Here is a 70389-nt window from a genome sequence, read left to right on the forward strand (position 1 = left end):
TTCCTCTGTGGGCTGCTGCCAGCTGTTCATTTCAGCTTCCTTTTTCCAGCCAGAGAGCGCAAAGGCAGGGACGCTTCAATCCATTCATTCGCCGTGGTCATCATTTCCTGCCAAAATGCGACCTCCTCTTGTGTGGAGTCCATCCAGTCAACGGCAATCCCATAGCTGGAGCCTTTGAAAGAAACAAGAAACAAGTGAGCCTCGGGGAGGAGGAGAGCTGGTCTTGGGGTAGAGAACGTGAATGGTCCCCTTTGCTAAACAGGGTCTGCCCAGGTTTGTATTTGGATGGCTGTCTACATGTCAGCGGCTATGAAAAGGGGCAACCTATGATCGTGCTCCTTTTTTGAGAGGTCATAATCTCTGCTGCAAGCAGTCACGTTCATGGTAGGACTGTGTGTATCATAGGAACATAGGAAGCTGCCTCAGGCTGGGTCAGACCATTGGTCCATCTAGTTCAGTCTTGTCTACACAGACTGGCAGCGGCTTCTCCAGGACTGCAGGCCAGAGTTTCTCTCCGCCCTGTCTTGGAGTTGCCAGGGAGAGAACTTGGAACCTTATGCATGCAAGTAAAAAGATGCTCTTCCACTGAGTTATAGAACCTGCTGCATGCAAGTGTGCAGGTGCTCTTCCCAGAGCGGCCCCATCCCCTGAGGGGAATATCTTACAGTGCTCACACATGTAGACTCCCATTCAGTGCAAACTAGGGTGGACTCTGTTTAGCAAAGGCGGCAATTCATACTCGTTACCACAAGACCAGCTCTCCTCCCTTAATGGTGTTCCTTGTCAAACACAGAAGAAAAGCACCATTGACTGTCTAAAATGGAAATACCCTATGGAAGATGACTCTGAATTTAAGACGATCCCCTTAAAAAGTAGAGGTTACATTCAAGTTATACCTACATTGACTCAAAAATAACAGGACTCTGAATAGAAGATGACCTCCTGATTTCTAAGATCAAAATACTTGGAATAAACCTAGTCTTGTATTCAGGTAAATACAGTATAGTCACAGCGGTTAGATCTAGCTGTTTTTCTTGAGCGACCTGAGGTTTGCCAGCCCTGCCCTCCAGGATCCACTACTGAAAGTAATCCTGGAGGTTCTTCTGGCCTGGTGTGGTGACAGATATTGCATTACAAAAATGGGAGCAGGGGGAACCTTGCAGGAAGAGCTCCAGTCAGGGTTGGCAACCCTGTTACTCAAGGCCACTCATTTAACCCACAGGCTCTTCCAGGCTCAACGACACTGGTCTCGGAAGCAGGGATGGCCGACTTGAGACTCTCCCGATGTTGGTGGACTACAACTCCCATTGTCCCCAGCTGCAGCACATATATATCACAGCAGTTCTCAGAGCAGTTTACATAGCAAAAGGGATGAGGAAATGGCTCTCTGCTCCAAAAGAGCTCATGGTCTAAAACAAGCTGAGAGAGAGGGGTGGGTGACGCGGAGAGATCCTAGCAAGAGCCACTGGGAAGGCTGCTATACTTTGTGTGCTGAACAGGGCCAGCTACTCTCCTCCTGCTGAATGGAAGAGAGCCGCCATTTTGGAAAAGTGTCGTTTGGCTCAGTCAGCAGGAGCCCCTTGAAGGAGGGCGGCCTTTGCCTGCGGGGGCTGCTCATTCATTATTCGCTGAGCAGCTGCTGTCCTCTCTGTTTTTCCACAGAAAAGTTCCCAAAGGAATTTCTATAGCAACAGCAAGGAGAAAAGATGGTTCCCTGCCCCAAAGAGGCTCCCAATCTAAGGGAGGGAGACACAAGGGAGACCCCCAGCAACTGGGAGGGATGCTATTCTAGGCTGAATAGGGCCAGCTGCTCTCCCCGGCCGCCATTTTGAAAAGGCGCTTCTTGGCCCAGCAGAGGCCCCTTAACGAGGCCGACCTTTGCCTGAGGGGGCCGCTCATTCATTATTCACTGAGCAGCTGTCCCCTCTGCTTTTCCACCGGAAAAGTCCCCAAAGCAGTTTCCAAGGCAACAGGAGTGAGAAGATGGTTCTCTGCCCCAAGGGGCTCACCGTCTAAAAAGAAAGACAAAGGAGAGCCCAAGCAACAGCCACCTAGGCTGGGCTGGACAGGGACAGCACCTCTAAATGGAAGAGAGCCGCCATTTTGAGAAGGTGCCCCCTAGCCTGGTCAGCAGGTACTTAACGAGGCCGACCTTTGCCTGAGGGGGGCTGCTCATTTATTATTTATGGAGCAGCTGTCCCCTCTGCCGTTCCACAGAAAAGGTTCCCAAAGGGGCTTCCACAGCAAAAGGCATGAGTAGATGGTTCTCTGCCTCCAAGGGGCTTGCAGGCGAAAAAGAAACACCAACGAGACGCCAGCAACAGCCACTGGGAAGGACACTGGGCTGGGCTGAATAGGGACAGTTGCTCCCCCTCTTGTGGGATACGAGAGAGCCGCCATTTTGAGAAGGTGCCCTTCGGCCCAGTCAGCAGGGGCCCCTTCAGCAAGGCCGGTCTTTGCCCCACTTCTTATTTATCCCCCTCACTTGTCTACCCTGCTTCTCGAGCAGAAAAATTCCCCAAACAGCTTTCATAGCAAAAGCAAGGAGAAGATGGTTCCCTGCCCCACAGAGACACAAGAGAGACGCCAGCCAACAGCCACTGTAGGGACAGTGTACTGGTCTGAAGAGGGACAGTTGCTCTCCCCCTGCTAAATGCAAGAGAACTAGACCACTTTCTAAGAGGTGCCTCTTTCCTCAGTTAGCATGACTGCTGCATTTCACCATCATCTTAAGCGACAAATTGAAACAAACTCTTGCACAAATATATCAATAGGATCATATAGTCAAGAATGACAGGGAATGCCCACTAAGATGCACTGGTTAGAAACATAGGAAGCTGCCATATACTGAATCAGACCATTGGTCTACCTAGTTCAGTATTGTCTTCACAGACTGGCAGTGGCTTCTCCGAGGTTGCAGGCGGGAATCTCTCTCAGCCCTGTCTTGGAGATGCTAGTGAGGGAACTTGGAACCTTCTGCTCTTCCCAGAGCAGCTCCATCCCCTGAGGGGAATCTCTGACAGTGCTCACACTTCTAGTCTCCCATTCATATGCAACCAGGGCAGACCCTGCTTAGCTAAGGGGACAAGTCATGCTTGCAGCCACAAGACCAGCTCTCCTCTCCTCTCCATTGGCCATTCAGAAATTCCATGCAGTCCCCTTGCCATTTGGAAAGAACCAGTGCATTTTAGTGGGCATTCGCTGTCATTCATTTTAGGATGTCCTGACCCGAGTCCAGTGTACAACTTGCATGCTGATGGCTTCAGGTTCAACCCCTGAAATCATCCGGGCTATGTTAGTCATGACTACATCCTACTAAAATTAATGGGAAATTAATGGGAAATGAACGGTACTCATTGATTTCAATGGTGCAGAGGCCTGGCTTGCTGTGAATTCTAATTTCCGCCCAGCCACGCTTCTGAAGAGAAGCCCTTTCCATTTTGATTTGCGGTCCAAAACATGCCCTTTGGATGTCTGCTCTCCCTGTTTATATTTTCTGGGCAAGGAGAACATGTTTCATGTCGAAACTGGAATGAGGCGAAAGGGCCTCGTTATTACCTGTCCCAAGTCCCAGCTGGATCCCTCCCAGAAAGTGATTGGTCAGTTTCTCATGATCCCAGACGGTCAGCTCGACACAGGCATCCTTCAGATCTTCTGTATGAAAGCCGTCGTACACGATGGTGTGGTTAAACACCGGGTTGGAGTCCCTCTGGACAATGCGGGTCTTCTGGTAGCTCTTTTTACTGGTGTCTGGAAGAACGTAGCTTGCAAGGGAGAAAGAGCATTTGACATCAGGCAGAATGGCGACAGAGAAATGTCATCTTCCACTTATTTTTTCCAGTCATTCAGCTAAGCAAACAGAATTCAAGCCCTCCGGAGCCTAGCTATTACTATTTATTATTACTTTAATATCCACGATGGAACTTGGATCCCAAGCCAAGAGAGCGGAGTTCATAGTGGCAACATTTAACACACTTAAGAGGCCTGCTGGGATAAAAAAAATATCAAGAGATGATTGGAAAACGAGCAGGGAAGGCACCACCAAGTGAACCTCAAGTGGCAGGGAGTTCTACAGAGTGGGGGATCCGAAAAAGCTCTGTCCTGCATCGCCACCAACTGAGCATCAGACAGAGGTGAGAAACAAAAAGAGGGCTTCCTTCATGGATCTTATATGGTAGGTGGAGTCATGTTCAGATATGTTGGCTCTAAACTGCTTAGGGTTTAAAGTGGTAGGGACACCTCTGAGCATTTCTTTGTCAGCGAAGGTATGTGTGATGAATGAGCACCATGGAAGCATATGGTTGTGCTTGCTTGGGTCCGTGTGGGTATGAAATCCACCCCCCGCCCCATGACACACCTACCATTTCACAAAGGAGCCCACTCCGGAGGGACGTAACTGGGGCAGATCTTTGGTGTCCTTGACCCAGATATGGACCTCCCCAGACGGAGGGGTCTTTTGACCTGCCATGAAGGATCAAGAGACATAGTTGGTTGGTTACCAAGAAGTATGTTAGCTTCCTTCATCCAAAAGTCTTAATAAAACAGATCCCAATGGACAGTAAAATGTGCTATAGTGGATAAACTGGGGCAGGTAGATTCCTGTTCACATCCCTGCTCATTAGCGGGGCTCACTGGTGACCCAGTTGCTCTCACTCAATCTCGCCTACCTTGCAAGGTTGTTGTGAGCATAAAATAGGAGGGAGACTGTGTGTACTGCCCTGTGCAAGGAAAACATGACATTGATAACAAGTGAAACCATTCTTTACTTTATAATATGGGGTGGGGCCATAGATCAGTGGCAGAGCATCTGCTCCGTATGGAGAAGGCTGCAGTTTAAATATTTGGCAGCATCTCCAAGAAGGGCTGGGAAAGACTCCTGCCTTGGAGAAGCCGCAGCCAGTCAGTGTAGACAATACTGAGCAGTAGTATAGGGGCAAAACAAACAAAAGCACGTGGCTGGAGGATGACGTCACAGTGACGTCACGGGGGGCGGGGGCTTGCAGCTGTCAAAATGCGCTTACGTCACCGGAAATACGTCATCGGAAGGGCTTGAGGAGACCCCCACGTGACCGGGAAGGGCCAGAAGTGGGGGACGCCCTTACCCCCGGAAGTCTGGCACCCACCCTACCACGCCTACCCCAGAATATGTCCAGACATGTCCGAAGGGGTGCATGTGACCCCTCTACGAGCACGCCTAGCCACCCTGGACCAATAGGAACAGGTTTCAGGCTCCGGAGAGGTCCGAGTGAGCGGGTGTGATAATGGTCGGGCGGCCATTTTGTGCAACTTTATTGGGCGAAAAGGCCCAGAGGAGACCCCACGTGGCAGGGAAGGGTCAGAAGTAGGGGTACGCCCTCACCCCGGAAGTCTGGCACCCACCCTACCACCCCTACCCCAGAATATGTCCAGACATGTCCGAAGGTGGACATGTGACCCATCTACGAACACGCCTAGCCACCCTGGACCAATAGGAACAGGTTTCAGGGTCCGGAAAGGCTGTAGTGTGTGGAATTTTTCTAACTGATATTACCTTTGCTGCAAATTGGGATGCAAATCTAGGATCCTCTAGTCTGTATGCAGAACATGACAACAAATTTCATAAAGACTAGAGGATCCTAGATTGGAAATCCCATCATTGTAGGGGTTTTATAGGAACTGCACAAGTTATCCCATTGTACTAATTTTGGATGATCTACCCCCACCCCACCCCTCCCTTTAAAAACCAGCTTTTATTTTTTAAAAAGCATCCCAATTTGCAGCAGATGATACACACTACAGCAAATGATTCACACATGGTCTCTCCCTTCGCCCCTCAGTTTAACATCTCCCCATTCACCACACTCAAAGTGCAAAACGGAGACTTTTAAAATTCAAGGAAATTTATTTGAAGGAATAAATTAAAATTCAAGGCTCTTTATCTGAAGAATGAGGGTCCCTGAAGGGAGATGAGTTCACCACCAGATAACCCCATCATGTTGTCCCATCAAGAGCCATCCCACCAAGTTCTCTCTCTCTCTTGAAACACCACACCCGATAAACCCATTGTTCCATCAAGGGCCATCCCACCAAGTTTGCATAGGCGTGGGCCAGGTGGCTGAAAGCATGTGGCCCACAGAAAGCTTTCTCTCTCCTGAAATTCCAGCATGCAGTAAGTAGCAAATCTCCTATTCTCAGTAAAAATAATAATAAGCCCCTGTATTAATTTAAAATTGTCACTTTTGCAGTCTGCATCCTTAAGGATTTATTTATTTATTTATTTATTTATTTGGCTTTATAATGCAAAATCATTCTATGCATGCCTGCTTAGAAGTAAGTACCATCAGTATCAATAGATTTTCTCCCTAGTAAGTCTGTATAGGATTGCAACCTTAACTGTAAAGCTCAGTGCATTTTTTTAGTCTTATTGCTGCTTTTAATATCTCAGACTTAGTGTAGTCTTCATCTATTTCTATAGATGTTGTTGTCTGTGTGTGTGTGTGTGTTTAATTTTGCTTTAATCCACCATGAATTCTCTTTGCCCCCAACCCCTGCCCCTTTTCCAGGCAGTTCTAATCACCTTCACCAATAAAATAGCATATTTATTTAGCAATAAATAGCATATTCAGGTTTTGGGGGATTGAGTGGGGTGGTAGTTTGCACACAGCTAATTAGACAAGGTTAAAAACGGAACCTGTATATTTGAAAGTGTTGGGATATAAAGTCTGGGTCTCAGGTAAAGAGAGCTTCCCCAACCCTGTGTTGGATTTATTCCCTCCCCCGTTTCAATTTCAGGCCTGCAGGGTTTTTTTTTTACCCAGGCTTTTACATGCTTGTTTCCATTGCTGATGCTCTGTATCTTTTACGGTTATATTGTGCTTGTTTTTCTTTTTTAATCAGATCAGTATTTTTATATTCTAGTTAATATTTTAATTGTGTAATTTTTGTAGTCTTGTTTTAACTTTTTGGGTGAACTATCTTGAGATTATTTTAATGAAAGGTGGTATAGAAATTTAATAAATAAATAATTTTTGATTTTGCCAGTTTGAATTTTAGGCATGTGGGTTTCAAATGTTTCCCCCAAACTGCTGTGAGGCCATGTTTTATCTTCTAGTTTCAGCATGAGCTGTTGTGGATCAGCAATCCCATACATCAGATGCCTGTGATGCTGCAGATTCTGGTCCACAAAAGTTTTATGATGAATGTTTTGGTTTGAAGGAGTGACTAATTCTTTAGGGCAAAAGAGAGAACTCCACAGAGTGGAGCAGAGTAGCCTGCTACATATTGTTTCTCTGTAGAAACAGCCATTTGCAGAAAAAAAGCCATGTGTTGGTCCGCCTGCCACATGGCTGTACTATAGCTTCCTATTCTGGAGGAGCAGAGTTTTAGGGTGATGTTCTGTGACTATTAGGTATGCTCAGCCATACCTGCACAGCGCTCCCTTGGGCGGGGGGGGGGGGGGGCTTACAGTAAGTGATAGTTATCCGCACCTTGAGGAAATAACGGGTTTATTTTAATGGAAAATTACTACTTTACACTGAGCATTTAGCAACCACATTGAAATTGTTACTTTGTTTTTTCAGATGTGAGCACAATCTACCCATGGTCTTGGACAACCCTAAACTATGATATGGAAATGTGCCTTCTCAAGTACATACACTACTGTGTCTGACACTCTATGTAGAATATCATATTCTTTATACTTTACAACTCTGTATTCATTTGTGTTCTTTATGTTGTATGTGTAACTTTACATGAAACTTTGCCCTTTGTGTTACTCATTCATTACTTTCTCCAGTGAGTGTGGTGTCAGAAAAGACATATAATAACTCTGACTGCCCTGTGTTCAAGAGCTAGCTTGTTCTTTTGCCTGGTTCTTAAGTATTTTTACAAGGCCTCTAGCTCTGCATCCAAGTGAACAGGTTCTAGTTTTAAAAGCCGTGTGTAGAACATAGATTTCTAAAATGTGTGTTCCACCAATGTTTGAAAACCCAAGGTTTTTAAGATGACTTTTAGAAAGTTATTAATAAATAGAATTTTTCCACACGCGCAATGGATAGCATAGGGTATTTGTACAAAAACACAACCCATGGTTGTGTGTTCGTGTCTCACCTGGGGGGCACTAGTTTTAAAACATTCAGAATTTTTTTAAAAAACTTGGTGTTTTTAGCAACCCTTTAAAAATGCATACTTTTAAAGAGGGTGTAGTTTTGATAGTTGACTTTCAATTTGAAACTTTAAAAATTGTGGTTTTAGTCTGGTCTTTTAACTTGTTTAGTTTAATTTGTTTAACTTTATGAGACTTATTTTACATTGTAGCTGTTTTATTAATGTTCTTGTTTGCCTGCGGCTTCCGCCCACTCTTCTGGCGGCTGTTTGGGGCTTCTCCGATGCAGTCCCTGGACTTGCTCCCTGTTGAAATGCTCCCTGTTGAAATAAGAGCCTCTGATACACCCCGAGCAGTAGAGTACTGTCGGGGTGGGGGTATACTGTACATATCTTAATAAAATAAATTACAACCACCTTGTCGGGGGGAGTAGTGCAGGGGTGGGGGTATACTGTACATATCTTAATAAAATAAATTACAACCACCTTGTCGGGGGGAGTAGTGCAGGGGTGGGGGTATACTGTACATAACTTAATAAAATAAATTACAACCACCTTGTCGGGGGGAGTAGTGCAGGGGTGGGGGTATACACATCTTAATAAATAAATTACAACCACCTTGTGGGGCGGGCTGTCGTATAGTTTTCTAACTTTATCATGTTCTTGTTTTTTAGAACTGGCTGATGAGGAGCCAGGCAATGCTGACGCTTCACCAAAGCTCATGGTGTGTGGGAAAGACCTTGATGAATGGCTGTGGGTGATGGCTAGTTTTCTTTATGTCCTTAACAATGTTGCTGTGCAGATTTTTTAACAAGCCAGAAGACAGAAGATTACCAGAAGACAGTCCTGAAACTCTATAATGATCTGTCTGAGGCCTTCAAGTTTCAGAAATTAACAAAAAATGAGTACATGTATTCCTGTGCCACCACACATTGGGAGGGGAGGGGTGGGGTGGGGACATGCACACGCATAGGGGCCCAAAAGCAGAGGGAACACATTTAGCAACCAGCCAGGAGGGCATAGGAATGCTTCTGATTCTTCAGATGAATTTGAACCATCCGAGGAGTCACCTAGTGGCCCCGGTCCTCAGAATGCTTTTACTGAACAGTGTGAAACCCAGAATGGGTCCTCTCTAAGTGAGGCTTCTGATGTTGGCCCGAATGCCACCCCCAAAGAGCGGGCTACCCACAGCGGAGCTTCTCGAGGAGGCTTGGCGTTCGATGTTGGACCTGCAGCGGGTTCCCAACAGTTCTCTTCTGAAGAAGCAGCAGGCATTTCTGAAGAACACCCACCCCTGTTCGGGGGCGGGGGGTTATCTGTTTTAACAGTACACACATACACACCCGCTATGTGGGACAGCGTATCCCAACCGGCCCCAGTCCCCAGGAAGATCCCGGGGGCCTTGCTAATTGGGTAGTAAAGACCCCAACCTGTGTTCTTGCTAGCTTTACAGGTGAGGGTAATGTAAAGTTACCTGTCACCCTTTTATAACGGTTCCAGGGATGCGGGGGGGGGGGTGGTCACCGTCCACCTGCAGATGGCCTGTTACCCACCTAATTATAAGTTGCAGGCATCATTTTGAATTCAGTAACATATGCACTCCTCTGTCTCTCAACTTTACTACTCCAGGATCTGCAGTTTGTGTGGCTATGGTGGGGGTCCAGCTTTTGCTGGGAGCTTTTCTCTTTTCGTTTCCTTTTCCTCATCTTCTAAAATTTCACTAGCAAATCTTAGTAACACTCAGAAATCTAGAAAAGCCTGTTGCGAGCTTCCTCAGCTCTCCTCTCGAGAGGGTGGTTTAAAAAATAATAATGATATTTTAACTGAAATTACACCTTGGATCATTTCAAACCTACCCTGTCTGAAATGGGTCTTTAAAACAGAAATATTTGTTTTTAATTTTTAAGAAATCTGACATTCTTGCCTTCTATTTATGAGCCAACCTAACAGGTATAGCTTAGAAACCAGGCAAGTCCAAAATATTTAAGTAGCTGCACCTCTCTCTATAGTCCTTAATTATTCTAAGGGTTTGTGTGTGTGTGTGTGTGTGTGTGTTTTGCTGTTGGCAGGTTATTTTGTTGTTTTTTTAAACTTTGGTGACTGTAGTAGTATTGAAAGGAGAGATCTTCAGCATAAATTCTCTCTCAGGGCTGTGATCTATATGCCTTAATTTTTCAAAACTGATAAAGTAAATGTTGCATAGAATTGCAGCTGGGGTTGATAGAAAACAATGATTTATTTTTTTTAATCAGATTTTAAAATTTAAATTGGATTTTTTCCCCTTAAACCTATTTATTTATTTAAAGAACATAGGTCAAAGATATCATGAACAAGAGTATTAATAATAACTCCTAATTATATTCTGTGAACTTGTTGGTCCATTCACACATTATGTTCAACAATTGTACAATGAGTCTATGCACAGGTACAAATCTGTGCACACGTACAGTCATTCATATGTTACACAGGTACAGCATTATACTTCCTATCTGTACCATGCACTTGAAGGGCCTGTATCCCTGTTTGAATTTTAAAATGAACCCAGGTACAGTAATTCACACCAACTTGTGTACACCTCCACAGAACAGTGTCTGAATCGGGATAAAGAAGGCCTAGGAGATCTGGGGAGGTTGGAATAGATCTGGGCAAGCAACAGGAACACGGAGGAAACCTTTTCCAAGTGTATCCTCCATTTTAGAAGGGAAACACCTATCAGGGTTGCACGCTTAAAAGAGACCTCACTTGGGAGTATTTTAATCAAGTTTCTGTACATGTGGGTAAGTCAGGCATGTGTGCAAAAATGCAAAGAGTGCAACAAAGAAATGCAAGGTCTGGTTGCCCGAATGAAACAGCATTATGATCCCTGAATACGTATTACATCTCTCAATACGTACTAAGATTATATTAGACAACAAGAATTTTACTTTTACTAGGAAATGGTGTTTTAAATTGAGATTTAAATCATTAAAACTAAGTTCTGTGAAGTGATTTAAATCATAGCAGTCCAGATTGCAACCATTCTATACAGTTTCTAACTCAAAGCCTTAATGAACCCATGAGGGCTTACTCCCAGGTAACCCTTGTGTGCTTAGCTTTGCAACCAAAGAAGGCCTAGGAGATCAGGGGAGGTTGGAATAGATCTGGGCAAGCAACAGGAACATGGAGGAAACCTTTTCCAGCTGTATCCTCCATTTTAGAAGGGAAACACCTATCAGGGTTGCACGCTTAAAAGAGACCTCACTTGGGAGTATTTTAATCAAGTTTCTGTACATGTGGGTAAGTCAGGCATGTGTGCAAAAATGCAAAGAGTGCAACAAAGAAATGCAAGGTCTGGTTGCCCGAATGAAACAGCATTATGATCTCTGAATACGTATTACATCTCTCAATACGTACTAAGATTATATTAGACAACAAGAATTTTACTTTTACTAGGAAATGGTGTTTTAAATTGAGATTTAAATCATTAAAACTAAGTTCTGTGAAGTGATTTAAATCATAGCAGTCCAGATTGCAACCATTCTATACAGTTTCTAACTCAAAGCCTTAATGAACCCATGAGGGCTTACTCCCAGGTAACCCTTGTGTGCTTAGCTTTGCAACCAAAGGATATATATCCCAGAAATGTTGTGTGTGTGTCTGTGTGTGTGTGAGAGAGAGAGATGTCTTGCTTTTAAAAAATGTGTGCATGTTTGTATTTGTCAGAAGAAAGGAAATTAGGGGACTTTGGTGGAAACTTCTCATCATCAGAACTTGTACTAATAGAATGCTTTCTCAGGCTAGGGATTTACAATTGTTTCTTGTACAATATCCTCCAAGGATCTCTCTGGGGAACCCATGATCGCTCAAACCGTGGGTCTGCAAAAACAAAGTGGCTCAGAGAGAAACGGTGTATTCGTACTGAATCAGGATGGCCAGGCGTGTTCGTAGAGGGCTCACTTGACTCCGTTTCACCCAATAAAGTTACACAAAATGGCCGTCCGACCATTATCATGCCTGCGCACCCGGGCCTTTCCGGACCCTGAAACCTGTTCCTATTGGTCCAGGGTGGCTAGGCGTGTTCGTAGATGGGTCACATGTCCACCTTCGGACATGTCTGGACATATTCTGGGGTAGGGGTGGTAGGGTGGGTGCCAGACTTCCGGGGTGAGGGCGTACCCCTACTTCTGACCCTTCCCTGCCACGTGGGGTCTCCTCTGGGCCTTTTCGCCTAATAAAGTTGCACAAAATGGCCGCCCGACCATTATCACACCCGCTCACTCGGACCTCTCCGGAGCCTGAAACCTGTTCCTATTGGTCCAGGGTGGCTAGGCGTGCTCGTAGAGGGGTCACATGCACCCCTTCGGACATGTCTGGACATATTCTGGGGTAGGCGTGGTAGGGTGGGTGCCAGACTTCCGGGGGTAAGGGCGTCCCCCACTTCTGGCCCTTCCCGGTCACGTGGGGGTCTCCTAAAGCCCTTCCGATGATGTATTTCCGGTGACGTAAGCGCATTTTGACAGCTGCAAGCCCCCGCCCCCCGTGACGTCACTGTGACGTCATCCTCCAGCCACGTGCTTTTGTTTGTAAACAAAAGCACATGGTTTTTGACAGCAGGTATGCCCCTATACTACTGCTCAGTATTGTCTACACTGACTGGCTGCGGCTTCTCCAAGGCAGGAGTCTTTCCCAGCCCTTCTTGGAGATGCTGCCAAATATTTAACCTGCAGCCTTCTCCATACGGAGCAGATGCTCTGCCACTGATCTATGGCCCCACCCCATATTATAAAGTAAAGAATGGTTTCACTTGTTATCAATGTCATGTTTTCCTTGCACAGGGCAGTACACACAGTCTCCCTCCTATTTTATGCTCACAACAACCTTGCAAGGTAGGCGAGATTGAGTGAGAGCAACTGGGTCACCAGTGAGCCCCGCTAATGAGCAGGGATGTGAACAGGAATCTACCTGCCCCAGTTTATCCACTATAGCACATTTTACTGTCCATTGGGATCTGTTTTATTAAGACTTTTGGATGAAGGAAGCTACCATACTTCTTGGCAACCAACCAACTATGTCTCTTGATCCTTCATGGCAGGTCGAAAGACCCCTCCGTCTGGGGAGGTCCATATCTGGGTCAAGGACACCAAAGATCTGCCCCAGTTACGTCCCTCCGGAGTGGGCTCCTTTGTGAAATGGTAGGTGTGTCATGGGGCGGGGGGTGGATTTCATACCCACACGGACCCAAGCAAGCACAACCATATGCTTCCATGGTGCTCATTCATCACACATACCTTCGCTGACAAAGAAATGCTCAGAGGTGTCCCTACCACTTTAAACCCTAAGCAGTTTAGAGCCAACATATCTGAACATGACTCCACCTACCATATAAGATCCATGAAGGAAGCCCTCTTTTTGTTTCTCACCTCTGTCTGATGCTCAGTTGGTGGCGATGCAGGACAGAGCTTTTTCGGATCCCCCACTCTGTAGAACTCCCTGCCACTTGAGGTTCACTTGGTGGTGCCTTCCCTGCTCGTTTTCCAATCATCTCTTGATATTTTTTTTATCCCAGCAGGCCTCTTAAGTGTGTTAAATGTTGCCACTATGAACTCCGCTCTCTTGGCTTGGGATCCAAGTTCCATCGTGGATATTAAAGTAATAATAAATAGTAATAGCTAGGCTCCGGAGGGCTTGAATTCTGTTTGCTTAGCTGAATGACTGGAAAAAATAAGTGGAAGATGACATTTCTCTGTCGCCATTCTGCCTGATGTCAAATGCTCTTTCTCCCTTGCAAGCTACGTTCTTCCAGACACCAGTAAAAAGAGCTACCAGAAGACCCGCATTGTCCAGAGGGACTCCAACCCGGTGTTTAACCACACCATCGTGTACGACGGCTTTCATACAGAAGATCTGAAGGATGCCTGTGTCGAGCTGACCGTCTGGGATCATGAGAAACTGACCAATCACTTTCTGGGAGGGATCCAGCTGGGACTTGGGACAGGTAATAACGAGGCCCTTTCGCCTCATTCCAGTTTCGACATGAAACATGTTCTCCTTGCCCAGAAAATATAAACAGGGAGAGCAGACATCCAAAGGGCATGTTTTGGACCGCAAATCAAAATGGAAAGGGCTTCTCTTCAGAAGCGTGGCTGGGCGGAAATTAGAATTCACAGCAAGCCAGGCCTCTGCACCATTGAAATCAATGAGTACCGTTCATTTCCCATTAATTTCCCATTAATTTTAGTAGGATGTAGTCATGACTAACATAGCCCGGATGATTTCAGGGGTTGAACCTGAAGCCATCAGCATGCAAGTTGTACACTGGACTCGGGTCAGGACATCCTAAAATGAATGACAGCGAATGCCCACTAAAATGCACTGGTTCTTTCCAAATGGCAAGGGGACTGCATGGAATTTCTGAATGGCCAATGGAGAGGAGAGGAGAGCTGGTCTTGTGGCTGCAAGCATGACTTGTCCCCTTAGCTAAGCAGGGTCTGCCCTGGTTGCATATGAATGGGAGACTAGAAGTGTGAGCACTGTCAGAGATTCCCCTCAGGGGATGGAGCTGCTCTGGGAAGAGCAGAAGGTTCCAAGTTCCCTCACTAGCATCTCCAAGACAGGGCTGAGAGAGATTCCCGCCTGCAACCTCGGAGAAGCCACTGCCAGTCTGTGAAGACAATACTGAACTAGGTAGACCAATGGTCTGATTCAGTATATGGCAGCTTCCTATGTTTCTAACCAGTGCATCTTAGTGGGCATTCCCTGTCATTCTTGACTATATGATCCTATTGATATATTTGTGCAAGAGTTTGTTTCAATTTGTCGCTTAAGATGATGGTGAAATGCAGCAGTCATGCTAACTGAGGAAAGAGGCACCTCTTAGAAAGTGGTCTAGTTCTCTTGCATTTAGCAGGGGGAGAGCAACTGTCCCTCTTCAGACCAGTACACTGTCCCTACAGTGGCTGTTGGCTGGCGTCTCTCTTGTGTCTCTGTGGGGCAGGGAACCATCTTCTCCTTGCTTTTGCTATGAAAGCTGTTTGGGGAATTTTTCTGCTCGAGAAGCAGGGTAGACAAGTGAGGGGGATAAATAAGAAGTGGGGCAAAGACCGGCCTTGCTGAAGGGGCCCCTGCTGACTGGGCCGAAGGGCACCTTCTCAAAATGGCGGCTCTCTCGTATCCCACAAGAGGGGGAGCAACTGTCCCTATTCAGCCCAGCCCAGTGTCCTTCCCAGTGGCTGTTGCTGGCGTCTCGTTGGTGTTTCTTTTTCGCCTGCAAGCCCCTTGGAGGCAGAGAACCATCTACTCATGCCTTTTGCTGTGGAAGCCCCTTTGGGAACCTTTTCTGTGGAACGGCAGAGGGGACAGCTGCTCCATAAATAATAAATGAGCAGCCCCCCTCAGGCAAAGGTCGGCCTCGTTAAGTACCTGCTGACCAGGCTAGGGGGCACCTTCTCAAAATGGCGGCTCTCTTCCATTTAGAGGTGCTGTCCCTGTCCAGCCCAGCCTAGGTGGCTGTTGCTTGGGCTCTCCTTTGTCTTTCTTTTTAGACGGTGAGCCCCTTGGGGCAGAGAACCATCTTCTCACTCCTGTTGCCTTGGAAACTGCTTTGGGGACTTTTCCGGTGGAAAAGCAGAGGGGACAGCTGCTCAGTGAATAATGAATGAGCGGCCCCCTCAGGCAAAGGTCGGCCTCGTTAAGGGGCCTCTGCTGGGCCAAGAAGCGCCTTTTCAAAATGGCGGCCGGGGAGAGCAGCTGGCCCTATTCAGCCTAGAATAGCATCCCTCCCAGTTGCTGGGGGTCTCCCTTGTGTCTCCCTCCCTTAGATTGGGAGCCTCTTTGGGGCAGGGAACCATCTTTTCTCCTTGCTGTTGCTATAGAAATTCCTTTGGGAACTTTTCTGTGGAAAAACAGAGAGGACAGCAGCTGCTCAGCGAATAATGAATGAGCAGCCCCCGCAGGCAAAGGCCGCCCTCCTTCAAGGGGCTCCTGCTGACTGAGCCAAACGACACTTTTCCAAAATGGCGGCTCTCTTCCATTCAGCAGGAGGAGAGTAGCTGGCCCTGTTCAGCACACAAAGTATAGCAGCCTTCCCAGTGGCTCTTGCTAGGATCTCTCCGCGTCACCCACCCCTCTCTCTCAGCTTGTTTTAGACCATGAGCTCTTTTGGAGCAGAGAGCCATTTCCTCATCCCTTTTGCTATGTAAACTGCTCTGAGAACTGCTGTGATATATATGTGTTGCAGCTGGGGACAATGGGAGTTGTAGTCCACCAACATCTGGAGAGTCTCAAGTCGGCCATCCCTGCTTCCGAGACCAGTGTCGTTGAGCCTGGAAGAGCCTGTGGGTTAAATGAGTGGCCTTGAGTAACAGGGTTGCCAACCCTGACTGGAGCTCTTCCTGCAAGGTTCCCCCTGCTCCCATTTTTGTAATGCAATATCTGTCACCACACCAGGCCAGAAGAACCTCCAGGATTACTTTCAGTAGTGGATCCTGGAGGGCAGGGCTGGCAAACCTCAGGTCGCTCAAGAAAAACAGCTAGATCTAACCGCTGTGACTATACTGTATTTACCTGAATACAAGACTAGGTTTATTCCAAGTATTTTGATCTTAGAAATCAGGAGGTCATCTTCTATTCAGAGTCCTGTTATTTTTGAGTCAATGTAGGTATAACTTGAATGTAACCTCTACTTTTTAAGGGGATCGTCTTAAATTCAGAGTCATCTTCCATAGGGTATTTCCATTTTAGACAGTCAATGGTGCTTTTCTTCTGTGTTTGACAAGGAACACCATTAAGGGAGGAGAGCTGGTCTTGTGGTAACGAGTATGAATTGCCGCCTTTGCTAAACAGAGTCCACCCTAGTTTGCACTGAATGGGAGTCTACATGTGTGAGCACTGTAAGATATTCCCCTCAGGGGATGGGGCCGCTCTGGGAAGAGCACCTGCACACTTGCATGCAGCAGGTTCCATAACTCAGTGGAAGAGCATCTTTTTACTTGCATGCATAAGGTTCCAAGTTCTCTCCCTGGCAACTCCAAGACAGGGCGGAGAGAAACTCTGGCCTGCAGTCCTGGAGAAGCCGCTGCCAGTCTGTGTAGACAAGACTGAACTAGATGGACCAATGGTCTGACCCAGCCTGAGGCAGCTTCCTATGTTCCTATGATACACACAGTCCTACCATGAACGTGACTGCTTGCAGCAGAGATTATGACCTCTCAAAAAAGGAGCACGATCATAGGTTGCCCCTTTTCATAGCCGCTGATACAGCAGTTCATAGGAATATAGGAAGCTGCCTCATACTGAGTCAAACCCTGGGTCCATCTAGCTTAGTACTGTCTACACTAGGGATTCTCAATGTTGGGTCCCCATATATTATTGGACTTCAACTCCCATAATCCCCAGCCCCAGCGGCCTTTGGCTGGGGATTATGGGAGCTGAAGTCCAATATCATCTGAAGACCCAATGCTGAGAATCCCTGCTCTACACTGACTAGCAGCGTCTCTCCAAAGTTTCAGGCTGGAATCTTTCTAGCCCTATCTGGAGATGCTGCCAGGGATTGAACCGAGGACCTTCTGTATGCAAGTCCTACGGTGGGCATTCTAAAATGAATGGCATTGAATGCCCACTGAAATGCACTGGTTTCTTCCTAATGGCCATGAAATGCACCGAATGGCCATTTGGAAATGCCATGCATTCCTATGGCCATTTGGAAGGAACCAGGGTATTACAGTGGGCATTCCCTGTCATTCATTTTAGCACACTCCCTCGAGTCCTCCTGATCAAATGCATGGTGTCAGCCTAGCGGACATAGGACCCTTGGTCTGTCTGTCTGAGTATTGTCTACACCAGGGATTCTCAACGTTAGGTCCCCAGATGTTATGGGACTTCAACTCCCATAATCCCAACCAAAGGCCGCTGGGGCTGAGGATTATGGAAGTTTAAGTCCAATAACTTCTGGGGACCCAACGTTGAGAATCCCTGGTCTACACTGACTGGCAGCAGCTCTCCAAGGTTTCAAGCAGATGTCTCTCCAGCCCTACTTCCACTGAACTACCGCCCCATCCCCCAAAGGGAATATCTGACAGTACTCACATGTAGACAGCCATCCAAATACAAACCTGGGCAGACCCTGCTTAGCAAAGGGGACCATTCACGTTCTCTACCCCAAGACCAGCTCTCCTCCTCCCCGAGGCTCACTTGTTTCTTGTTTCTTTCAAAGGCTCCAGCTATGGGATTGCCGTTGACTGGATGGACTCCACACAAGAGGAGGTCGCATTTTGGCAGGAAATGATGACCACGGCGAATGAATGGATTGAAGCGTCCCTGCCTTTGCGCTCTCTGGCTGGAAAAAGGAAGCTGAAATGAACAGCTGGCAGCAGCCCACAGAGGAACGGAGAACCGTTTACACAGAGAAGAGGGCCAATGCAAAGCTGGCTGACCTCAGGATTGCCTGTGCAATGCACTTCGAAAGGACAAGGTATTATTACTCATCCCAAGAGAGGACTGAGCAGATTTTACATCCCAGCTAGCTGAAAGACCTGCTGCTCGTCACCTCTCCATCATCTAGACCTTAGATTTTATTCGACTTTGGGTTTGTACCCAGAGAGCAGGGAAGAAATGGTGTAAATATGTTTATAGTTTATTTTATTACAGTGTCCATGATGCTGTTTCGTTTGTGCCTCCCCATAGAGGAAGTTATGACAAAACTTTGGCTAGTACAGCCACCAGTACACACAGTATCACAACAAAGTTGAAGCAAACCATGATGCAAATGAAACATGAAAAATCTGTACTAGGATATGCCTGGGTTACCAGCTCTCCAGGATCGACTGAGAGTTCTCCAGGAGCTGGCATTCATCTCCCATCCACATGTTATGTTCAACACTTGTACAGGTGCACAATGTATACAGGTACAGATCTGTACACAGGTACACTCATTCACATGTTATGCTGAACACAGGTACAGAAGTACCTCTCTATACCAGGCATTTGAAGGGCCTGTATCCAGGTTCACTTTTGAAAGGAACACAGGTACAGTACAGTCATTCACACAAACACATGTACAGCATAATGTTTGAATCGGGCTCAGAATGCTGAAGATTTTAATGGTTTGATATAATGAAAAATATTTCATTAGCGAGTCTCCAGGAAGCACTTCAGTCTGCTATCGGACCACAATCCCATTTCTGACCGTTTGTGTGCTGACCCCTGGAAACAAGTGTTGAATACAGTCTAATCCAACAAGGTACTTCCTACATTCTTAAAGGGGAAGGGGCATACCCCAAGAGGGATCCCTGTGGGATTTTAAAGACAAACAGATCTATTGGGGTCCCTGGTGAAAGAGCCTCTTGTCCACAAAAACATTTGTTGCAATAAATCCACCAGTCTGTCTGACTGGTACAAGATTGGAGAAGGTCCAAGGTTGAAATCATTTAATGTTGGGGTACTGTAACAGACTTCACATGGCTACCCCTCAAGAATTTAATACGGGCAACTTACACCTTAACTGCTGCAAAATCCTGAATGCCTGTGTTCTTGCTTCGTAAGTTTAGACCACAGAGAATCTAGTAAGGGGGCCGGGTGACAGGCCACAGAAGAATTAAGCCTTCCTCTGCTGTAAGAGTTCTCAGCCGATGCCATTGTAATCCCCATATGTGGTTGGACTGCAATTGTCACCACCATGGTGGCTGGGGATGATGGGAGTTGTAGTCCCAACAGCTGGGGACCCAAGGCTGATAAACCCTACCTGACTATATCCTAACTGGCTGCAGTGGTCTTCAGGTGGGGGCCTTTCCCACCCCCACCCACCTACTTGAAACTGTATATTCAGTCATAGGAACATAGGAAGCTGCCATATACTAAGTCCAACCATTGGTCTCTCTAGCTCAGTATTGTCTACCCAGACTGGCAGCGGCTTCTCCAAGGTTGCAGGCAGGAGTCTCTCTCAGCCCTACCTTGGAGAAGCCAGGGAGGGAACTTGGAACCTAGATGCTCTTAGCAGCTGCATCCTTTGAAGGGAATATCTCACAGTGCTCACATGTGGTCTCCCATTCAGACCCTGCTTAGCTAAGGGGGCATCATGTTTGCTACCACAAGACCAGCTCTCCTCTCTATATGATGTCTGCAAAGAATGGATCTTTGACAAGCCAGGCATGTTCTCTCTCACTGAGTTGTGGTCTCTCCTCTGGCATCCAAAGGCTTTATTTATTTGACAGAGCTGTGCTCTTTAGTGGACGCATTAAACGTCATTACTCAGATTTCCCTTCCTTCCTTGCCGTTCCTGTTAAGGCAAACCTATGCAAATAACTCTCTTTGTAACGGGTATGTTCATATAACCAAGATGTCCCTTACCTTCATCAGGGGCAAATATTTGGCACTTTATTCTGTTCATTTCATAATCTGCGTTTCAATGAACTCTAATTTAAGAGAGAGTGCTTTATAGGATATTAATTAATATTTAATACTGTGGTTAATAGTAATCACAGTAGCAGATGACGCTGTCCTTCAATCTCTTTGCAGGATGATCAGGCAAATACGTGGCAATACCATCTCTCTTTTACTTTAACAGTTGAAAACACTTTATAAACCCGCAAAATAGGTACTGGTCAATGTCATGAACAGGCCTGGAAGGCTTTTGACAAGTGTGAAGATACTGTCCTTGTTCTCTACGCTTCACAACCTGGCTATATGACTTTTATGCATTTCACTGGGAAGCAGGAAAAATGTTTCTTAATGCTGTAGGGCCTTGTGCCTTACACCTATGAAAACATGTCTTGATGTTTAACTTATACATAATAAACCAAAAGATTTTGTTTGTCCTTCTCAGTTCTTCATTCTGAAACACTTTGCTATTTTTTTTTCTCCACTGCAAACCTGTATTAATGGTCTGCAACATGCAGACTGGATCAGCCAGACACATCTTCAGACGGTAGAGCTCCATCATCTATACCTTAGATTTTATGTGACATTGGGTAGATGCCCAGAGAGCAGGGAAGAAATTGTGTAAATATGTTTATAGTTTATTTTATTACAATTGTCATGAGGAAGAGCGGGATATAAAATGTAATAAATACATACATACATACATACATAAAGTGGTGTTTTGGGGTCCCCAACCCCATCCAAAAGAATTGTCCCTTTTCTAAGCAGGAGTCACCTTGGTTTGCATTTGGATGGGCAATTGCAAGTGAATGCTGGAAGATATTCTTCTTAAGGGATGGCCCCATAGCTCCGTGGAAGAGCATCTGCATGCTTGCGTGAAGAAGGTTCCAGGTTCAAGCCCTGGTAGCATCTCCAGAAAAAGACTGCTGCCTGAAATTCTTGGAGAGTTGCGGCCAGTCAGTGTAGAATGTAGACAAATCTTAGCTAGATGGACCAATGGCCTGACTCGGTGAATGGCAGTTTCCAAGAAGGTTTGCCCCAGTCAATCATCTTCTGAATTCTGGAAAATAAAAGGTGAAGGAAATGATGATGAAGGGAAGGATCCTGGCTGATATTCAGAGCAAGGAAGTATTGGTGCAGTGAAAGAGCAGTCCAGTGCAACTTGCCTAAAAAATGCCCACTGCCGTGGGGAAGCAGTACTTTTTGACACTCCCTTTCCCCAGGATGCCCTCAGTTAAGGTTACCAACAGGGTGACGTAACCTCAGGGCAAGTTTAATTGTAAACCGCCCGGAGACTCAAGTTTTGGGCAGTATAAAAAATGTTAAACAAACAAACAAACAAACATAAACCTTGTACACTGATCTGGGCTTCTCAGAGGAAGGGCAGAATATACATGTAAAAATAAATAAAATAAACCGCCCCTTATTAGCAGGGACTGCATTTATTTTAGCCCCAAATAGTCTGTCCCTCATGGGGTGCCATTTATCCCTTATTTTTCAGCTTACAGCCATCAATGACAGACTCACTTCGCATTCTCCAGGTATCAGGATCATGGAAACCGTGCAAGTGATGGCTGCTCGATTGTGCTCATGGCTGAAGCTCTTTTCACTGGCTAACAATGCTTCTCTTTCTAGAAAGCAAAATGACATCACACCCAATTTGGCTGATCATGGTTATATCCATAAGTGGAGGAGAAGCAATCCAAGTTGGAACTCAAACCATGGTTTAAATTGAAAGCGGTTTTTTAAAAACCCAGCCACAGGCAACTGCACAGTGCCACCTGAACATATGTCCCCGAGGGCTGTGCAGCCCTCTGCTTCCCCACTGCACCGGTGCAGGTAGTTTGGAAATCCTATTAGGCTGTTCTCTTGCCCCGCTGGGACATCCTTGCGCTACATCAGCCAGTGTGCTTAAGATGCAACAGAAATGCTTTTCCACAGCTGAAGGTGCAGAGTGGCCTTCCTGGATGAAAAACGCACAAGCAGCCCTGAGGGTTATTTGAGTTGTGCCTGTGCACCCTTCCTATTTGGGGCTGTGTTTTCCAACAGAAATGAGCAGAGGCTCACATGAGAGCATGCAGTCAACAACACTGTCTCTGTCGGCGCTTCGCTGGCCCCCATGCCTAACTTATCCCAGCTGGTTGGTTGTTTCAGTGTACAGTGTGTATGCAGGTACAAATCTGTACACAGGTACAGTCATTCACAAGCTATGCTGAACACAGGTACAGAAGTGCATTTCCTATCTGTAACCTGCATTTGAAGGGCCCGTATCCAGGTTCACGTTTAACATGAACACAGGTACAGTCATTCACACAAACACCAGTATGCGTGTACAGACATCCGCACATTTGCACAGCATAAATTTCTGAATCGGGCTCTAGGCTTCTTCCCAGGATGTCCCTTAGCAGAGTCAATCATCAATCCAGGTTCTTCCTTAGCAGCTAACTGTATCCCCTGAGCAGACACATGCAAGCTAGCTTTGCCCATTGATAAATCTGAAAACTTCCTTGGAGAGAGGCAGTGATTGCTGGAGGGTATTGTTGTGCCCCTGATCACCTTTTCCCATCCATTCTTTACTGCTGCTTATCTGATCTCTCCTTTGCTAGCCAATGGCTCCTCCCCTTCCAATCCCCTGATAGAAAAAGCAATTGAAAGAGAACTAGGACAAGCAGCAACAAAGAAAGGCCTGATTCACACCGGCATCCAAAGCTAGGTTTAATGTGGGTTACCAACATTAGGTTGATTGCGGGAACCCATGCCAAGATGAATTATGGCCCGAGCTGAAGCTGAGATGCTTGCCTTGGAGTGGAGTCACACAATCACACTCATGACAATAACCCGAATTAAACCTAGATTCAGACAACTGTGTGGACTCGACCAAAGCATGGAGAAAGGCGACCATGGACTCTCTAATCTTCCACCAGCTTGCTCTGGCCACCTCGAAGAGAGCTCCAAAATCCCCAGAAGGCAGAGCCCTGACTTATGTGTGGCTAGATTCCCCAGAGGTTGAGTACAACATCTGGATCCTGAACAGGATCCTGTTCACAGTTCTTGCCCCATCTTGGCCGAGCACCCAGACAGGCCAGAGGGGGAGGTCCCGTGGGGTGCCAGGAGGCAAAGAGCAGAGGATCAGCCAAGGGTGGGTATCAGATGCGGACAATGAGGCCAGAGGCATGGCTGAGGAACAGCAAGCTGATGAAGGGCCAGAGGCAGAAGATGCAGCGAGAGAGCTGGGCTGGTGGCTGGATACCAAAGGCGAATACTCAATCATACTACCTAGGAAGCTGCCTTACATGGACTCAGACCATTGGTCCTTCCCTCTCAGCACCGACTACCTGACAGAAGCTCCCCAGGGTCCCACAATGGCTCCTCCCTCCCTCCCTCCCTCCCTCCCTGGGGATTCCAGGGGCTGAAGCTCAGTCCTGCTGCATGCTAAGCAGAAGCTCTACCGTTGAACTACAGCCCTCTCCCCGCAACTCGGCCTGCTAAAAACCTTTTGTGTTTTTAGTAGCACCAACACCCTAAACAACTGAGCTAACCAGCCAGCTTCTGCTCAGAGGTTTTAAACAGGATGGGTGTGTGTTCTTCTCCCTGGGTGGTGGTGGGGTCACCCTGAATGAGCCGACATTTGCTGATGATGGTGCTCAGCCCAGCACTGCAGCCGAGAGAATGCCCGGGACCCCCGCCCACCCACCCCTCCCTGGCCGGAGACCAATCTGCCAGCTGGCGGAAGGATTAAGAGGTGGGTAGCACCTAGGACTGGCTGCTAGAAGTCCCAGCAGGAGACCCCCTTCCTTCCACACCCTACTACTGCCATGCAGATGAATACTCACTTCGGCCAACTTTCATATTCTGAGCACACGTGATCCGTTTGCATGCCTGGCCCTTCAGTTCCAGTCTCCTGCAGAGGGCTGGAGACCTCCCAGCCCCCTTCCTTCCCACGCCAACATCCCATGTGCCAGTGGCTTTTCTTTCACGCAAAGCTGTACATTAGGGATCTGCTAAACCTCCACACCTCCTTGAGGAATTTCAGCTCGACTTTCCAAACCTCTGCTAGCTTCCCACAGTGGGCTGGCAAGCTGGATGCAATTTCGGTAGAGCCCATGTCAGTTGCTAGATCTGCTGGGAAACGGCTTTCAGTGTGGACTGGGGGAGTGATTCAGCACCTGGTTTATGCAGAGCCCTCCATGTATAACTATTATGTGGCTTTGCCTTTTGGGACAGACTCCCAGGGGTGCTCAGCCTTGGGTCCCCAGGTGTTGTTGGACTACAGTGCCCATCATCCCCAGCCATGTTAGCCTTTGGCCATCATAGGAACATAGGCAGCTGCCTTCTACTGAGTCAAACCATTGGTCCATCTAGTGCACTATTGTCTACACAGACTGGCAGCGGCTTCTTCAAGGTTGCAGGCAGGAGTCTCCCTCACTCCTGCCTGGAGATGCCAAGGAGGGAACTTGGAACCTTCTGCATGCAAGGACGCAGATGCTCTTCTCAGAGCGGCCCCATCCCCTAAGGGGAATATCTTACAGTATTCACATGTAGTCTCCCACTCAAATGCAAACCAGGGTGGGCACTGCTTGGCAAAGGGAACAATGCATGCTTTCTGCCACAAAACCAACTCTCCTCCCATAAACTCCCATCGTGGCTGGGGATGATGGGAATTGTAGTCCAACAACATCTGGGGACTCAAGGCTGAGAATCCCTGCAACAGCTTATTCTGCAGAATTATTTGCAATTAAAATAAAAAATAAAAAGAAAAAGAAACAATAATAAAAATAAACAATAATAAAAATAAATAAAAATAAAGAATCAAGTGACTCTCTCATCATCTTGTCTTCACTTTCTCTGAGTGGAACCCTGTTTTTACAACTTCAGTCTCAGGAATGAGGGGACATCTGCAAGTTCCATTCCAGTGTGGGGATCCCTTTGCTCCAGCCAGAAACCGCAGGCGCCACCCCCTTCCCTCTCCCCCTACTACCCCACCCCACATTCTGCCACCACCTAGAACTCTGAGGAAATTTCACACATCACCATGACTCTGATTTTTACTATTGTTTTGCATGGCTCAGCTGTTCCCAGGAGACTTTTGGCCCCAGTCTCCAACAAACACAATGACGGAAAATGTGAGGTTTAAGGCATTCTCTTTGCAAAAACAGAAGGCTGCTGTTCAGTGCTGGAAGCTTTCTCTCTCTCTTTTTGCCAACTCAAGGGAGCTTACTAGTTTGCCCTCTCCCCACCTTGATGAAGACATCAAGATAAACTATATTTATGGGAAAAAATATATCAAAAAATGCACAAATTATGGGCTTGATCCAGCCAAAGTTAAACATAAACAACGACAAATATTTATATCCTACTTATCAACAAAAGCTTCCAAAGCGATTTACTTAGAGAAATAATAAATAAATCAAAGGGCTCCCACTCCCCAAAGGGCTCACAATCTAAAAAAACTACATGAGATAGACACCAGCAACAGTCACTGGAGGTCCTGTGCTGGGGGTGGATAGGGCCAATTACTCTCCCCCTGCTCAATCAAAGAGAATCGCCACGTTAAAAAGGTGCCTCTTTGCCAAGTTAGCAGGGACAAACGTTAAACTCTTGTAAGCTCCAATATTTCAATGCACAGACTCAGCTCTCCCATTGAAAGCAACGGGCTTTCATTGTGCTTAACTCTAGCTGGATCCTTCCCCATGTATATCATCCAAAATGCATATAATCCAGAATGGATACTAGCATAAAATATTTTTCGTGCCTCCATTGCGTCCCCTCTCCAAATCTGCATATGCTGCAGCAACTGGTGGTCTTGAGGTAGCAAAATGGGTAGTAACAAAATTGATAATACTGTGACCCGCTCAAGAACCACCAGGCTCGCAGCCCGATTTTCTGCAATCGTGGGAATAGCCTCCGTTTCTATTGCTGTTGCTTTGCATCTTTGATGGTTATATTATGCTTGTTTTTAAATCTTTTAATCAGATCTGTATTTTTATCTTTCTGCTGATATTCTTGCCTCCCCATCTCTGGCAACTTTTAAAAAGGCACTGAAGACATATTTGTTCACCCAGGCTTTTAATTAGCTGTATAGTTTTAATACTTTTAATGTTGGGTTTTAAATTATTTGAATGTTAATGATTTTAATGTTTATATTATTTTAATTGTAAACCACCCAGAGATGCAAGTTTTGGGTGGTATAGGGATATGTTAAATAATTAAAATAATAAACAAACAAATGATATTTTAATTGTGTGATTTTTGTAGTCTTGTGTTAACTTTTATGTGACCCACCTTCCGATGGTTTTAATGAAAAGAGGTATAGAAATTTAACAATAAAGAAAGAAACAGAACGGATTGCTCTGCGAGGCACCATTGCTGTGGGGACGGATGGGTCTATTGTGTGCTGTATCGGTGAGTTCCAGAGGCTCCTTGTTGTGTGACAAGCCATAGAAGAATGGGTTGGCAGAATGACAACAGAGTAGCACCATCCGTGTGTGTGCCCGTGTCTGAGTGTGATTGCCCTGAAATGTGCCTGACACAATTGTTGCTTCTTTCCTCCCAGGGGCCTGAAGGCGTCATGGCGCCAAGCCAGTAGACCTGTGAAACATCTAGCAGGACGTGAGACTTGACTGGCCATCTGCTGCGCCTGGCTTACTGGCCACAATGGCCTTCGGAGGGCAGCCCTGCTATGATCCAGAAAGGAGGAGATTCCTGGCCCGGACCCCCTTTTACAAACACACCCCCCCCCGCTCTGCCAGGGTTTCTGCTCCTCAGAAACTCTATGATCCAAATGTATTAGCAGCCTCTCCTTCAGGCACCGTAACACCTGTGTGGTGGAGACGTCTCCCTTTGCTTCTCTGGAGATCTGGGGGTCCAAATGTTGGGAAGATTCCTCCTGCCCCTTGGAGGAAAGGCACGGCCCTGTTGTCACCCAGCCATGTGTGCTCAGGAACAGACTTCAGTCTGGATCCCAATCTGAAGGGTTGCCAACCTTTTTTACTGGCCTGGCTCCTTTAAAAATGCCTTGACATTCAAGAATTAAGCAACTGAAGCTTTTGCTGTCATGGAAATGCAGACATGGGAAAAGCTTTGGCAATTTAATTTCTGTAACCAGGTATCTTCTAAAGGAACAGGAGCAGGATTGGTTAGAGAGTTGGCAACCCTGGGTGCTTGTGCCCCATGCCCACCACTAGGCCCTGAGAATTCTGCACTGGGGGTGGGGTGGGAGATGGAGGGAGGATAGGAAGGGCCAGTTATGCCAAGTGGCACTTATGTGGAGGATGGGAATTGCCCCCTCTTGATGTAGTCTGGCTCCTCTGCTCGGAGCAAAAGCTTGACCAGTTTGAGCAGGTGAAGCCATTCCTAGCCAAAAGAGATGGGAAACTGCTTCACTAGCTTAAGCTCTGCATGTCAGGCGTCTGCTGAAGTCACAGGAGCAGGACCAGGTAGAGAGTTGGCAACCCTGCCTGTGGGTGCCTCATGCCCACCACTGGGCCTGGGAGTTCCGCCATCCTTGTTTAGATCCAAATATGGCAGTTGCTGGGGGGGGGCGTCCCCGGCCAGGAGTGTTTACCGGTCGCCATGGGGCTGGAGGTTCCGCTGCTGCCTTCAAACTGTCTGGACTCGACCGTTGGCAGGAGGACTTTCTGGCCTCTCCTGCTGCTCACGGCAAATTTCCATCCCATTTTGACCGCAAGGGAGCGCAGAAGATGGCCTCGGGCAAGGAGTCCAGAGTGAGTGTCCACCGCCCGGCCCCAAATAGGTTCATGTGGTGGCAGGTGACCCCCAGGTGTCGGATTTGGGTCAAGGTGGAGACATTTAGGAAGCGACACTGTCCTGGCCCCTTTGGGCTGACCATGGTGGGCAGGAAGGGATTGGCCCAGCCCATCTTCACAGGGTCTTCATGGAGCACCGGCCCCTCATCGATGGGTCAGCCCCCCCTCCTCCTCCAGGACCTCTTCCAGCAAGGAAGCACAGAGTGGAGCCACCTGCAGAGAGCTGGAGAAGGAGCTCCTGACCTCTCTGAGCTGCTGCCCAATATAGGGGTTTCTCATTGTCTGGAAACACACCAGCAGGGATTCAAACCAACAGCCTCCTGCTCTCTAGGCAGGTTGCTTCCTTGCTGGGCCATTAGGTGGCTTTAAAAAAACATTGGTCATTCTTGGGAGCTGCCGGGTATGCCTGCATTGGATGCTCCAAAGGGGTCAGGCTCGGGAACACTTTAAGTCTCCAGCAACACCCCTGCAGAGAGGCCTTCTCCCTCCCTCCCTCTTTGGATCGATGGTGATGATGACCTCCTTGTTTTGGAAGGCCTCTTCCTCGGTAGCTTAGAATGAGAAAATACGAGTTTCATTGTTTGTAAGCCTCTTTGATATTGTTAAACTAAAACTAGGATATAAAAGAAATGAAACGTTGTGGAGGGGGATGGAGGGGAGGTAGAAACGGCAAGATGTGCCAAGTGGCACTTATGTGGAGGATGGGAATTGCCCCCTCTTGATGTAGCCTGGCTCCTCTGCTCGGAGCAAAAGCTTGACCAGTTTGAGCAGGTGAAGCCATTCCTAGCCGAAAGGGATGGGAAACGGATTCACTAGCTTAAGCACTGAATGTCAGGCGTCTGCTGATGTCACAGGAGCAGGAGCAGGTAGAGAGTTGGCAACCCTGCAGATGTTGGTGCCTCGTGCCCACCACTGGGCCTGGGAGTTCCGCCATCCTTGTTTAGATCCAAATATGGCAGTTGCTGGGGGGGGGGGTCCTCGGCCGGGAGTGTTTACCGGTCGCCATGGGGCTGGAGGTTCCGCTGCTGCCTTCAAACTGTCTGGACTCGACCGTTGGCAGGAGGACTTTCTGGCCTCTCCTGCTGCTCACGGCAAATTTCCGTCCCATTTTGACCGCAAGGGAGCGCAGAAGATGGCCTCGGGCAAGGAGTCCAGAGTGAGTGTCCACCGCCCGGCCCCAAATAGGTTCATGTGGTGGCAGGTGACCCCCAGGGGTCAGATCTGGGTCAAGGTGGAGACATTTAGGAAGTCCCTCTTGGCCCCTTTGGGCTGACCCATGTGGGCATGAATGAACTGGCCCAGGGCACCTTCACTGGGTCTTCATGGAGCACAAGCCCCCCATGGATGGCTCAGAGCTCCCTCAGCCCCCTCCCTCCTCCAGGACCTCTATCTTCCCACGAGGAAGCACAGAATGGAGCCACCTGTACAGAGCAGGGGAAGGACTCCTGGCCTCTCCGAGCTCCCGACAGGCAGCTTCCCCCTTCAGAAGTCACAGGAGCAGGATGAGTTAGAGAGGGGGCACCTTCCCAAGTGGTGAGACTCTCCTATTGAGCAGGGGGGGAGCAACTGGCCCTCTCCAGCCCCAGCACAGCATCCCTCCCGTGGTGTTGCTGCCATCGGCTTGAGGTTTCTTTTTGGACTGAGAGCCCTTTGGGGACAGGACATCATCTCATTCAGGTGTTCTCGGTTCCTTTCTCTGTGCCTGTCATCCGCTTGGAGTCTTTTGGTTGGAGAGTGGTCTGGAAATATGCGTAGCCGCAGAAGTCCTTGCTTAGATTCAAAAAGTGGCCGTTGCTGAGCTGTATCCCAGGGCTGGGTATCTTGACCTGGTTGCCATGGCGCTGGGGTTCCGACGTTCCTGATGGGGATGGAGGTTCCGCTGCTGCCCTGGGAGCCTCTGGACCGGACTGGTGACAGGAGGGCGTTGCGGTCTCTCCTGCTGCTCACGCCAAAGGTTGTCCATTTGGGGCCACCAGGGAGTGCTGAACGTGGCCTCCTCTGGCAAGGGGATCAGCGGGAGGGCTCACCACCCTGCCTCAAACAGGGTCAATGGGTGGGGGGGGGGCGACCACCAAAGTTCTCAAAGCGGTTTGGGTCATGGTGAGAAATCTCGGAAGTGAGTCCCTCCTGGTCCCTTTGGGCTGACCCCGGTGTGTCTGAACAGACTGGCCCAGCCCATCCTCACTCCTGCTCTCCTCTCTCCTGGACAGGACAAGGGAGAAGGAGGCCCCTTACTCCGTGGCGTGGGCAGCCTTGATGGGGCTACTCCTGTGGCTCCACTCAGGTACGTTCTCCTGCTCCTCCTGGGTTATCCGGGCCCAGTCTCGATGGATGGCACCATGGATTTGAAGACCACTTGGGACCCTTTCAAGAAACATGGCCCCGGCCAGGGTTTCATAAGCTGCCCCCCCCCAAAGAGGTCCCTGTTCACAAGAAGCACCAGACAGAAAGGAATGACAGCAAGGGCAGGCCAAGGGGTCTCCAAAGCCCATCAGTCTGAACTACCTGGGCTTTGGGGGAGGCTCCAGGGGTTCAGGCACAGGAGGCGAGGCAGGGCTCTCATGCACATGGAGCTCTCTAGGGTTTCCAATGGGGAAGGGTCCCCTAGCCTGCTCTGCCAGGACTGGGGGGCTGAGAGGCCCCATGGGCTGGTGTGCCTGGCCCACCATTTCTCAGTGCCTGGATTCCAGGTGAGCCCTGCAGCCACCCAGAGCGGGAGACTGGAGCCAGGGTGTGGCTGGCTGCTTCTTCAGGGCTGGATCCCCTGGTGCCTCCTTGAGTGGCAGCAGGGGAAAGGGAGCAGTTGGGGTGGGGAGCAGTGGAAGCCCCTCTGGGGGGCAGAGGAGGAGGTCGTGGCAGCCCCTCGGAACAGGTGGTGCTGAGTCAGACCATTGCTCTACTCGCTTCATGGTGGTCTACTCTGACCAGCAGCCACTCTCCAAGCCCCAACCAGGGGAGCTGAGACGTTTTAGAGGTTTTCACACTAGGCGACATACAGGAGCGCAGCAAGGTTGGAGAGGCCCAGAGACCAGATTTTAAAATGGGGCCCCCCTCAAAGTCCAGGGCCTCCGCACACCCCAGGCCCCCAAGGATTTAAGTCTGATATTTCAAAATAAGTATGCTGCCTGGAAATACATTTCACTGAATACACACACACAAACACTTCACAATATATAGTGATATACATTGAGAACTATATATTTGTGCTACATTTAATGCCCAGAACACACTAGAAACACTAATGATTAAAATGGGCCCCTCGCTGCAGATTAGCAAAGGAGACTTTCAACCATGCAGGGTGAGCCTATGTCTGTTTTCTCAGAATTTTGAACAAATTTGGTAATGTTTCATTGCAGGAGGTTTTTCACAGGAGGCTTTTAAAGCCCTTTAACACACATCTCCTCTGGAATGGAGGTGCTGCATTCCCAGGTTGGCCAGATTGACCCAGAAGTCCCTGCGAGTTCTTGGGGAGCAGTTCACACACAAGAAAAATAAAATAAAATAAAATAAAATAAAATAAAATAAAATAAAATAAAATAAAATAAAAGCACCACACATGCTTCACAGTTCTCACTCAGACTTTCTGGGTTGTAAAACAACTTGAGCATCAGTGCATTTATGAATGAACTAGTATTTTTTAGCCCGTTAAAATAATGGGCACTAGAACCTTTTTTCTTATTTTTGGTTTCCTTTTTTCCTTCTCCCTCTCTCTCGCCCTCCTTTCCTTCCTTCCTCTCTCTCTCTCTCTCTCTCTCATTCCTTCCTTTTCTCTCCCTCTTTCTCTCTTTCTTTTCCTTCCTTTCTTCTATCTCCCTCTCCTTCCTTGCTGTTTTCTTTCTCTTTTCGAGAGTGCCGCCGGGGCCGCAGGCGGCTGGGTGGCCGGGCCTACAGTGCCGCCGTCGCTGTGGGCGGCTAGGTGGAGAGTTCCGCCGCCGCAAAGAGTTCTCCCCGGTTCCCACTTGTTCTCTGTTGTCCCGGTTCCCGCTTGCTCTCCCTCGCCACTGCCGCCTCTGCCCTCCCCGGTTCCCGCTTGTTCTCTGTCATCCCGGTTCCCACTTGCTCTCCCTCGCCGCTGCCGCCTCTGCCCACCCCGGCTCCCACTTGTTCTCCTTCCCCGCTTCTTCTTCTTTTGACCTGGGAGACAACATGGCCACCCGTGTCCCTGCGGCCGTATCTTTCTCGGGCGCTCTGAGCATGCACTCTGCGCATGCCCAGAATGCCCAAGAAAGACATGGGCGCAGAGACATGGGCGCACACTTTAGCTCTTTGAATGAATGAATGAATAAATAAATATAATATTGTTTGTTCCAGAAGTTTTTGTAATTTTCTGCCCTGAAACAAGCCACTTATAGGGCTTTTTTTTAAAGCCAGCAAATTTCCCAAGCTGTTTTAAATTAAATATTCAGAGACTTCTCAGTCTCCCCCCCCCATATCAAAGCCCTATGGCAAGCAGATCCCTATATATGGGCGGGGGGGGGGCGGTGACCACAAAAAGGAGTTCAGGTTCTACCTGGCAAATGCTGGGCTGGGCGGAGGGTCTGCTGCAGAGAGCTCTGGGGGCCACCCTGCCTGCCTGCCTGCCTGCCTGCCTCCTTGCTTGCTTGGGGCCTCCCTCCATGTCTACTCCAGTTCAGGCTTCACTGGGGCCTACACGGAGGCCTCCCTGCAAGCCTCGCCCACCCGCCGGTCAGCTGAGAGGCGCCCGGGAGAAAAGCAGCTCTTGGCAGGCAGCTGGTCTGGTGCCTCGATTGCCGGCCAGGAGGACAAGCAGGAGAGAGGCGGGCAAGCAGGGCAAGTGGCCGAGGGGACCTGGGGCTGGGCAGGGGGCAATGGGGAGTCATGCGAGGAGTCTCTGGGGCCCCCAGGCAACCGCCTCCCCTTGCCTAATAGTAGTTACGCCCCTGGCGATATATCAATTAGATTAAACTAAACAAAGTCCATGAATGTTGCAGGGAGGGGGAGGGTTCTTGCCTCCACGCCCTGCCACGAGGCATCCGGCTGTCCGTTGTTGGAAACTGGGTACTCGGGGTTCCTTCGACACACTCACTCCCTTGTGTCTTTTGTCTTTTTTCTCCTCTCAGTGACTTCCAGCCACAGGAGATTAACGAACAGCGCTCCGTGACCGAAACCAGCAAATGGTCACTGGTAAGGGATGGAAATCCAGTCCGTACATGGCAGGGCTGGGAGGGGGTGGGAGAGACCCCATTTGAAGCGAGTCTAGAGGGAGTGCGGGAGACCCAGTCTGAGCAGGTGGGAGGAACATTTTGAGAACTTGTCTTGCAAAGCCATAGGCTTCGAAATTTGCAGTGGTAGTAGCCGTGAATTGGGTGGGTGGGATGAGTGACCATCGGGGCTCAACTACAAGTCACTCGTGCCAAGGTGGAAGCCCCTCCCTATGGAGGAAGTAGCATGGGAAATTGGGGGATGGGAAGTGCTGAGAGGGAAGAGGGGTGTCTCTACCTGCCTTCCACCCCTCGCTTCTTCATTCCGCTCTCCTGCCCCAAATCACTCCCTCCCCGCAGGGTTCCAGACTTTGATTTTCTTCTGGACTACCAAGCACAAAACATGTCCAGAAAGGGAGCAGTCTGGAGGGGAACTAGAGTGGGGAAGTCTTCCTTGGGGCAGATTGGGCACTCCTTCCCCTCTGCCCCTGCTCGGCTCCACATCACCCCCTTTCCGGCTTGGCTTAGCATGTAGTTGAGCATCAGAAGGGCCCTCAAAAGACGAGGCTGCATCAGACGGCCAGTAGCTCTTCCCAGCAAAGAGGCAAACCTAGCTAGGCTTCTCTGATCTAAAAGCACCTCCCCTGAATGTGAAACCATAGTGTCCCTTACAGCAAGAGGCCTGACTCTCATCCGGGATCCTGTGACTCCAAATGGTCTAATACCTAGGATCTCACCCAACTCCCCAGGAATGGGGGGTGGGGGGGAGAGGCTGATCTCTGGGCTTCAGTAGCTTTTGGGGTTTGGTTCCTCTCTGAGCATTTATTTTTTGAATGAATGGAAACGGATACCATTCCTATGTGTTTCCATTCGCTCTGACACAATGGCACCCATGAAATAAATGGCCATGAAAGTGTGTCCAGTTTGTAGGTCCCATTCGCTGACATTGGTTTTAGGACTGGCTTCTTGTGGTGTACCTGGGCTCCCACTCAAGGCCGGTCGATCTCTATCGGAGACCGAAGGGGCAGCCATCTCTTCCCCAAAGGCATTGCCCTCCATTCTGCCACCCATGACATTCTGGCAGGGCAGGGCCTTGTTTTTTAAGGAAGGTCCCACGCGCTGGAGCTTCCATTCAGACCCGGTACTTCAGGAAGGATGCACTCTCTTTGTGGTGGGGAAAGAGAAACCAAAACCAATGAGTGTAAAAATAGACTAAAATAAACACACACACACACACATATAAATCAGCTGAATGAAAAGAAAATATGAAGACAAAAATTTTAAAAAATCAAGTTTCAATGAGATAGCTATAGATATATATTGCAAGACTCTAAATAGTAGCTTAGATGCATCATCAAGAAAAGCAATATGAGAACAGGAAGTGTCTCTTTTAGTCAGCAACGCAACTGCAGGGGCCCAGTTCTGTGGGGGAGCGTCCCCAGCACCGTTTTGAGGTGCAAAGGAGCCACTTCCTGCTTTAAGCGCATCTGTTAAGGTCCCTTTGAAGGAGGTGTGACGTTTGGCTCCCAGACGCCCTGGAAAGATCAAGTGGGCGTCAGAGCACCCATTCCTCTCTCCTCTCTCCTTCACAGAAGTCATTCTCGGACGGCTCCAGGATCCAGCATGTCAAGAGTGGGAACGGGATCCTGGATGAAGCGGTTGCCAGCAGTTCCCAGAGGAGGTAGAGTTTCTTCTTGAAATGTTGTGTAGGGAAGATTTTCTGTCCCACAGCCGGCCTGGATCTGGGATGGATCCAGTGCAGCTGACTGGCAAGAGGTGCAGGACCTACAGAAATGATGTCTTCATACATTTTGTAGAAGAATTCAGTCCTAGAAGATGTGGTGGTGATGTCCACTAGCTTGAAGGTCACAGGGGACAGCTTCCTGGAGGCATTCGGCTGTCCCCTATTGGAGGCAGAGTGCTGGGCTAGATGCATCTTTGGTCTGACCCAGCAAGGCTTTTCCGAGGTACTCATGCCATTTTATTTCTTCCTGCAGTGTCTTCACGGTTGAGGACGATGGGTGGTTCCTGCAGACCATTGCCACCGCATGGTCTTGTGAGGTAAGGACACCATTCCTGTCACTTTTGTGGATGGGATGGTTGAGGAGTGAGGGGAGATTGCATCTCCCAAACTATAAATACCAGGGGGTCCCATTCGCATTTGTTTCCATTCCCCATGAAAGGAATGCAGAAAAAAATGGCAAGAAATGACAACAAGAAATTAGCATTTAATTCTAGAGCTCCTATGCACTGACCTTTCTGTTAAGGACTGCTTTCTTTGGGTAAAGAAAGAGATCTCAGAGACCTACCTGACATGCTGTCTTCGGACCAGAGCTCCAGAGTGCAGCCAACTGATTCCAATGTCCATTTTGAAGGCTGGCGGCTATTTTGAAGGGTGGTGGCCAATTTGTTGACCACAGCAAAACTCATATCACAGTGGAGGTTCATTGTTGGGCAAACCATGAAAGAAAATGGCCACAAGCATGTGGTGGCTGTGCCCTGGCACTCCCAATAACAGTTAATGTTAGAGCACATTGTTTATTTTTTTTAATAAGACTTTTTAATTTAAAAATCAAAATAATCTAAAGAAATAAACATGAATTCAAAGAAAATGAAGGGAGAAAACCTAAACCCCAAGGCCCTAGGGAGATCAGAGTGAGCACAACTTCACGCATTGCTCTCCTTTTTCTCTCATTTGCAGGGTGCCGACATCGAAGAGGCCGAGATCCCAGAGGTCAACACAAGGGATCAGGAGCTGGACGTGGAGAGTTTCATCAGTTCCCAGAGGTACTAGCTGGAGGGGCAGATCCAGAGCTCATGGAAGCAGAAGACTTTCCTTAAGAGCCCATCCTGGGGCTGGGGGAGGTGGTTAGTTTAGCAAGAAGCCGGGGGTGGGCAGAAGCTCTGAGCATCTTGGAGAGTTGTTTGTCTCCTCCTCTTTCCACAAGGGGACAGGGGTCTCCATGCCCAGCCTGTGGGCTTCCTGCAGGCATCTGGCTGTCCACTCCTGGAAACAGGGTGCTGGGCTGCATGTCTCATTCTTCTCATCAAGCAGAGCTCTTTCTAAGCACTGCTCTTCTGATCTCACGTGTCTTCTTTCTTTCTTTTCTTAGCGTCCAGAGGCCAAGCACCGTACAGAGGAGGCTGCACAACGCTGCTGCTGACGAAGAGCCATCCCTTGGAGAGGTCAGAAAGCATCAACATCCAGTCCCTCCCTTGGAAGGACTGAGGGTTGGGCTTGTGGGTCCCCCGTGTTGCCCAGGAGTAGAGAGAATGTGGAATGGCTCCAGTTTGAGAAGCTGCAGGGTGGGTGGCCACCTTCTGACAAGAGTTTGCTTAAACCTCCGAAATGGCCATGCTGTGGTGCAGAATTGGCCTCCCCTGTAGCTCTTCTGGGACATCAAAGGTCCACTTCCGGCCCACTTCCTGTATCCAGCTCACCTGGCGATGTCCGCTGGGAGGTGCCCGGCTGGCCTTTTCCCTGCTGAAGCCTGGAAAGCTCAACGCGAGGGCCAGAGCAGCCATTTCTCCCTCCTCTCTCCTTCACAGAGTTCTTCCTTCCCGGGGGCCGAGACTCCGCAAGCCAGCGTGGAGGACGAGGGGTCGGAAGGGGACGGTGACACCAGTTCCCCCAGGTACCTTTCTCAGCTGAAGGGCAGCTCCTGGGATCATAGAGGCAGATCACCTTCCCTGGGAGCCTGGGGTGGGGCGTCGCTATAATTGAGCGAAAGGGTCCAAAGAACACGGGCCCCCAGCTCCCAAGGGCCCTCCAGCTCCATCCCTCCCTATTTCCTTCATTATCTCCCTCACTCCGGGGGGCCGCCAGAGAGAGGGATGAACACGGGCCCCCTCTCCCCCAGCTACGCCCCTGAGCGTCTCAGTTTAGCCAAAAGAAGCCTGCAGGGTGAGATGAGCGTTTCTGAAAGGCCTGAGCACCTTGGAGGGGTATTTCCCTAACCCCACTCACTGCACGAGGACAGGAGCTCAACACAAGGAGTAGACTGGCATTGGGTGCAGCACAGAGCCCAGAAAATGCATTTTCTCCCTCTCGCCCCACACACCACACATTGAAAGCTATGGAATTCACAACCCCAGGATGGGCTAATGGCCACTAGGTCCAGCAAATGATTAGACACGTTCATGGAGGAGAAGCCAATTGAAGACTATTACCCATGATAGCCAAGGAACTTCAGAATCTGCAGGGGTGTGTGTGTTTGTGTGTGAATAAACACATTTTGATGCCACATATAACCAGGTCTCAAGTGGTTCACAACCAACTAAATAGGCATCTGGCTGTCCACTGTTGGGCTACACGTGTCTTTCACCTGACCCACAGGGCTCTTGGCATGCATGGATGTTCTTATGCCCCGTCTCTCCTTTCTTCTCTCAGAGTCCCAAAGCCAAAGAAGTGGCTAATCAAGAGGCTGCTGAACACTGAAGTAGTAGAAGACTCGTCCTCGGCAGAGGTCAGGAATGCTCATCCATTTTTTCAGGTGGATGGGCTCTGGGTTGTGTGTGTGTGTGTCCCCTGTTCCCCGATAGGAGACAGAACCTGGAACAGTTCCAGTTCTAGATGCCGCAGGGTGGGAGGGATTTGGATGAGTGGGGTGGGAAGAAAATGCAGGGCTCCCGTTGAGGCACTGGGAAGGGGTTGGAAATGCGGTGGAAGGCTCTTCTGGGCAGAGATGCCAAATGCCTTTGTTCTAAGAGGCACGTCTGGTTTTAGAGCATGGCTGCACAACCTTGGGCCTCCTGCAGATGTTGGCCTACAACTCCCATAATCCCCGACTATGGGCCACTGTGGCTGGGGATGATGGGAGTTGTAGTCCAACCATGTCTGGAGGGCCGAAGTTGTGCAGCCCTGTTTTAGAGGGTCATCCGTTCATTGGAACCCTCAGTGCCCCTTACAGCATGATGGATGACCCCAAACTACCTGCTCCTCTGGAAAGTGTGGTCAAGCCCTACTCAGCAGGAACAGGGTGCTGCCTGGACTCAACGCTAAGTCCCTTGGGCTTAGTTCCTCCTCTCAGAAGCCTCGCAAGGTCAATGCAAGCCCTGGAACAATCCCATTTCTCTTCTCTCTCCTCCCCAGTGCTCCTCTACGGACGAGGACGACACCATGTATGAGGTGAGCAGCATCGAGGACGAGGTGTGGGACTCTCCACCGGCCCCCGGTTCGGCCAGGTAGGTACCCTCCTCTCAGCTGAAGGGCCTTAGGAGCCAGTAGGGAGCGGGGGGGGGGCTTTTAGCGTAGCCAGCAGAAGGCTGCAGGGGACAGGGGCAGCTCCCCCATGTCTGAGCCCCACAGAGGGATGTTTTCTCCTCCTTGCCCTCTGAGGACTCTGGAGGGGGAGTTCACCTGAGGAAGCCGATTGGCAGCAGGTGCGAGACAGACACCAGCAAGTCTATTGCTGGCTGTTAGCAGAGGGAGCTCCGAGACCCCCATGCTGTTGGCATGACGGGGTGTTTTCGGGAGAAGGAGCAGGGGAGGGCTCCTGTCTCGATGCCCTCTCTGAACACTTCCCAGGGCTTCTCAGTGGGGCACGAAAGGCTGGACTTGGGAGATCTCTGGCCTGGTGAAGTTCCCCTGCCAGCCACCTCCCAAGGGAGGCGAGATCCTTGCTCAGCATCTCTTTGGGTGCTCGTGTTCTTCTCCAGCTGGCTGCCATCTCCAACAGGACAGACCTTTGAGCAGCTTTTCTCTCTCCTCTCCTCTCTCAGGAACATCGGCGGCGGCGAAGAAGGAAGAGGACAGCTGGCCCCAGACTGGTTCTCCTCGGTCCATCTGGGAGAGGTAAGGGGCAGAAACCAAGGGTGACTTCCCTCCACCCCTCCGCCCTTCATTTCCTGCACTACGCAGCATGGCGGCTTGGATGGCAGCCACTGTTTACACGGGAGGCAGGGACTTGCCCTTCCCCCTTGGGGATGTCTTTCCCTTGCAGTGGACCTCATGCTCCCTGAGCCAGAGGCAGCACCCTCCAGGCCCAGATGTGCGTGCAGACACCCATGGCACTGGCCTGGCCCCGGGGATTCTCCTGACCCATAACTGTCCCTCGGACTGTGTGCTGAGGCCCGGCCCTCCCCTTCTCCTCAGGGGAGAGCAACAAAGAAGATCGGGGACGTCATCCGGTGCGTGGAGTATGCCAGTGAGGTGGAGGAGAGGTTCCCTGAACTCCTGGTGGGCCTGGTGAACAAGATCCTCACCGGCCTGCAGAACACCACCGAGGGAGTGGGGAACCGGGAGAGCCAAGACCTGCCTCCTGAGTAAGTCATGGCGCTGGGGAAAGCGAGGCCAGCAAGTCCTCCTTCCAGCACTCTGGGAGGACAGGCTAGGGCCATTTGTCCCATGTCCCACTCTGATGGGTGAGGAGCATTTCTGGCCTGTTGGGGTGACTCTGGCACGGTGGTCCCCTCCCTCAGCTACACAGAGGAGACCCCAGAATTTGCAGCCCTCTTGGATCTGCAGAGAGCCTTAAAATGCGTCTGCAGTGTTAAAAAACCAGCTGTGGGGAAAGTCACTTCACCCCTGTGGTCTCCCTCCCATGGTCCAAGACAGTCCCTCCACCCCTGACACTACGCCACCCCGCAAGGAGACACACACTTTGGGGACAGCCACCTCCTCTTCTCTTCTCTGCAGGGAGACCTCACAGATTGTCCGGACCCTGCTGGAGAGGGTGGCACAGGTGACCCCAGAGAAGACCTGCTGGGAATCCCTGTGCTCTCCGCAGAGCTGCCTCCAGGGTGTGGCCCTCTTGGTGAGGTAAGTAGGAGTGAAGAGGAGATTTCTCAGGAGGCCTGGGGGCTGGGGTGGTTTGGGTCAGGTCTGCTCTTTCCGGGCCTTCCGCCCAGGACTCAGCAGGGTCCTTTGGTGTGTTGCAGGGCTCTCCTACAGACACCATCCTCCACAGTGGCCAGGCTGAAGGCATACCTGGCTTCCCTCTTCAGCCTGGACAAAGATCCAGAACAGCATTCCCTCGCAGAGGTGGCCTTCTTTGTGGAGGTGAGCAGCGAGTTCCTCGGCGTGGGCTTCCCTGAGAGGAGGGTCTGGCCCCAGGGGCTGATGGATGTTTTCCTCCTTTCCCTCTTTTAGCTGCTCCTGAAAGACAAAGACTTCGCCGCCTTGGAGAAGACTTGGACGCTCCTGGTAGCGTGGCTAGTCCACCCCAGACAGAACATCCGCTACCTGAGCGAAAGGGGACTTCTCCAAATCTATGGAAAGCTGAAGGCGGTGAGTGACCCAGACCCACGACCCCGGGAGCATCTCTGGGCATGGAAACTCCTCTCTTTGGGGAGCCCTGCCTGAGGCTGGTGCTCCTAGGCATCCCCAGGTGTGATGGGGAGATTTCTCCAGTTGGGTGGATTGAGCCTGTGGAACCCTTGCCACAGGACGAAGGAGAAATCCTGAAGGGAAGACACAGAAATGCATCTCTCCGTGGGAGCCCTGATTCCCCACGTGCTCCAATGCCGCCTTCTCCCCCCTCTTTGTGCCTCCGGCATGGCTTGAGTGATCTCCTCCCCAAGGCAGTGGATGGAGGCCAAGCGGCATCAGCCCCCCGAGAGGCCTGTGGTCTGTTTAGCAGGGGGTGGACTAGCATGGGTTTGAAAGAACTCCAAGGATCCACCTTTTTTCACCCTAGGCAAAGAAACCCCAGGATTTTAGTGCCGGGATCCTGGGAGGGCTCAGGACCTCCAGTCTGGAAGCCACTTTGGGGGTCCTGGCCTTCATGGAGCGGCTGAGGCACTGCCCATCGGAACATCAGGCCACCGTGAATGCTGCCCTGGCTGCCCTGTGCCGCCCTCTCTTCCACCACGTGAGTACTTGTACGCCAGCCCTCCGCCCCGGCTCTATGAGGGCCGGCCAACCTGTAGATTCCGACCGGGTTGGAGAAGGGAAACCGGACACCCCCTTGAGACCTCTTGCAAGAGACCCATGCAAGCTCTTCTTCATGGTGATGGAGGTGAGGAATTCCTCCCTGCCAACGACAACCCCTGTTTTTTTGTAGGAGGAGGCTAAGATCCGAAGGGCAGCCATGAAGACCCATCTGGATCTCCTGCAGCACCGCCACCACCATCATGAGGGTACAGAAGAGAACATCACGACCCTCATCGCGGTGCTGATGCATGTGGAGGATGAGGACCTGGAGGTAGCACAGGTGAGAGACCACTTTTTCCTGCCTCCTCTACAAAGGTGTTTAGGCTTCCCCAAGTCCAGCCGCCCAGTGGCAGACCTCAGAGCTAGCCTCACGGGGTGGTGAATCATCCAGCTGTCCCGCTGTGGCTTGGCCCATCCAGGCCTCTCTGAAACCTTTCAGGGAATGGACCTCTCCACCCCCTTCTACTTTCTCTTCCCAGAGTTCATCCAGGGCCCTTCTTTCCTGGGATGGGGAAAAGCTTCCCCTCTTGAATCTGGCTGTCCTCGGCTATGCTTCAGCCAACGAGAGGCCACCAAAGTCCAAAATCTCCCCTACTCCTTGAAGCCCCCTAAGAGGTTTCTTGGAATCCCTTGGGAGGCTTTCCACTCCCATTCCGGTCTTTCATTGGCAGGCTGCAAAGGACAATCTGAGCCTCCTGGCGGAAGCCCTCCTCTGGCACCTGGAGGGCAGGCTGCTGGCGCGGGACTCTTACAGCCTGCAGGAGCTGCTGCACAAGATCGCCAAGCGTCTGGTAGGGGAACAGCCCCTCCCTGTCCGTCCCTTGGCTCAAATGGCTCAAGGACCTTTGGGCGATGCTTTGCTCACTCGGGATTTGTCTTTGCTCTTGATCCCAGATTCGGCAGCTCGGCACAGAGGACGCCGTGGAGATGGAGGCCACCAAGATCCTGGGCTTCTTCCGCAGCGAGCAGCCTTCAGTGAGGAGAACAGCTGCCCTGCTGATCGGTAAGGGAAACAAGACCTTTGGGTCTCCCTTCGTGGGTCGTCTTGGTGGGCAAAGGTTCACTCTCCTTGAGCGCACTTCCAGAAAGGTGGGGGGGGGGCAGGAGCTGTTCCCTCCCCAGGAGGACTGGCCCAGTGAGCGTTAGCTAGGAGTCTTGACTTCATTTCCTCCCAAGGTGACATAAGAGTCCCTGGAGGAATGGCTCAATCTGTCAGTCCCAGAGGGAGCAGAGAGGGGAGGACTTCCTCTCCTGAATGATGGGAAGTGAGCTGTCCATGCGCAGGGTCCTGAACTGTGGTCCCATTTCCTTCCACCCTTGTTTTTAGGTCACCTGGTCCACAAAAAGGGCAGCATCCTCACTGAAGGGAACATAGAGACCTTCCATGCTGGTAAGTGCGGGTTTCTGGGTGGGAAGGGGCAGTTTCTGTGAGGGGAGAGGCCTAGGTTTAGGGACCACAGACCCTCAAATGGAAGGTCCCGGTTGCATCCTCAGGGATGCCCAGCAGTAGGGTTTCCCAGAGTGAAGGGGAGAAAGAGTCAGGACTTGCTCCCTCTTGGTGTGGAAATGGTGGGGCTTGGCGAAGGGTGGGGTGATCTCTTCATGCCATTGCTGAAGTTTCTCCTTCATCCTTCCAGCGCTGGAGAGCTTGCTTGGTGACCATGACCCCGAGGTCGGGAGAGTTGCCTGCAAGACGGAGAAGATCGTGAAGAAGGCCTTTTCCCTCCACTCCCGGCACGGGTTGCGGGCTGCTGTTCGGCGCTTGTGGGCAGGCTGTAAGAAGAAGAGACACCCGCCAGAGTACGGTGATCTCTCCACCTGACCGACTGGTGAGCAGACCAAGGCAGGGCTTCACTTGAAGGGGCCCCGATGGTTAGGGAGGGGGCTGGGGCTGCAGGAAGGGCGGGCAGGAATCTGGGCAGCCCTCCCTCGTGTTGGAATGCCATCTTCGGCCCTTGTGGCCAGTTGTACAAGTAGCCCAAGGGAAAGAGGAAAGATCTCTCTTCCCTCTGGGAAATGAGGACACGGATATTCTGCCAGGAGTCCCTGGTGCTGGGTGGTGTCATGGGGGAGAGTGTGAGAAGACCCCCAATCTCTGAACCAATGTCCTTCTCTCTTTCCAGGAACAACAGCCCCGTGCTCTCCCCTGGAAGATCAGCAGCTGAAGGGAGACTGACGAAACACCATGCAGCGCAGTGGATCCGGACGAGCCAGAAGACCTCCTCCAACCCCGTGGATAGAAAGAGCTGTCCACAAGACGGCAGCAGGGAAGTGCAGTTCTGTCTGAGGAGTGAGGGGGAAGCAGGCTCCACTCCCCTGGCCCAAGGAAGCCCCGCCTCCGGGGTGCAGAAGCCCCTCCCCTTGCCTCTGCTGCAGGCGGTGGGAGGAGGCTACAGGACCACCCTGCCCCCAAGTGGCCCTTGGGAACCATTCTTGGGCTCTCCTTGGGTCCGGGGAGGCTGTGTGGCCCCAGCAGGAGGGCAAGGTCACCGCCTCCCTCCATTTCCACCAGCTGGCCGGGGAGCGCCCCCTCCTCCTTCCACCTTTCTCCCCTTCCCCAGCGGCCTGGCTTCCCCTGGCAGGGGAAGCACCATCCAGGCATCCGCCCCCTCCCCTGCCGAGGGTGTGCTCCTCCCCCCTCCCCTCCCGCAGCCACGCCTCCCTCCCCCCTCCGCTCCCTCCTCCCCCCTCCCAAACCGGGGCAGCAGCAGAGGAGCCCGGGAGACTCGGGGGGGCCCCTGCAGCCCCAGTCGCGCCCCGGTGCTGCCCGGTGGCAGGCCAGAGAACCCTCCTCTCCCTCCCGCTCCCTGCTGTGTAGCACGTGATGAGGCGTCCAGCGGCAGGCCTCTCCTCCCAGGCCTCCCCAAGTCTGGGGCGCATCCCCTCCCCTCCCCTCCCCTCCCTGTTACACCAAAGGGGCTCCTCCTTCTCCACCCCAGAGGCGAGGGGGCAAGGGAGGCATCAGCCACCAGGTCTGCCGAGGAGGCCGAGGGAGGGTGCTTGGGCCAGGCTGGACGATGGCTCGACCTCCCGCTTCCTCACTCACCCCTGCTCCCTTCCATCTGCTCTGGGCAAGCGAGGAGCCCCTCTTGCTCCAGCGGGCAGGGGGGAGTGAGCAGAAGATCCTCTTCGGAGCGGGGCGGGAGGTGTGGCCTTGACACCGTCCCTTGCTGCACAGTGGGGAGCTGAGGTCAAGCAGAATTCTCTGGCTTGCCCCCCCCGTCAACCCCCCCCCCTGTCCGATCCCCGCTTGCTGGGCTGCCGGAGCGGAAAGGGAGGAGGAGCAGGGCAACCCCACTGACGCTGCTCTGTGCTTCTTGCAGGCATGTGCTGCTGCTGGGCGGCTGGAGGAGTCAGTCGATCCGCCCCAGAAGAGGAGACCAAGTGAACGTGCCTGCAAGGAGTGGGGGGGTGGGGTGGGGGGCTGGCTGGGACTCCCCCCAATTTTGTTTGCCCTCCCATTCCCTTTGTGACCCTGGGCTTCCTTCCTTCCCTCCCTCCCTCCCCCTCCCTCCCAGGGGCAGAATGGGCTTTGCTGGTCGCCCTGTTGGGGTCCGAGTAGGAATTTTTGGCTTTCCAACAGATTGGCCGAGATGGAAAGCTTTTTTGCCTACTCCATTCTGCCCTGTTTTGTTTCCTTTAGCTAGAAAGTTAAGTGACGACTTGTGACCTAATTGAGTATCTTAATAAAGTTGCCGCTTTTGTTAGCATCCCGCCGTTTCTTCCTCTTTCCTTCTCGTCTCCCTTGGAGTCTTTGTGCCAGATCTGGTCAGGGCCCGACGGGGGGCACTGAGAGGGCGCCAGAATGTGTGTGGGGAGGGCGCCAGATCTGGAGAAGAATCGGTGGTGAAGGGTAAGAGTTGGGGCGCACGGGTAGGGCACCCCGGGAATCTGCCCTGTTGGTCTGTGGGCCAGCCCGAGCCTGTGTCTGGTCCGTGATGGTGCTCGGTCGACATCCTTGTTGCTTCTTCTATGATGCTGCCGATCTCAGCCTTTTGTTTCACTGGAGAGGGCGCTAGAGAGAGAGATCCTCAGCCCCCCCCAGTGCCCCCCCCATCTGAGCTGCCCCGGCCCCATAGGCCAAAGGCCATCAATATCAGAGCGAGCGAGAGTGCCCCAGTCCCCCCCTCAGCAGAATCCCACCCAAATTCGAGCTGCAGCCTCCACCATGAGGTCTAGAAACTTCTTTTTTTGAAGAGGAAAACAGAAAGCTGGAACTCTCACTATTCTGCTCAAGCAGTCAGATGTCATTTCTTGTACTTGCACATAAACCCTCTTCAGACAATACGTTGTATGGGTGTACAGATGGCAGTACGCGTATATGTGTTTGTGTGAATGACTGTACCTGTGTTCATTCTGAAAGTAACGCTGGGTCCAGGCCTCTCAAATGCATGATTCGGATCGGAAGCATACTGCTGAACCTGTGAGCAAGGCTTCCCCTGGGGCGACCCGGGGCTGGGGGCGAATCAGCGTGTGCGAGGCCTCCTTCACACTTCAGTATAATTCACATTACATGTTCACACACACATATAACTTCTTTATTTGACACATTTGCGTCCCTCTCTTACCCTCTTGTCAGCCGTGTCCTAATGGCCGGACAGGGCTATCGTCTCACCCACACGATTCCCAGAATTCTGGGGAACCGTTTTACGATCACGAAAACCTTTCCTCTGAAACAGTCATTTTTCATGGTTCGTGGCTCCCGACTGGCAGCCCAGTTACTTCCCATTTTCTGAGATTGTGGACCTCTGGCCGGCCACGTTTGCTTGGAAGATGGGGCGCTCCTTCCCGTCTGGGCTCAGCAGTGCGGGAGAGGCAGTGCTTGCTTACCTCCTCTCCGGTGCTCTCGGGGGAGCCTGCAGTGCTGGGTGGGGCCGGAGTTGGTGCTGGAGGCAGGGGCTGCGGTGGTGTTCCTGGCCGGGGTCTGGTGGGCAGCGGCAGACCTGGCCTCGGCTGAGACTCCTGGATGCAAGAAGAGGAAGTGAGGCGTGCGGAGGGTGCCTGCTGCATCCTGGCCCTCCAAAAGGCGAGGCGCGACTTACGAATAAGAATCCGGTGAATATTTATTGACCACTTGTCAACAAGAATTTCTGCAGGCGATTCACATAGATATCAACGATATCTATGCCCACTGCCCGTGAGCCCGAATTAGTTGCGAGGCAAGGCGACCCCTTTACAGCCGGAAGAGGTGCCTCTGCCCTCATCTTTGAGTGGGGAGCTCCCTGCTCCTCTTCTGTCTCCCACCCTGGCCTGCAACTCTGCCTTGCCCTCCAAACGGCACATTCGCCTTCATGGGTCCCTGGGAGAGACTGGACAGGATTCTGCCCTTTGCCAGGGATGGAAGCTGGGAGCTGCTGCAGAGAAGGCACCCAGTCTACCACTGAGCCGTGGGCTTTTCTGGCCTGGGGGGGGGGACCTCTGGCCGGCCACGTTGGCTTGGAAGATGGGGCGCTCCTTCCCGTCTGGGCTCAGCAGTGCGGGAGGGGCAGTGCTTGCTTACCTCCTCTCCGGTGCTCTCGGGGGAGCCTGCAGTGCTGGGCGGGGCCGGAGTTGGCGCTGGAGGCAGGGGCTGCCGTGGTCTTCCTGGCCCGGGTCTGGTGGGCAGATGAGTCTCCAGGATTCCAGGACAGGGAGAAAGGTGTGAGGAGGGTGCCTGCTACATCCTGGCCCTCCAAAAGGCGAGGCACGACTTACGAATAAGAATTCAGTGCATATTTATTGACTGCTTTTCAATAAAAGGTTCCTCAGGCAGTTTACATAGATAGAAATAAAACGGCCCCTGTCCCCAAAGGGCTCACAGTCTAAAAAAGAAATATAAGATAGACCCCAGCAACTGCCACTGGAGGGATGCTGTGCTGGGGATGGACAGGGCCAGTTGCTCTTCCCCTGCATCTGGCATATGATGTGACCAAGAGAGCGGGCAGGAGATAACGCTCCGCAGCACCCTCCCGTTTCCGCCTGAAGTCCAGCTGATCCCAGGGGATGGCCACGTTGGCTTGGGGAAGGAGAAGCTGCTTGCAGGCTGCCCAGTCTCGGCTCACCAGTGTTGGAGGGGCAGAGCTTCCCACTGTACTGGGGGGGGGCTCCAATCTCCACCTGCCCCCTTGCAACTGCAGCAGCACTGAGGCTAAGACCCTCCTCCTCTGCCCAAGACAACCCACAAAGGGCTGAGCGCAGAGGGAAGCGTGTCCCAGAGAACTGGGTTCTCCGTGTGGGGCCCACATGCTTCTGATTTCCTCACCTCATCCAGCTTCCGGAGGGACCTTAATCTCTGGAAGCGGCCCTCCTTCCTGTATTTGTCCAGAATGCTTTGTTGCTGCAAAGCATTTTCCTTTGGACCCTGGTGGGGAAAAAGAGCCATTCACCAGCCAAGGCCGAATGAGGTATCTGCATGAAATTCATCACAATCTAAGCTAAACAGCACCCTTCGTTTTCAGTGTGATATCCATCTGACCCCTCCACCTGCCAGACGTGTGTTCTCCGGACCCTGGTGGAACAAACTGCAATTCCCCAGCTAAGGCATGAATGATTGGCTACTTGCTGTGAAGGATTCTTCCTGCTGCTAGATATGATGTGTTGATTTAGGACAGAAAGAATGACCCACCTTGAATCCACTCTCATTCCGATCCAAGAATCTACTCTGAGAAGAACAGCTCTGATACAACAAACCCCTGTGCCCCATGGGTTTTGGGTTTAGGGATGGTTGGAACCCTATGTGCACTACACCACCACTCGCTCGAAGCAACCCTGGTGCACCCCAAGTGGAGTTATGGGGCTGCTGAAATTCCCCATCATTCCCGATGGAGAGGAAGCTTAAAGATGAGCAAACTTCAGAAATTCTTTTAAAAATCACCCCTTTCACCAAATTCTTTGAAATCTGGGTGGTAGGAGGCACCCATTGGGACACTACCACCTGACCCACTCTTCTGCCCCCTCTGACACTGTCAAGAGTCAGCGCCCACCTCCCACGGGTTCCTCCCCATCTCCTCTGATCTAGTTTCTGATTTAGTACTGTCAAAAGGGCCCCCGCTTGGGAAAGTGTCAAGATCACTGCTCTGAGGTCTCGATCCCTTCTCGGACTCTGGAGGCATTTCCTCCGACTTGGGTCATATGGTGTGCTGGGTGGCCGGACCCTGTCAGTGTCTGTCCCCACCTCCCACAGGTTCCTTTCCCTCTTCTCTGATCTAGTTTCTGATCCATACATGATTGGGGCTTGGGAGGGCGCACAGATGCAGAGAGGGACTGGGAGCTTGTCCCACCCAGCTGATGGCCAAGAGAGCAGCTAGCGTGCCCTCGGTTGAAGCTCTGCTGGTCCTTCCCCCTCTTCTGTAAGCAGTAGGATGGGTTTCCCAAACAATACCTGAATGTCTTCTGTGACTGGCAGCGACCCAGGATCACAGTTGCGATCAGATGTCCCCAGTCCCTTCATGCTCCAAGGCTCTTGGTTTGGCTGCAGAAAGATGCAGCACAGGCTTGGTATCCAGAGGGCTGGGAATGCATTTTCTCTGGTGGTGGCTGACATACAGAGCAGCAGCAGAGCGCTGCTGGAAGGATGCAGCACACGTGTGAAAATATGGCACTAGCCAGAAACCCTAACTAGCCAGCCAGAGACCTAAGGCTGCAGAGGTCTTGTCAACATTGCTTAAGAAACAACTAACCTGCTCTGGTGTCCCCTCCCAGTTCAACTGTCCCTGTCCGGGGCTATCCAAGATCCTGATCTTCTTGTCAAAATTTTCTTCCCCCTTAGAGCTGCCTGCGACAGTGTTCTTCAGGACTGGGGCTTGGGAGGGCGCACCGCTCTGGAGACTGGCTGGCAGCTTGTCCTACCCAGTCAATGGCCATGAGAACAGCTCTTTAGTGTGCTGTCTGGTGAAGCTCTGCTGGTTCTGCCTATCTTCTGTTCATAATTACTAGCATTTTCCAGACATCACCTGCATGGCTTCCATCACCTTCATGGTTTCCATAATTCTCTTATGGAAGTTTCCTGGCCCATAGAATCTCGCCGTAGGGTTTTTTGCAAGGAATTCCTATGGCAAGAAGGTTAACAACGTGCCCATTAGTGGCCCACTCAAACCTTCATTTCCTACCTTCATGTCCACTTCTAAAAGCAAGCCAGAAAAGAACACAGACCCACTTCTCCTACTTGGGTTATTTGCTCGGTAGACCATATGCTGGGTAGGATGAGCTAAGACTGAGGAGTAGCTCAGCCTGAAATGTCTAATGGTCTCTGTCTGTCAGGGTCTGCACCTGCCTCCCACACAGGGGCGTGACTACCATTAGGCAAGGGGAGACAGTCGTCTCGGGGACCCACTGCTATTGAGGGGACCCTCAGAGGCACGTCACATGACCCCCTGCCCGCCCGTGTTGCACCCCCTATGAATTAGGTTGACTCTCTTGGATATCGGCAGTAGCAGAGAGTAAAAAAACCTAGATTCAAAGTCAACTAGATCTTCACCGTATTCATAATGGGGATGTGAGTGTGAGTGCACTATATCTTGTGAAGTGTGTTTGTGTGTGTATATCAGCAAAGGACCCATTTTGAAATCTTGTCTCTGGGCCCACTCCAACCTTGCTATGCCCCTGCTCCCACGGATTCCTTTCCCTCTGCATTGATGGAGTTTTTGATCCAACATTACCTGTGTGGCTTCCAGCGCTTCCAGGATCCTACAGGCCGAACTGCGGAGCTCCCTTAGTCCCTCCGTGGCCACACTCTGTCTCCACTTCTAAAAAGAATCCAGAAAACAACACAGACCCAACCCTGAAATCTCAGCTACTTCAAGAGTGAGGAGTACCTCAGCCTGAACAGACTTCTGTGGAGGGGGAATAATTGGACCACCTGAAGCTAGAGGGACCCTGCCAGATGCAGCAGTGACTCTCTCTGTAGCATCCTTCTGCTGCTCTTCTTTCCGTGCCCTGGAAGAGTCGTGATGCCCAGCAGTGGGAGGAGGAAGAGGGGCAAGGGGAGCAGAGATCACTACCCAGGAACTGTCGAATCCCAGCTAGGAAGTCCTCTCAGCTCAGATGGCCCCACTTCACCCAAACCCCATGCACAAGTGGATCCAGCACTCCCTCCATGGACCAAGGACGCAGCACACCCCGTGGGCTCCTACCCCCCATTTCTCCTCCATAGGGAGCGTAAGACGTACCTGGACAGATTCTGGCCGACACGTCCATTCTCGGCGAGGTTCTGGGGTGCGCCGAGGCTCTTGAACCTGCAACAGAAAAGTTCAGGTCAGGTTTTGTACCCAGAGGGCTGAAGATGCATTTCCTCAGAGGGCAGCTGACATCCAGAGCAGCAGCAGAACACTGTTGGAAGGATTCTGCATCCGCGCAAAACTGTTGCACTAGCCAGCCACTCTAATTGGTCAGCAAATGATCCAAGCCTGCAGTGGGCTTATCAACATTGCTGAGGCAACATCTACCTTGTGCGGGCTCTCCCTCCACTTCAATTGTCTGGGGCTGCCCATGGTCCTGATCTTCCCGCCAGAATCTTGCTCACCCTCCAAGCTGCATGAAGCAATGTCCTCACATCTTAGACCCAGATAGCCCCACTTGACTGAAACCCCGGCACAAGTGGAATGGGTGGCAGATCTCTCACTCCCTCCTTAGCCCGAGGATGCAGGCCCTCCCTGGGGTCCCGACCCCCCCTTCCTCTTACGTAGGGAACGTACGGGAATAACTTGCCTCATACATACGGGTTTTGGTCTCAGCCTGTAATGGGGAGGTTTTCGAATAAAACCTCCCATTCCTGGAGGAAGCTGAGGATCTGGGACCTGCAACAGAAAGGTTGAGCAAAGGCTCAGTACCCGGAGGTCCAAAAATGCATTTCTTTAGATGGTGGCTGAAATCCAGAGTGGCAGGAGAGCGCTGCTGGGAGGAGGCTGCCCAAGTGCAAAACCGTTGCACTAGACAGCCACCTCAGACGGAGACGGCTCCACTTCACTGGAACCCTTTACACAAGTGGGATGGGAGAAAATCTAGCACTCCCTCCATGTCCCAAGGCTGGAGCCCCCACCTCGGGTTCCTGCCCCCATTCTTAGTCCATAGGGAACATAAGGCTTGCATTAAACTTACGTGGACAGGTCCTGGCTGCTCGCTCTGAATCTCACATTCAATGTGAAACGTCACAGGTGCTCGTACGAAGCAAGGTTTTCTGAACTGCAACAAAAAGGATCAGCAGAGGCTCAGTCCCAGAAGGGCCAGAAACACGTTTGCTCAGAGGGTGGTGGCTTCCTTCCAGAGCAGCAGCAGAGCGCTGGTGGAAGGAGGTTGCAGAAGTCCAAAACGGAGGCACTAGTCAGCCACCCTAACTAGCCAGCCAAAGATCCAATCCTGCACTGGGCTTGTCAACATTGCTGAAGCAACGTCTACCCTGCTCTGGTCTCCCCCACCAGCTCAAGGGTCCCTGTCTGGATCTATCCAAGGTCCTGAATTTCCTGCCAAAATCTCTCTCCCCCTCCGAGTAGTGTTCTTCGGCGGCAGGTCCATTTAGCCTAAGTGACTGTCCAGTCCTGACTGTGACAACTTGTTCATTGGGCCTGTGTGCAGCTTCGGACAAAGTGGAATACTCTACACAGTCCTCTTGGCTGCATCTGGGGATGAACTTCCCCACGGTACAGTGCTGGCATCTGGACCGGGCTGGAGGTGGGTGGGGATGCTCCCTGAAGGGAAAAAGGACCCCATTGTTCCCTGCACCATCTTGTTAGGCCTGCAGAGAGTACTGGGAAGTGCAGCCCTCCACAGAGAGCTCTTCAGAGAGGGCTCCATCTCTCGGAAAGGGCCCTCCCAACACTGAGGAAAGAGTAAAACTGTGCAGAGGTCAGAACCGTGGGAAATGGCGCTCAGGCTGAAGGGTTTCTGCCCAAATGCCCCCAACTTGGAAATGTGTCGAGGTCACTGCTCTGAGTTCTGGATTCCTCCTTGCACCCTTTCCTGCACCCGGACCCCTGAGACTGCTGCAACTCCACCCTGGCCAACGACCCAGCAGGGAAGAGGATCCTCTTGGAACCTTTCCCCCACCCCCTTGCTTTAACTATGCCAGTGGCCTCCCCATTGGCGACAACTGCCTTTTGCAAAATTGAACCAGCAATACAACTCAACTGCAGTTGCTTTCTGCTCATGCATGGATGAGACCAAGCCGACGAGTATTCCGTGTTGTGTCTTGACCAAACCCCACGGAAAAGGGTGCTCAAAGAAGGGCAACCTTGTTTTCCAAACCCCTTGCTTAAGGGGTTGGGTGGTCTTCCACTCTAGGCTGGACGATGCCATACAAGATGCTCCTCACCTCCTTCCGAGCAAGCTCCCCCAGATGCTCCAGCTGCCACAGGGGGTCTGGCTTCATACGCTCCTATGGACCAAGGAAAGAAAGACAGCTCTTATTTCCTGGCACCTCAGCCTCGACCATCCCAGTTCCCCTTGGGCCCCTACTCCGTGGCAGAAGCGCTGTTGAGCGTGCAGAAGGCCCCAGGTTCCTAGGAGCTCTCTTGCACCAATCCCCACCACTAGCATCCCCACGGGCTTGACTGACAGCAGCACTTCTCTCCGGTCGAGAGCTGTAGACCTGCTGCCAGCCCACCACTCTGCTCAAGCCTCACTTCCAGCCATTGGAATCAGATGGAAAGGAGAGCGAGAGCTGGGGACACTGCGACATAGCCAGCTGCCTTCTACCAAGTCTGACCAGTGGTCCATCTAGCTCCGTATTGCCGACACAGTCTGGCAGTGGCCGCTTTCCAAGCTTCTTTCCCAGCCATAGCCGGAGATGACAGGGATGGAACCTGGGAGCTTCTGCATGCAAAGTTGATGCTCCAGCACTGAACTATGGCCCCATCCCCTTGGGGTCCTCGGCATGGTGATGGCATCACACCCAGATCCCTGGATGGCAGCCAGAGGCCACACCTCAGCATCCTGTGCACAGCTTGAACACCCTGGGAAATATCCTATGGATGCCACCTGCTGAGTGGTCAGAGAGAAATCTCTCTCCCTCTCTCCCAGGACTAGAACCAGAGGTTCTCCCATGAAACGGACTGCCAGGAAATTTAGGACCGACCCAAGGAAGGACCTTTTCACACAGTGCCTCTCAACACCAGTTGCAGGGGAGCAACAGCAGGAGGGGGGCAGCTTCCCAAGACATCTGGTGGGCCTCTGTGGGAAACAGGGTGCTGAACCGGATGGGCCTTGGGCCTGATCCAGCAAGGTTCTTGGATCCCCTAAGCCCATCTCAGATTCCCTCTCACACTGTCTCTTGCAGCAAAGCCAGTAGACCGGCTTCTTTTCCCTTGGACCTGGCCCATTTAGCATTAGCCCCTTCCACTCTTTGCCCATACTCCTTTTCCAGGACCCTGAGGACTTCTCTTTGAGATCAATCCTCTTGGCATCCAAAGGAGGAAATGCTGTCCTCATGGCTGACTCTCTTTCCCCTCGCTAGGTAGATGCATGTCTGGGTCAGGACAACCATCCCTCTGAAACCCCCCATTCTTAAAGATCTCTCACTGTTTGGGAAACAGGATGCTGGGCTTGCTAGACCTTGCTAGAAAGAGAGGCAGAAGTCACACAGCTCCTCCCTGGGGGCATCCAGAAAGATGAGGAGAGAGCCTGCAAGCAAGATGGAGAGGAGGGGTGAGGCTGCTAAAGCACACCTTTGCTCGGTGGCCACTCCCTGACTGTCCTTTAGCTCCCGCCCTCCCTTCATCCGCAGGGCCCACTTGGCACCAGGTGACCCTTCCTACCTTCCTCAGCAGGGAACCCCAAATAGGTTTGCAGACATAGGCCACAACCAAGAAGATGGGCCTTTGAATGGCCACAGCCAGTGCCTTGAGGCAGAAGGCCATCTCAGCGTCTGGTCAGTAAGGCTGAAGTTGGCCAACTGTCCTCTGGAGCATCTTTTGCCATGGACGCCGGAACTCCCAGCTCTGTTCTAGGGGGGGATGGGCACCGGCCAGGCAGAGACAGCTGGGAGGGGGGAGATGCTGACTGGGGGAGCAGAGACTGTGGACTGGGGTGCTGGAACTGGGGTAGGAAAGCTACTCTGGGAGCCTTGGGGTGCCTGAAGAAGAGGCATCGTGAGGAAGAAAGAGAGACCACTCCATCTCTCATGGGTGTGTGTATGTGTGTGTGTTTGCATTTGAAACAGTTGTGGAGCCTGAGGGCTGAGCCCCATCCTTTTTCACCTTTCGGCAACCTGTCACAGTTTTCAGGCACTTCATATGCTTTCACTGAAATCAGACTAAGGAAATGCATGGCATGGACTGGCTTTGTGTGATCGATATGGGTGCCGAATCCAGCTTGTCTTGGCACAGCGTTGGGTGAAATTAACAAAGAGTGCCCCACCTTTGGGGAAGCCCAGAGGACCCACAGGCCTACCAGTTGCCCTCCGGGCAAACCACTGCCAGTCAGGGTGGCCAACTGCTTTTCTTAGCCATGCTCCTGTGTCTTTAAGAGCAGCCCTGACACACCATCAATTCAGAATGGTGATGCTTTCCCAGGTTAGGGGACAGGCCGCCACCAAGGAGGTTTCTGCTAAAACGTCTTGAGAGCTAATGATGACCACACACCCTAACCCAGTTGGTGCAATTTAATGAGGAGCTGGAAATGGAAAACTGACCCTCTCTGATAAGAAGAGAGATCCGCACACTGAGCAACCGCTGCAGCTATGCAGAAGCCACAGATTGCTTCGGTCTGATTCCATTCCTCTCCTTGGCCTGCTTTTCCCAAAAGAGAAGCTGGCTCTTTTCCCGGGTCCGGTATTCTCTGGCCATCAGAGCACATGCAAGTCAGACCGGCGAGAATCTACCTCTGCACCTGGGAAGAAGCTGCAAGGTAGCGTTGGTGAGCAGGGCACCTTCGGGCTGTGTTCATTTCCGCCTCACCACGGCCAGCTCTCCTGAGGCCACTTGGCAGAACTGCCCATACCAAGAAAGCACGGAGGACGTTTCCCTTCGACTCTGAATTAATAGGGAGGGGAAGCAAAGGCGAAGGCAGTCCTGGGCAGGCTTCCTCGGAAGCAAGCCCCCCCACCCCCACTGCTCCCCCTCCCACTTGGCTCATACCCCCCACCTGGTGGTCCCCACCTCTCCTGCCCAGGTCTCCCCCTCCTCCCTCAGGCTTCACCTTCCATGACTACCAGCGCAGGATTTGGACTGACATGAGATTCCGGGAGGCCAAGGTTTTGCAGCCTGCAGAACTCCCAAAGTTGCCAAACTGCTGCATTAGGCACCTGGTGGGTCAGCCTTGGAGCTCCATTGCAGGACGATGGAGAGCTGGTCTTGTGGTAGCAAGCATGACTTGTCCCCATAGCTAAGCAGGGTCTGCCCTGGTTGCATAGGAAAGGGAGACTTGATGTGTGAGCACTGCAAGATATTCCCCTCAGGGTATGGAGCCACTCTGGGAAGAGCAGAAGGTTCCAAGTTCCCTCCCTGGCTTCTCCAAAATAGGGCTTCCTGCCTGCAACCTTGGAGAAGCCGCTGCCAGTCTGTGAAGACAATACTAAGCTAGATAGACCAATGGTCTGACTCAGCATATGGCAGTTTTCTATGTTCCTATGTCCCCACCTCTCTCTTTCTCAACGGACTTGATAAACTGGGAGAGAAAGATCCCCACCATCACTCAGGCCAACGCTCAGCATTCCAGATCCCCATCGCAAGGGGGGCCATGTCAAGCAAGGGCTCCGTCAGGCTTCCTGGGCCGTGGAGACCCGGACCACAAGCACCTCTCTTCCTCTTCTGCCCTGACATTGTGCCGGGGAGGGGAAATCTGGCCCTCCAGCTCTTGCTGAGCGACCATACTGATGTGGATGGGTCTCGTTCCTGGGTCAACGTAACCAGTCAGTCAGACACAAGGATTGGGAATGATTCATTGAGGCTTTATTGCTTCTGCAGATGGCATTAGGTAAACAGTAGGCTCATGCTCTCAAACCGATTACAGTTTGGTTACAGATGCACCTACATTTATACAGACAATCTAAATGGTGCTGACGCCCTAGACACACACAGTATGGTGGTCCAAGTATCTAGTACGCACGCGGATGATGCCTGATTCATTGTTCATCGGGTGATTACTCCTTAGTTGGCTAGATCCTGTTTTCTAGCCTGGGAACCTTAGCTGTGTTAACAAGTTTCCTCGATACAATTTAGCTGGAGAGAGATAATGACGTTAATCATGAGAGGCAGTGATGTCCCTGAGCTGGGCTAGGATACTTGAAGTTAGAATGAGGTCTTCTAGGCAAAAATGGAGTTTCGTTGGTTTTCTAAACACATCCAAAGCTTGTGGCTGGGCCGGATGGGAGTTGTAGCTCAACAAGAGCCGGAGGGCCGGACAATTTGCTCCCCCCTGCACTGTGCACTCTCTGCCTGGGGCTGCAAAGGCCCCTCCCCTTCTGCTGTACTGCACCACCTTGGGAGGCTGGCTGAGCACTCCGGGAGGAAACAAGAGGGTGCTTCCCACTTTTCCATCCTCCAAGGGCAAAGCCCCAGGGTTGGCAACGCCTTCCTGTCTACCAAGATGTGTGTTCAGCCCTGTTCCTTGGGAGGGGTCCAGCTCCTCTCTGCATCTCCTGTCTTTCTCTAGTCATCTCCCTGTTTGCTTTCTGGCCCCAGTTCTGGGTGCTTCTTTTAATCTTATATCCTCCACATCTTCCCACTTCATCTTGCCGTATTGTACCTGGACAGAATTCCAGGATGCGATTCTTCCTGTCCGGTGTTGTGCAGTAACGGCCATTTGATCCAGGAACCAAATAGGTCTTATGATTCCCCATAGTTTCTTGCTGTCATACGGGCACTGTAGGCTCATGGCATTTTTAATTTAATTTTATTTTATTTTAGAATTCTATCCCACTCTTCCTCCCAGGAGCTTAGAGCGGTGTACAAGCTTACTTTTATCCTCACAACAAGCCTGTGCAGTAGGTTAGGCAGAGAGATGCATGACTGGCCTAGAGTCACCCAAACAATTTCATGGTTGAATGGGGATTCGAACTTGGGGATTCCTCCCGGTCCAAGTTCCACACTATAAGCACTACACAATGCTGGCTAGCCTACATACACACACAGGCCTAGGCACATGCACACGCCCAAGGCACAGAGATCCAATTATGAGATCCCGTCTTCTTGGAATATGCAAAAAAAAATCATGTGTCCAAACAGAGCAAGGATGGGCTTCATCACGGAAGGTGTGTGAACGCCTCCAGAGAGAAAGCCACCGGGAGGTGCCTGCCTTGGAGGAGCACTGGGGAGAAGATGCTCTCTGAGTCCCGCTGACTTTGGAAGCATCTTTGGCCGTTCTCCATCTCAACGGATGCTGCGCTGTGGTATTGGAGGGGGGGGCACTCCCAAGAGGGCAGGCAGAGAGAGCTGGGAGGGGAGAGACTTGGACTGCTGGCGTCCGAGGCCGTGACTCACTCATCTGGTGCTTCGACCTGGCCTGATTATTGTTCATCCAGATTCTGGCTGTCTTTTATCTATACTTAATGAAGCCCATTTCTCTATATTACTCTGTGTATTACTACTACTAAGGATATTTATATACCTCTTTTCAACAAAAGGTGTCTAAGTGGATTGCACAGAGAATTATAAATTATAAAAAATAAAGAAGGATCCCAGTCCCCAAAGGGCTCACAAGCCAAAAAGAAACAGGAGGTAGACACCAGCAGCCGCCACTGGAGGGATGCTGTGCGGGGGATGGATAGGGCCAGTTGCTCTCTGCTGGGATATGCGACCGCTGCGGCCCAACTCACTGTGCATCGCTTGCATCATGCAATTGCTCTGCAGCCAGAGGGGACAGTGTAGTTTCCTCTGGGCTGGTGGGGCTAGCTAGGAGTTTCTCTTCTCCTTCCTGTTCCTGGGCTCTGTTTCCTGTGTGTGAGTCGGTCGGTTCTATTCTGATCTCCCCAAGTGCCTCTTTGGTTGGTCTCCCAAGGAAAGTGAGCTTAAGCCTTTCTCTGGGGCTTGTTCTGGAAACCAGGCAGACAGCTCACTTTCTTGCTGCTGCAACACTCTACCCCTGCTCAGGAAGGAGAACCACCCATTGGGAAAGGCCCCTCCCTCTTTCCCATCCTGGTAAAAAGCCGAGGGGGGTGGGGGGAGATGGCCCGTCTCCTGCAGTCAGGTTTCCCCCACTCGCCTTCCTGCGGTCTCCCTGGGGATGACCGTGGCACCGATCCTGCACGCCATTCAGCTGCCTGCTCTTCTGCAGCATGTGGGTGGCACTCCCAGGCCTGGAGTGGCATCCTACATTTCTTGGCTGTCAGTTTCAGGGGAGGCCCCCCGGGTTCGAGTATGGTGAGAGAGGGAGGGAAATGTCTCTCCGTCCGCTCCTTCCACACCATGCATGGAGGATTGAAATGAATGGGCTGAAGAGAGGGATGAGTAACTTGTCTCTCTGCTTCCAGTGATGCTCAGTGGTGAACCTCATGATGTCATAATGTAGCCTGTAGCCTGTCTGGTGTCACAGTGGAGGGTGGGATTTGTAGGCAAAGCTCATCCCTGGCAACTCCCTTGTGGCAGGAGCTGGAATTCCACCATCAGGGTGATGATAGAAAACCGAGCAATCTGGAGATTAGGTTTCCCCATTTCTCACCTTCCCTGAAAGACTGATGTGTTATTGGTCAATGCAGTTTTGATCCTTCAGTTACAGATCAGACGTTGAACCTTTCAGGCGCGGAAATGAGAGAAGTGGCCAAGCCTGGACCCAAGGGCTCATCGGCTTCAACGTAGGAAAGAGGGCCCATTCAAAATCTTGGCCAGCTTCAGGAAGCTGGTGAGTAAATCAGAAGCACACCCCACTGAGAACTAAGTGCGCTGGGGCAACCTTTCCCTGCACTCATCCTCTTTGCTGAAGCCTGTGGGCTGTCTCATGCATGCCCAGGGGGTCTTGGCTTGCGTGCTGTTGGAATTGGGGGTGGGCAGGTGGACATTGGACCGTCCCCTTTACTGCTACGTGGCCACCCCCATCTCCCAACCTCCATCCATTGAGCAGCCCCTGCCTGCCTCCACTGTCTCTGCCCCTCGCCATCACTGCAGCCTCCCCTCGCGCTCCCCGGGATCATGCAGGAAGCTCTGCCCCTCCAGCACTGGTCTGCCCATACTGGTAGCAGCAGCTTCTCCTTTTCCAGGGCAAGGTGGCCACCCCCATCTCCCACCGGGGCCAGGAAAACCCATGGCTCCATCACGGATGGTGTGTCTTCTCTGCAGAAGGGGCCAGGGTCCATCCCGGGCATTGTCCGTGAAAGGGTTTCAGGAAGCAGGCCCCAGAAGGACTTGGCTTGGCCTGAGAGCCACTGCCAGACAGAGCAGTCAGTGCTGTGCTTGCGGGACCAATGGCCAGCAGAAAGATCACCCATGCCTTGGGAGAGGCACTTCTGGGAGTGAACTCAGACAGGTGTTCATATCCCAGAGGAGGAAGTTGTCTTCTTATGGGGCTTGTCCAAGCAGTGGTAAACTTCAGGATCTAGAGAGGAACCTAGGAAGCTGCCTCATCCCGATTCATCCGTCAAGCTTCTCGGGCAGGCAGTGGCTCTCCAAGGTTGCAGGCAGGAGTCTCTCCGAGCCCTGGGTGGAGGAGATGCTACTGCCAGGGAGTGGACCTGCGACCTGCTGCCTGCAATGCAGATGCTCGACCCCTGGGTTATGGCTCCATCCCTGTAGCTCTTTGAAACTAAGGTTTCCAAGGTGTAGCAAGCATGAATGGTGTGATGGATGGAGCAGCTCTGTGAGTGGGAAGAGCAGAAGGTTCCAGGTTCCCTCCCTGGCGGCATCTCCAAGATTGGGCTGAGAGAAACTCCTGACTGCGACCTTGGAGAAGCCCCTGCCAGTCTCTGAACTGAGCTAGAGAGACGAATGATCTGACTCAGGATGTGGCAGCTCCATGTGTTCCTAAGCAGGCAAAACCTAGTTCTAAATGACTCCTTAAGGGGAGGTCAATATCCACTTCACTGCAGTTGCCAGAGCACCCGCAAGAAGCTCCCAGAGCTTGGCCCTGAGAGCGAGCCCAGGCATGCCGAGGGCAGGAGATTTGCCCTCAGCACCTGGACATGGCCGCATGCTTCCCACTCGCCCATCTCTCCCCACAGTGGCGCTCTGAGCTCTCCTCCCATCCCTCAGCAAAACCAGGTCTCCATGCCGCTGCTGGGAGCGCGGCTGATCTCTCTCCAGTCCAGCTCTTCCGACCTGGTGGCAGCTCCACAATTCAGCCCCAGGCGGCGTAACCTGGGTTTTCAACTGTTAATGAAACACACACACACACACACACACACAGAGCTATTTAGAAATCTTTGTCCTACACAGCAGTGAGCATCAACGAGAGCAAAACAAACTCACTTTTTGACTGAGAATGTACGTACCCTGTTTCCCCGAAAGTAAGACCTACCCCGAAAGTAAGACCTAGCAGTAATTTCTGATGTACCGCTAATTGCCCTAGTGCATTTTTTTGGGCTAAAATTAATATAAGACACTGTCTTATTTTCGGGGAAACATGGTAGCATATTGGTCTGTCATCTTATCGTGATCTTCCCCTTAGGTTGCAAGTAAGTGTGATACCGCAACAGGGTTTGGGTGGGTATACCTGCTCCTGATGACTAGCTGGTGAAGCAGGTCAAGTCACAAAGGGGGAAAGAAAATGATGTCATCCAATATTAGAAGAGAATGAAGAGAAACCTGCTCCGTTCCACACACACTCGCACTGACAGACAGCATCGGAGTGGGGCAGACAAGACAACGGAAACCATGTGGCCCTTCCGCACAGTAAGCCTTCCTCTTCCTGAAGCTCAAGGAAGCAGCAGCCGGCCTCTGTAAAGAGAATGCCCCCCCCCCCCCCGCTATTCTTAGGTAAGAATTAATAATCCCCTGGATTAATTTGAAATTGTCCTTTTCGTAGGTTTTTGGCTTTATCATGCAATCCGTTCTATGCACGCCTACTTCGAAGTAAGTACCATTGGTTTCAATCAGATTTTCTCCCAAGTAAGTGTGTCTAGGATTGCAGCCTTAATTGTACAGCTCAGTGTATTTGTTTTTTGTTCTGTTGCTGCTATTAATATCTCACACTTGGTGTAGACTCCATTTATTTTCTATAGATATTATTTTGTTTTATAAAATTTGCTTTAAAGCACCACGAATACCCCCACCCACCCTTTTCCAGACTGTTCTAGTATTATAAATCAAAAGGAGTCATTCTGGTGCTATTTATTTATGTATGTATTTATTTATCATATTTCTATACTGCCTGATATGTACATCTCTAGGTGGTGTACAAAATTCAACACAATATTTAAAAATCAGCACAGGTGAAAATACACAAAACAATCAAAGCAGTAGCATAAAACAGAAATAAAAGCAGTAGCATAAAACAATTATGAAAACAAATTATTAAAAGAATTGTATGTACATTTCATGTACTTCTCTCCAAATGTGCATGGTGACCCTGAAATCCTTAATCCCTACTACCAGTTCCCAGTACCTATTCTGGGAAGCAGAGTTTCAGGGAGGTCCCAGGTTCAATCCCTGGAAATGGGCAGAATCCTGTCCAGTCTTGCACAGGGAGCCAAGAGGGCGTATGTGCCATTAGGAAGGCAGGACAGAGTTGCATGAGGGGGCATCAGAAGAGGAAGGGGAAGCTCCCAATCCGAGGATGAGTGCAGAGGCGTTTCTTCAGGCAGTTAAGGGGGATCTTGACCCACCCCCACATTTTCCCTTCACAGAGCCCTGGACTCAATGGGACACAGCAGGAGCCAGCAATAAGGAAAGAAAGAAGTGTGTGTGTGGGGGGGTGTTGTCTAAAGCAGAGCCCAGGGGGCCTTGGCCTGGGGGTTGTTGGAATTGGGGGTGGGCAGGCACAGATTGGTGTCTCCCCATCTGTCCTCTCCCAGTCCCAGCTGCAAAGCACCATGTCTACCTCGTGAGCAGCCCCTGCCCCCACTGTCTCTGCCCCTTGCCATCACTGCAGCCTCCCCCTGCACTACCAATGATGTGGCAAGCACTTCCGCTCCAGTAATGGTGAGCCTCGACTAGCAGCAGCGACTCCTTTCCCCATGGGGCCATCCCCAAGCATCCGATGGACACCAGGCTGGAAACTGAGGCTGCTGCTTAGCGTCGTCTCCCACCCACTCTCTTCGTCAAGCCATGTGGGCCCTCGAAGGCAGACCTCAGAAGGGTCTTGACGCTTGTGAAAGTGGGGAGGGGTTGGCATCCCCCCCCCCCGGTTGTTCTGGAGTCCAGGGCACAGAAGGAGCCCTCCGCACGCCTGTCTTCCTCTTCTTTAATCCAGGGGACTATGCGGAGGCCAGTTCTGCCGCCGCCACCCAGACTGGGACCAGCAGCACCACCCCACTACAGCTTCTGCCTCCAGTGATAGCTCCAGCCCCGCCCAGCACAGTGGCCGCACCCATTAGCACCGACGATGTGGTAAGCACCCAACCTCCAGCGCTGTTTCACCTAGACTGGATGTAGAGCCTCATCTCCTCCCCCCCCCCCGTCCCGCAAATGACCATTGCAGGCTTTGAATGTGGCCTATGGGGCGGGGAAAGAGAATGCTCCGCCCCTTGTGCTACTTGCAGGCTTCACAAGGAGGGTGGGCAGAGAAACCCTTCTGCAGAAGCAGTTGCGGAGGCTCAAAGATATTAAAATCCAGCCTAGAAAAGCCCATTGCTAGAGGCAGCAACGTAGGCAAGATACCATGAGGGCAACCACCGCAGATTCCAGTTCAGGATTCTCCTTAACAAGCAAATCCACGATCAAATCAAGCCCTCTGGACCTACTGCTGCTTTAAATACTGTGAACAGATTGCAGCAGAAGGTATTTTTCACAGCGCTTAGGTCAAACGCAGCTCCGTTATAGCAACAGCATATCAACACAAGTAGGAATAGACGTAAACAAACAAACAGTCGGTTTGCACAAGTAAAGACTTGGATATATAAGAAGAACAATATGTAACAATATATCCCGGGCATGAGCATGTCTTGAGAAATGAAGAAGGTTTCACATCAATCCTAGACTTGGGACAAATTCAGTTTCTCACTCTTTTTGCTTCACAGCCACAAAGACCACCTTGGAGAGCATTGATCGACCACCTCCTCAGGCTGATCCTTTCTGTGCAAGTAAAGCAGGTTTCGTTCTGGAAAGACTTGTGTGCTTGCCCAGGCTCAAAGGTATTGAAATCCAGCCCAGAATCCCTGTTGCCAGTGGTAGAAACACAGACAAGTTACCATTACGGCAACCACCACCGATTACAGTTCAGGATTCTCCGTCATAACCAAACAGACCATCCAATACTGCAACAACTCTGTATCAGCTGAACAAAGTGCATTTCTGCCCTAGTCAACCTTGATTAAGAAGCAGAAGGGAAAACCCTCCTGCAGAAGCAAATCCCCTCTGGAGCTTCTGCTGCTTGAGATCTTGGGAGCAGATCACAGCTGGAGGAGTTTCCACAATGCTTAGTCCAAATGCAGTTGCACTGTAGCAACAGAGCAATACAAGTAGGAATAGAAAATAACAAACTAATCAAGCAAATAACTGCGGCCAGCTTCTCCTCAGTCTGACCCTGCAAAGGAGAGAGGAGGAAAGGAATAAGTCCCTGCGGCTGGCCAGGGCTTGTTTTGAAATAATGACATGGGAAGACCAGGCTTCTGATTGGCCACACGATTTAACGCCGGGTGGACCAAGACTGTGTCTGTCGAAATGCGTCTGGCCCAAGACACTGGATTGTCACAGCATCTCCTTCCGCTGAGCCACATCACAGGAGCCCAATCTACATGTGCTACAGAACACTTCATTCCTTTGATAGAGACAGTTGTGAACCCCTTTGAAGCGCAGGACTCCCGTGTCGCAGGGGCATCCCCTCTCAGTGGTGCGGGCCTTTCTGTCTCTGCCTTCTGATACAGCTGAGGGGAGGGCATGGCATGCAGCAAGGAACTGAAGAACACGGCCTCAGGCAGGTCAGGACCTTGCAGATCTCCGGGCAGGGACACCAGAGCAGGAGTGGTGTTGCTCCAGCCATGTTGACAAGCCCAATGCAGGCTTTGATCTCCCACTGGCTAGTTAGGGTGGTTGTGCAGCATCCTTCGAGGAAGGCTTTGCTGCTGCTCTGCATGTCAGCCACCGTCTGGGGAAATGCATGTTGCGTCCTCTGGGTGCCGAGCCTGTTCTGAATCTTTCTGTCTCAGGTACGAAAGCATCTGCGTGTCCGGGTGGACTATCACCATTTACGTAAGCGTCCCTCTAAAAAAAACTGAACCGGATGCCAGGACCTGTTTACGTAAGTTTTATGCAAGCTTCACATTCCCTCCAGCAGAAGAATGGGGGTCAGAACCCATGGGGGGTGGGCCACATCCTTGGGCCATGGAGGGATGGAAGATCTTTCTCCCATTCCCCTTGTGCAAGGGGTCCCGCTGAAGTGGGGCTGTCGGTAACTGAGGTTTGGGGACTTCCTAACACTGAGTCAGGGATAGGAGGACGGAAGCTATGCCTCCTCCCCCCACTTCTGGGCATCACAGCTGTGCCAGGGCACAGCAAGGAAAGCAACAGAAGGATGCTGTGGAGAGAGCCATTGATACATCTGGCACTGTCCATCTTGCATCAGTTGGTCCGAATAGACCCCCTCAGTGGAAGACTTTCCAGGATGAAGTACTCCTCAGTCTTAGGCCAGCGATGGGGTCTGTCAGTGCAGAGCATGTCTCTGCTCCTTGGGCTTATCCATTGCCTACTTGCAGACTCTGGTGTAAGGCTTGCGATCAGAGCTTGTTTACCCCACAGACTTGGGTTGGATCAATCTTCACGGCCCTCCTACCCCGCCCTCACTCCCGAGGAAGCTTTTTTGTTTGGTTGTGTAAGCATTGCCACTGCAGGTCATGGAGCAATTCATACACTCTGTGTAAGACAGGTCTCTCTTTTCAAGACATTACAGAAATAGCTTGGGAAAGAACATGACGGATAGGTTGATCGAATATTCACCCATGCATTTAATAGATGGGATAAGATAATTCTCCAGAATGTTCTCTTCAGCTCTAATCAATGCATTGGTCAGTATTCTTTTCTAAGTCGGAACTTGTGATCCTTTCAGGGCAGCCTTTCAAAATCGTGATCAAATGGGTCGGCTAGTGGGGTAGTGTATGCAGACACTGTGAATTAAGGGTGCACCTTGAAGTATAGCTCAGCCCCCAGATGCTGCTGCAGGCCTGTGTTAAGGGCCCTATTCAAGAAGCCAACACTTGTGTGCACCTTGTGAAGTTTCAATGGATAACACACCACAGAGCTGTCCTCATGGCTATTAGTTGGTGGGACAAGCTCCCAGCCTCTTTCAGGAGCTCTGCACCCTCCCAAGCGCCAATCACATACCAGTCAAAAACCTCATCAGAGAAGAGGGAAAGGAATGCATGGGAGGCGTGTGCAGACTCTGACAGTGTCATCCTACCCAGTACTTTCCCGGAGCATAGGAGCAAAGTTGGAGGAAATGCCTTCAGAGTATCAGGAGGAATCCAGACCTCAGAGCAGTGACCTTGACTCTGTTCCAAGCAGGGGCCATTGGGGCAGAAACCCTTCAGCCTGAGAACCATTCCCCACTGTGCTGACCTCGGCATGGCCTGGCTCTTTTCTCAGTGCTGGCAGGGCCCTTTCAGAGAGAAGGAGCCCTCTTAGAAGAGCTCTCTGGGAAGGCTGAAGTTCCAGCATGCCTGCCAACATAGAACAGGGGCTCAAGGGGGTTCCTTTTTCCTTAGCGGAGCACACACACATATAAACACTGTGGCCTGTGCATATGGCAGCACTGCACAGTGGGTAAGGTCATCCACACATATGGGTCCAGGGGGACTGTGCAGAGTTTTTGGCTTGGGCTGAAGCTGCAAGCCAGCAAATAATTAGTCAGGGTTAGGTCTAGACAATCACATAAGGTGAAGGAGGCCTGCTGCTGAAGAACACTGCTTCAGGCAGCTCTGAGGGGAGCAAGATTCGGGCAGGAAGATCAGGACCTTGGATAGCTCCAGACAGGAACAGTCCAACTGGTGGGGGACACCAGAGCAGGGTAGACGTTGCTTCAGAAATGTCGAGAAGCCCACTGCCGGCTTCCATCTCTTGCTGGCTAGTTAGAGTGGCCGGCTAGCACAATAGTTGTGCCCTTGTGCCGCATCTTTCCACCAGTGCTCTACTGCTGCTCGGAATGTCAGCCACCATCTGAGGAAATGCATTTCCAGCCCTCTGGGTACCGAGCCTGTGCCGAAACTTTCTCTTGCAGGTGGAAGAGCCCTGGCTTACTCAGTGTCTGTCACAGGCAGACTGTTACTTTAAATGTAGACAATGGCGAAAAGAAAAACCTGCCCATCACATGAGAAGACCTCTCAGCGTACGTTCTATGAAATCTTACCTTCCTTACAGAAGAGGAATTGGGGCCCGAACCCAAGGGCTGGGGGCTGCATCTGGCACTGTCTGTCTAGCATCAGTTGGTTCGCATGTCCTCCCGCCCTGGAAGCCTTGTCAGGCTGAGGTGATCTTCTGCCTTAGGCCAGATCTAGGGAAGGTCAGAGCAGTAGTCCCATGATCATTCCTGTGACTTAGCTGAGATTTCAGAAGTGGGTCTGTGTCCTTTTCTTGATTTCTTTTAGAAGTTGACACAAAGTCAAGATGGCATAGGGGCTCAAGGGGATTCCGTCTCTCTTAAGAGAGCACACACAAACACCGCCTGGTCCTGCACAGAGGGCAGCACTGTACTGTGGGAATGGTCATCCGCACATGGCGCAGAGGGACTGTGCAGAGTATTTGGCTTTGGCAGAAGCTGCGCACCGTCCCAATACACCATTGGATAGGGTCAGGGCTAGACAGTCACATGGGGGTCAATGGGGCCGGACACAAAAGATGCTTCCTGACTGCCTCAGGAAGCTCCGAGGGGGAGCAAATTATGGCAGGAAGATCAGGACCTTGGGTTGCTCCGGGCAGAGACCATTGAACCGGAAGGAGAGACCAGAGCCCATGGCTGGCTTAGACGTCTTGCTGGCTAGTTAGGGTGGCTGTCTAGCACAACAGTTTTGCGTTTGTGCAGCATCTTTCCAGCAGTGCTCTGCTGCTGCTCCGGATGGCAGCCACCGTCTGAGATCATGGATCTTCATCCCGAGCCTCTGCTGAACCTTTCTGTTGCAGGTCCAAGAGCCTTGGCTCGCTCCAGGACTGTGTGGATTTCTCCCTGAGCATGAGCACTGGCCACAAGAATTTCCCTGTGGCAAGATGAGACCTATGCTCGTATGTATGATGCATTCCCTACCGAAGAGGAATGGGGGTCGCAACCCGAGGGATGGCCTGCATCCTCAGGCTCGGGTGGGAGTGCTAAATCTGCCACCCATTCCACTGGTGCCAGGGGGACCGGTAAAGTGGGGCTATCGGGATCTAAATTATGGGGACTTCTTATGTGACATGGCAGTTAATCAGAAAAGAATCCCACCTCTCCTTTTCACCCTGTGGGGCTTCACACTGCTGTGCATCACAGCCAAAGCTGCACACAGGCCCAAGAAACAATTTGCTAGGGTTGGAACTAGACTGACACATTGGGGTGATGGGGAGTGCCACGGAAGAAAAGGCAGCTGAGCAAGATTCTAGCAGGCAGATTAGGACCTTGGATAGCTCTGGGCAGGGACAGTTGCCCTGGAGGGAAAAACTGCAGCAGGGTAGACCTTGCTTCAGCAGTGTTGACAAGTCCACTGCAGGCTTCAATCTCTTGCTGGCTAGTTAGAGTGGCCGGCTAGCACAACAGTTGTGCCCTTGTGCCGTGTCTTTCCACCAGTGCTCTCCTGCTGCTCGGAATGTCAGCCACCATCTGCGGAAATGCATTTTTGGTCCTCGGGGTACTGAGCCCGTGCTGAACCTTTCTGCCTCAGATCCAAGAGCCTCAGCTCACCCCAAGACTGCGTAGATCTTGCCATGGGAGTGAGCATCACCTAAGGAATCTGAACATCTCATGCCAACACCTATCCACATGCATTTTATGCAAGGCTTAAGTCTCCTATAGAAGAGGAATGGGGGTTGGAACCGAGGGGTGGACTGCATTCTTGGGCCATGTAGGGAGTGCTAGATCTTTCCCCATTGCACTTGTGCAAGGGGGTTCTGGTAGAGTTTCTGTGAAGGTTCAATAGACAACACACTACAGAGCTGTACTCAACATGGCCATTAGCTTGCTAGGACAAGCTCCCAGCCAGTCTCAGGAGCTGTGCGCCCGCCCACTATGAAGTCACGTATGCATCAAAAATTAGATCTGAGAAGAGGGAAATGAACCCGGGGGAGGTGGGCACAGACTCTGGCAGGGCCATGCTACCCAGCACACTCAGCCAGCAAATAACCCAGATCATAAAGAGCCCCTGGTGGCGCAGTGGTAAAAACTGCCGCCCTGCAACCAGAAGGTTACAAGTTCGATCCTGACCAGGGGCTCAAGGTTGACTCAGCCTTCCATCCTTCCGAGGTCAGTAAAATGAGTACCCAGAATGTTGGGGGCAATATGCTACATCATTGTAAACCGCTTAGAGAGCTCCGGCTATAGAGCGGTATATAAATGTAAGTGCTATTGCTATTGCTATTGCTATCAGAGGAAATGCCTTTAAAGCCTGTGTCCACCTCCCACGGGACCCTCCCCTCCGACGACCCAGCCCTCAACTCACACACTGTTTGGAGAACACCAAAAACATGCACAACCCCCCCAAGGAGAACAGGATTCCTGTACCATTCAGTCTCTGATTTGGACTGTGAAAACAGCAGTCCTGAGAGAACGTTGAGTATTCCCATGATGGAGCTGAGATTTCAGAAGTGGGTCTGTGTCCTTTTCTTGATGTCTTTGACCCAAAGTGCGGAAAGGCAGGATTGCATAGGCCACTACTTGACCTGTTGTCATTAACCTTCTCACCATGGGTATTTGCAAAAAACTCCACCGAAGAATGGGGCAGACAAAGCAGCTCATCCCACAGAATACTGCAAGCCATAGAGGTAGAGTTTGGGAAATGATGCCATTGTTAATATCGCGGAGCTGGGGAGGACCAGCAGAGCTTCAAGAGAGCTGTTCTCATGGCCATCAACTGGGTCGGACAAGCTCTCAGCCAGTCCCAAGCCCCAGTCACGTAGGAATCATCAGAGAAGAGGGGGAGACACCCGTGGGAGGCAGGCACAGACTCTGCAAGTTTCACCCTACTCAGCCAAACTTCACTAACAGCTTGCATATAAGATCCAAGAAGTGCTCGGCATTTGAGTTATTAATCTTTCAAATTCTGCCAAATCTCTGTGAATACCACCTTGCTTTTGTATTTCCTTCTGTGCTATGCTCTTGATTGGTGAATCTTGAAACCAGCCTCCACTGCAAACTCCAGCCCTTTCCACAACCAAGGCTGAACGGACCCGACCCTACTTTGTGGTAAGCACCCTCCCTTTCCAGGGAATCCTGGGCTCTCTACTCCTGTGGGATGGTGCTTGGAATCCCCCCCCCATCCCCCTATTTCTCCAGCAGAAACCCTGTTTCCGGGTTTCAAGGGTTGTTGCAGTGGTGGTGGTGGTGGTGAGAACAACAACGATGAATTAGATGTGTAAACCTGACTCTGACTTGGCTGGCAAATGGCTCTTTTGTTCCACCAGGAGACAGACCCTAACCACCCCAATCTGTCCTGTGGGCCAAACCAGAGAGCAGTGCTCTTGCAGCAGGTGGGCCGAGAAAAAGTCCTGAGGCGCTTGCGCAAGCTGGAACAAACACACCACCTCCACCCTGTGGGAAGAACTGCCCCTCCAGCACGGGTGAGCCTAGACTGGGTAGAGTACTAGCAACTTCTCTTTTACAAGCCAACGTGTCCATCCTCATGTTCCACCATGGCTTGGGAAGCTCACGGCTGCCTGGTAGATCCCAGTAGACCCTCTTCACACCTTTCTTCCTGCCCTTGTATCCATCCAGGAGAACGTATCTCCAGTTTGTATATAAGACCCAAGAAGTGCTCGGCACTTGAGTTATGAATCGTTCAAATTCTGCCAAATCTCTGAGAATATCACCTTGCTTTTGTTTTTCCTTCTGTACTATGCTCTTGATTGGTAAATCTTGAAACCAGCCTCCACTGCAAAGTGTCACTTTCGTGTGTTCCACCAGGGTCCCAAAACCAAACATGTCTGCTTTACCTGTGGCCTCGACCCCACAACTGCATTCCCTAAAAAGAAAGGAAGGTTTGAGACATTGG

General features: G+C 51.2%; 2 protein-coding genes across 2 annotated transcripts; one reads left to right on the forward strand and one right to left on the reverse strand.

The window, feature by feature from the left end:
• Positions 1 to 1677: 1677 nt before the first annotated feature.
• LOC128348699 (synaptotagmin-like protein 2) lies at positions 1678 to 4779 on the reverse strand. Its single transcript, XM_053304239.1, has 2 exons — positions 4362 to 4779; positions 1678 to 3764 (listed from the first exon to the last, which is right to left on the reverse strand). The coding sequence occupies exons 1-2, from the start codon at positions 4466 to 4468 to the stop codon at positions 3488 to 3490; spliced, it is 384 nt and encodes a 127-aa protein (XP_053160214.1). The 5' UTR covers positions 4469 to 4779; the 3' UTR covers positions 1678 to 3487.
• Positions 4780 to 12781: 8002 nt separating this feature from the next.
• LOC128348698 (synaptotagmin-like protein 2) lies at positions 12782 to 18567 on the forward strand. The gene is made up of 3 exons (XM_053304237.1): positions 12782 to 13253; positions 13851 to 14056; positions 18272 to 18567. The coding sequence occupies exons 1-3, from the start codon at positions 13147 to 13149 to the stop codon at positions 18415 to 18417; spliced, it is 459 nt and encodes a 152-aa protein (XP_053160212.1). The 5' UTR covers positions 12782 to 13146; the 3' UTR covers positions 18418 to 18567.
• The last annotated feature ends 51822 nt before the right edge of the window (positions 18568 to 70389 follow it).

The sequence above is a fragment of the Hemicordylus capensis genome, chromosome 3 (assembly GCF_027244095.1).
Source record: "Hemicordylus capensis ecotype Gifberg chromosome 3, rHemCap1.1.pri, whole genome shotgun sequence".
In the NCBI taxonomy this organism is placed as follows: Eukaryota; Metazoa; Chordata; class Lepidosauria; order Squamata; family Cordylidae; genus Hemicordylus; species Hemicordylus capensis.

Coding starts and splice junctions, on each gene's coding strand:
- LOC128348699 (XM_053304239.1), bottom strand. CDS start 4,468: ATGGCAGGTCAAAAGACCCCTCCGTCTGGGGAGGTCCATATCTGGGTC. Junction 3,765..4,361: donor GTGGGCTCCTTTGTGAAATG/GTAGGTGTGTCA, acceptor CTCCCTTGCAAG/CTACGTTCTTCCAGACACCA.
- LOC128348698 (XM_053304237.1), top strand. CDS start 13,147: ATGGCAGGTCGAAAGACCCCTCCGTCTGGGGAGGTCCATATCTGGGTC. Junction 13,254..13,850: donor GTGGGCTCCTTTGTGAAATG/GTAGGTGTGTCA, acceptor CTCCCTTGCAAG/CTACGTTCTTCCAGACACCA. Junction 14,057..18,271: donor CCAGCTGGGACTTGGGACAG/GTAATAACGAGG, acceptor TTTCTTTCAAAG/GCTCCAGCTATGGGATTGCC.